The 72,089-nt window shown below is 38.9% G+C and overlaps 1 long non-coding RNA gene across 3 annotated transcripts; it reads right to left on the bottom strand.

Annotated features, from left to right (window-relative positions):
• Positions 1 to 25,874: 25,874 nt before the first annotated feature.
• LOC102550983 (uncharacterized) lies at positions 25,875 to 52,585 on the bottom strand. Of its 3 annotated transcripts, none has more exons than XR_015622642.1 (4): positions 52,206 to 52,553; positions 51,335 to 51,403; positions 50,720 to 50,827; positions 25,875 to 26,109 (listed from the first exon to the last, which is right to left on the bottom strand). It is a non-coding gene; the product is annotated as an uncharacterized LOC102550983 (long non-coding RNA). The 3 variants fall into 3 exon arrangements; XR_015622644.1 differs by lacking the exon at positions 25,875 to 26,109 and adding an exon at positions 44,624 to 44,698 and having other exon boundaries at positions 52,546 to 52,585; XR_015622643.1 differs by lacking the exon at positions 25,875 to 26,109 and adding an exon at positions 44,624 to 44,698.
• Positions 52,586 to 72,089: the final 19,504 nt, after the last annotated feature.

Raw genomic sequence — 72,089 nt, 5'->3', positions numbered from 1 at the left:
GTGGTTGCATAGCAATTGTGTGTATGAGGCTGAGTGTGTGTCTGTGCATGACATTGTATGTTTAAGTTTCTAAGCTATTACTATACAGTCTGTCCTATGCCCTTATATTGGAAAAAATCATCCAGTTAGACATAATTATTTGTTAATCACACAGAAATTAATCCCAAACAAGTCTTCACTAACATAATAAGGAAATACTTTCTGTCACCAGAGATTAATATCCTAGATTGAAAGAGTAAGCTGAGAAATAATTATAGTGTGTCTTCATTACAAAGTATAGAGAATATGACTATATATGTATGAAATTTTCAAAAATAAAAATAAAAGTTTTTAAAAGATAAAAAAAACAAAGTATAGAGAAACCAAGTTGTAATTAAATTGAAGCTTCCTTCTTGCTACCTTTCACAGTGCTGGAATATGTTATACAGGCTGTGGGGCTGGAAAGCCATGTGACTGAGGGAACTGGTACTGAGCAAGAGTTAGGTCAAGACATGTTCACATCTTGAAATTTTGTCAAAACCGCCAGGAGTAGGACTGCTTCTTCCTCACTCTGTGTCCCAGTCCACAGAAGCCTCATGACCCCACTTCTGTCACTCTTGAGGTGGCCATGTAGCCTGGTGGTCAAGTTTCAGGATAAACTTCCTCTCTTCTAATACAGACATATCCAGAAAGCACCTGGAATTCCTCTTCATGCAAATGAAGCATTCCCACCACCTCAACACAGACACTGATATACACTCACCCTGAAAACCCCTACCCACTCCCCATTGTTTATATACCACACACACCCCCAATAAGGAGAGCTGTTTTACTGAAAACTGTCTCCAGAGAAGGCTGTTTCTCCCTTACTCATGCCTACCAAGATCCTGACTAATCTGCCTGCCCAGTCAAACTTCACTCCCTCTAGTACAGTCCTGATGTGACTGTGATACAGTGAGCAACGAACCTGAATACCCTGAGGTGAAAAGCAGACCTGGGGCAGCAACAATCAACCAGAGAAGAAAAGCTATGAACTATAATATTAACATGAAAGGCAAGATGTGTTCACTGGAGCAGTAGTAACCTAACCATGGTGGAGGTCACCAAGTAGTCTATGATTGGATTATGAGGAAATTTATACCTGGCACTTTAAATCTAGTCAAAAACACATGGCTAAGGAGATCTTAGGCCCTAAAGGATAACTTATTGTTTTACTAAATTGACAAGGTGCTAACCAACATTCTAAATAGTTATATTTATATAAATACACAAATGTTCTCCTTAGTCTTTATCACAGAAGGTAGACTTTGCAATGAATGGTAGCTAACGAAGTGAATTATGGCTGGTCAAGGTGCGCTAAGAATAAGACCATTGAGTGTTTAGTTCTAAGCAAGATATTTATGCCACCCCTCCCTTGGTGGCTCAGAGAACATAGACAAAGAGAAAATAGAAGAGGCAAAAGATTGGGAAAAGAGCTGCCAAATACTATCTTGTAAGAATAACATAGTCATTGCAACCATGACCACAAAGCAAGTTCAGCTGCTTGCACTGGGCCTACACCACAAAAATAGACCTGTCAACAGTCGATCATACATCAGGAAGGCATGGTGCCCTACCTGTCCTTGATGAACTATTTACTACCAATATACTCTAGGAGAGAGACTGTCACTGTCTTCAGTTTCATACCCACTAATAAGTAAACTTACCAGGCTCTAATAATAGATCATTCAAAACCCATGATCACCCAGACAGCCTTAGTTAAACATAATGGGTCACAAAATAAAACAAATAGGCAGGAATGTGGAAAAAGGACCTATATGGATGGGAAAGGGTTTGGTAAGGGTGATGAGAGATTCAAGGCATGATTGTAATAAGAATTATTACATACATTAAATAAATTGTTTTAATTTAATAAGCTTTTTGTCTTAAAATGTTCATTTGAGTCCTAAAAGGGCAGAATGCAGAAAAGTTTGGAGTCCTCCTGCGAAACAAGCAGGGAGAAAAACAAGAAGCTGTCTGAGACATACTTCTAGTTTGGCATTCTGGAAATGTGTAGGGTCATAAGTCATGCCCAGTAGGGGACATTCTCTGCAGAAACCTATCCCAGAGCAGTGATCGACTGGGGGGTAAGTTTGTACATTTGCATCTGTGACACATTTCCTGAATATCCTATGCCTCAAGAAAGCTATGATGTCTCTTTGATATTAAAATTAAAGACTGCAGCAGGATGCAGAGAGCCAAAGGGATAAGAGCTCTTATCAGAAATGGTCCCAGAAAGCTCAAGTCTCTACTGGTTTGTGGAACAAACAAGAACTTCCTGCAGTGTTCAGTAAACAATGATAGGAAAAATAGCAAGGGTTTGAGAAGAAACTTGGAAAGGGGTCTTGTCATAGATTGTAGATCTATGAAGGAGAAGGGCGTTTTGTTGTCCTTTTATATTAAATGCAGATAACTCAGATTTCATTAAGAGGAATAAAGTTATAAACACGTACTTCCCAAGTCTGCTAATCTGATTTAAATATGTAGAAAGATCATACATTATGACTTTGTGTACAAGAAAACATCTATATGTCACTTTTCTTTCCTAAAGTTTTTTTCTAGTTCTAAAAACAATGTATATTCGGTTTTAAAATCAAACCAAAAACAAAAATGAAAAAAACACAACTCAGGTATTATCATGTTTCATTTTGTAAACCATCTCTTACACCTTTCAAGTACATATCTACTATTTTAGAGTTGCTCAATGCATAAATATATATATATATTCATAAAACATACATAAATTCATATATTAGGTCATGCTAAACACAGCTTGAATATATCATCAATCACAGCTGTATATGATATCGAATTCTGGCATGCCACTGTCTTGATATAAACATGTAGTGAGGGATGCTATCCTTTATATTTGAGTGTAAGGATACACTCCAGCCCACTCCCTATGAGGGATTTAAAGACAGCTCTGTACCCAGATAGCTATTGTAAGCCCCAGACCAACTTGACCTCACAGTTCAATTGGTTTTGTTTTCTAGTTGGAATGTTTGCTCTAGATACATGTCTGTGAAGGTCAGAGCAGTATAGACCCCATTACATTGACAGAAAATTGCTAGACTGTAGAATATTTCTCAGTGCGATGCTAAAATCTCCCAACTAATCCTTCCTCTCTTGCCAACTTTGATGAGGATGATGGGGCAGCTGGCATTTGTTCAGTGGTTAGACTACTTCAGGGCTAAGGATTCTACCGTTTTCTGGGGCTTTCTTCCTAATCATTACCTATGGTAGCCAGATGTCTGGTATTTGCTATCTTGATTTGTCACTTTTTAACGTTAGATAGACAATGTGTGAACTCTAGTTTCAGGTCCCGTGAAGGTAAAAGATGAAACTGTTTGCTCCACATCCCACTTAAATAAGTTGTCAGACTGCCTGTAATTTGTACATGGCCTGACTAAGAAATCATTTCCCCAACAAGCAACTCTTGGGACAGGGAAGTTTGCCTCACTTTGTGAATCACTTTTTTTTCCAGTTGGTAGCTAGGATGAAAATCCCTCTTGATGTTCTTCTTCCCAAATGGTCACTTCTTGCCCACTTCGTCCAGAGCCCTTCCTACTCTTCCCAGCTTCTATACAGGAAGGAATACATGTTGCAAGACTGTCCTTGTTAAAAAAGATATCATCCAGTTTCCTGTCTTATTTCATTGGCAAACAAATCTATACAACCCGTTCTAAGCCTCACATTAAGCTCATCCCCCTGCCTCTTCTCTTCCACTTGAACCACCGAATGAGCATATCATAAGTGAATATGTCTAATCACAAGCTTATTCCCTCTTTTTCTCCAGAGCACACCTTAGGGTTTCTTCTTCCCAGTCAGTGTCGGTCTCTTTTACTGAATTCTTGTAATCTTGTACTTAGCCCTTATTTCTCTTTTGCTTTCATACTTACTGAATGGGAATTCTATTACTCTTTCTCTCCATAGTAAATACAGACTCTGTTACTACTAGGATGCAGGCACTCTGATCCAGAGACACATAACTGTACATCAGATTATTATGAATGTCCTAACTACTCTGACCATAGCACCTTTTGATCATTGCCTACTAAAACATGCCAGATCATGCCACCCTCTTCTCAAACCATTCTGTGATTCTCCATCTCACAGAAAAGTAAATCTTCAAAATATCCCAAAGATGCCACATGACCTCTACTTCCATCCCTAGCATCCTCCTTTCCAGTCTCCTTGCTGGTCCCTCTAAAGTAGGGTATTTGAAGAACTGGGAGCTAACTGAAAATAATATTTAGTAGCTTCTCTTATCCTGGCATGTGTAGCATGTATACTATTTTGCAATATGTAATTATTTAGTCTCTTAAATTCAGCTTTTTCTCCCTGCCCTGACACCTTCATTCTAGAATTTTAAGGCACACGACTTTGGTAAATTCCAGAAAATTTCTCCCATTTGGAAAATAGATGATCATTATTGCCACTGGTATCCCATGAATTCATGCTGTCAATTAGCTTGTTTAGTGAAATTTGCTTTATTCCATCTATATGTAACAGTTATGTATTACCATGTGTCCTATGTTAATAAATCAAATTTTAGCATGTATACTATTATGGTATATATTGGTATATATTATATATTTATACAATGAAGTATATTATATCATAAATGATGACATTAAATATGTATGCTGATGTTGAGAAATTCAATTATATGTTTTGAGTCCAAATATAGAGTAGACATGACAGCTATGTCTTCTAAATCACTTATGGCCCATGAATTTATTCCTTCTAAATAGCTCATATAGAAATACTTGTTTCCTCAATCCCTATGCACACATAGCATGGCAAAACCAGATTTTAAAACTACACTTGTCTCAGCTTGCTATCATTTTTAGTCTTATTTCATTGCTAGAAGTCAGGATTTTGATCTGGAAGCTACAAACACTTCATTATATTTAGTCAGAATTATTTAAAAGATATCTTTTAAAAGAAAAAAAGAAAAAGAATTATAAGCACCACTGGGTCTTGAGTATCAATTTTCTACATATTTTAAATATCATCTTATTTATTAGAAAATTTGAAAAATAACTTGCTGGTCTTTTAATCTTCCCATTCACAAAGGGAAAAAAATGAGGTCCATAGAAATCAAAGGACTGACCTAATATCAGAACAAGAGGAAGGGCTGTCTATTTCCAAAACTGGTTCAATTAGGCCATCTACTAGTTCATTCTGGCCCAAGCTACATTCCATAGTAGTACATACTAATATCTCCAGGAGATTTTGTGTCATAAAATTCAACATTAAAGCTCCACCTTAGTGCTTTCTGCTCCAAATCCCATATAATTCTACTTTCCTTAATAATGTATTTTATGAAGACAATGACTATTTACCTTCACATCTGAATTCCTGTTTTACATATGGATAGCTGTACATTGCTTTCCTTTCTAAACTGACCTAATAATATTGATTCCAATACTTACCAACTATTTGTAATGTTTTAAAACATATGTTAAAGTTCTCTTTGGATGTCTGCTTATGAAATAGGGTCTTATTACATTACCCATGCTAGCCTAAACTCAGTATTCTCCTGCCTCAGCTTCTTGAATTCTTGGATTACAAGTAAGGCCAACACACTCATAAACTTTAAGTCATGAGTTCATTAATTGTATAATACTAACCAACTCTTAATATAAAATATTGAATTTATCTATATAGTTGCCTTTTTCTAATTATGTGGCTTCCCAAAATACATTGCTCACCAATGTGCTTCAATATTCAGGATGCTCCATTTAGAATTCAACTCAATCCTTTTTCATATGCTCAATATTAAAAATTTAATGTATCTGGAAGTAATTCCATTCTTAGTATTCGAAAGATAGCACAACAATAAAGAAGTCTTCCCAATTCCTTATAACCAGACCCTCTGGACATGAAAGAACAGGTTGCCCCAAATGGGCAGTAAAAGAGCACCAGAGATGAAGTCCCCTATATCACAAATCCATTTCACTTCCCCTTTAGATGACCTTCACCCAGCCTTAGACATGTATCTGAGTGCTGGTATCATGTCTTTCACTCACTGTGGCCTCAATCATGAGTGAAGAACAATCCACTCTTGACAAGAAAACCCTGTATGCAAACTGAGTTGCCCAATGGTGTATGATTGTGAATCATTTCCCATCTGTGTCACTAAAGTGATCTGGCATTATTGCTTTTTCCCAAAACTTTGCAATCAAAAGACACTTAACCACAGAGGATTTACAGCAACCATAACCAAAACCCAAATCCAACAGCTTTGAGGGGAGCTTGGGGCTTCCCATGACGGGGACTGCATGGTGCCTAGACAGCATGATGTGACAGAAAATGGATTGGCTCTCAAATTTTAAGAAAAGCAACAGACCAAAACCTAATTTTTGAGTCATGGCTTTGTCATTTCCAGGTTCCTTGCCTTCTTAGGACAAGCCACTTACCATCACTTCTCTTAATATGATCCAATTGATTTTTCTGGTAATGATATCTGAGAACACTTTATACAATGGACATTTAATGAAAGGAAGGTCTTCTCTATATGTATTTTAAAATTAGAAGGAGCTCTTTTTTTTGTTATCTCACTTAATAAAAAGTCTTAAAAACCTCAGAGGAGTCCTTTTCTTCTAACCATTGCCCAGGATTCTGGGGCCTGAATACAATATATATATATATATATATATATATATATATATATATATATATATATATACACACACACACATACATACACACAAATGAAAGGATGAGTAGAGTAGTTAATTTCAAGAGAACAACAGTAATTTTTACCACTATAACCGCTTCTAATATTAACTTAGAAAAAATTCAATTTTCAGTTATAAACTATTATTTTGCTGGTACCTGTCTGCAATGTAAGCATCCCTAGTGGGGGAAACATTTTAAGCTTATCAGTCATGGATATCTCCAAAAGGGCTTATGATTTGGTCATAAGACCAAATAAAGCCAGGAATAAAAAAATGGGAGCCACAGAAGGGGATGGGGTGGGGGGTTAGTTCCTGCTCCACTTTCTACACTTTATATTCACCCTACAGCTAATAGAACTCAGAGAAGTCCCATAAACAGGACAGAACCATGAAGTTGGAGATGATTTCTGCTGCAGATAGTCTTCCTAGCCAAGTACAGGAAATGACTTTAAATATAGCTGCCAGCTCATTGATAAGTGGCTATTAGCCCAAATGCTTGAATTACCCTAGATGCACAGAACACATGAAACTCAAGACGGATGATCAAAATGCGAATGCTTCACTCCTTCTTTAAAAGGGGAACAAGAATACCCTTGGCAGGGAATAGGGAGGCAAAGATTAAAACAGAGACTGAAGGAACACCCATTCAGAGCCTGCCCCACATGTGGCCCATACATATACAGCCACCCAATTAGACAAGATGGATGAAGTAAAGAAGTGCAGGCCGACAGGAACTGGATGTAGATCTCTCCTGAGACACACAGCCAGAATACAGCAAATACATAGGCGAAAGCCAGCAGCAAACCACTGAACTGAGAACCCCCGGTGAAGGAATCAGAGAAAGGACTGGAAGAGCTTGAAGGGGCTCAAGACCCCATATGAACAACAATGCCAACCAACCAGAGCTTCCAGGGACTAAGCCACTACCCAAAGACTATACATGGACCGACCCTGGACTCTAACCTCATAGGTAGCATTGAATATCCTAGTAAGAGCACTAGTGGAAGGGGAAGCCCTTGGTCCTGCTAAGACTGAACCCCCAGTGAATGTGATTGTTGGGAAGAGGGAGGTAATGGGGGGGAGGATGGGGAGGGGAACATCCATATAGAAGAGGAGGGGGAAGGGTTAGGGGGTTGTTGGCCTGGAAATTGGGAAAGGGAATAACAATCGAAATGTAAATAAGAAATACTCAAGTTAATAAAGAAAAGGAAAAAATATAGCTGCCAGATTTAGCAAATGTAAATTGAGGAAGTGAAATAAAATTTAATTCCAAATAAATGTAAATCATTACTTCTATTTATTCATATACAGGTTTGGTGTCACCTGAAATTTGAATTTAACTGAATGGCTTATATTGTACTGAGTAACACCTGACAGTATCCAAAGGCCCATGGATATAGTAGAAGCCCCAGCTTTTTTTTTTTTTTTTTTTTTTTTGGGACTCCAGTATTGACTCATAATCAGAATAATGTGGTTAGCGACACTGTTCTTGTGAAAGAAAGGTTGAAGATCAGACAGAGAAAGACCTCTGCCTCCATCTTTTCCTTCATCCATACCCTGCAGTCATTGTTCAACCCTGTATTCAACCACACTAGAAATGCTAGACAATGCCATACTCAGGCACGCCACTTGTCCTTGAGAATAAAGCTGTGACCTAGATAAGCACTCCACACTCCAAGAAAGTTCTCCTTCCTTTGATGGAGGGGCAGGCCCTTCATATTTAGTATAACCACTGCAATTCATACAGACACTCTGAGCTAAGGCCTAAAAAATAAGATATGTGCTGGTCTTGTTCTTTGCATGTGGCTCTAAACTTAGTAACATCACACGTGAAAAAAAATGAGGGAATGCTGTACTCCAGGTAGTTGAAGGGCTTACAGTTAAAGACCATAAACAAGCAAGATATAGGACCAGTCATGATAAGGCATTGAACTCCTTAGGTATCTGAGGATGACCTTGAGTTTTGATCCTTCTGCCTCTACCTCTAAGGTACTTGGATTGAAAACTTAAACCACCATGTCCAATTTAATGTGTTATGAGGCAAACACTCTACCACATTCCCAGATCTTGTTATACAAACGACAATCAAAACATTAACAAGTGTAACTACATACTAATTAGTCATGTTGTTTTAAAGCAGGCTCTTGGATAGACTAGGCTACCCTAAAACTTACTATGTAACCCAGGCTGACCTCAAACTCTAGATCCTTTCACCTCCACTTCCCAACATCTGAAGTTACAGGTTATATTAGTGGTTATTCTTAACTTAAAATGTATCAAATTAATGAATTATCTCATTGAAGCCTATACTTTCTAAGTTATTTTTAAATATTCTATGTGTATGTTTGTATATATGATCCCATCACAGATGTACATGTGTGTGTGAGCATGTATGTGTAGACTAGAAGTCTTCCTCTACCTTGCTATCACTTTCTACCTCATTTTTAGGATGTATTTATTTTTATTTTATATTTGAGTGCTTTCTTGCATGCATGTGCACACATCACATATGAAACACCTGGAGCTGGAGTAATAAGCAAGTGTAAGCTACCATGTGAGTGCTAGGAACAAATCCTGGGTCCTCTGCAAGAGAAAAAATGTTGTTTCGGGCTGAGTCATGTCTCCAAATCCTCCTTTACCTTATTTTTTGAAACAGGGTCTGCTACTTAACTTAAAACTTTCCAGCTAGACTGGCTGTCCAGCAAGCCACAGTAATTTTCTGTTTCCATCTCTTTGAGGCTGGAATCATGGGCACATGCTTCCAGGCCTGGTGTTTGTTTGGCTGCTTTAATCTGAACTCAGATCTTCATGCTAATGCAGCAAAATTTTTACTTACTGGGCTATCTTCCCAGCCCTCAAATATTAAAGGACAGATTTATAGTCTCATCAGGATTAATACCCTCAAAATAATGATAAAAATTTATTCCAATCTGGAGTGACCCAAAACTTTCAAATCTGGAGTCATTCTAAATGTTTTTTTTTCTCCCTTAATTTTTGTCTCCTAGTTGACCTAACCAACTTGTATCAAGTATTAGTTACACCAAAATCATGCTTGAGTAATAGCTTTCTTCTATTCATGTTTTCTGTTTGTAAGTTTCTCAAACGCTGTGACCACTAGCAATGGGTGTGTGATTTCTCATGGTGTTGAGTTGGTTAGGCAGGTTGTCTGCTGACCTCCCCTGGGCTCACTCACATGGCTGCTGTCAGCAGAAGGTTCAGTTTAGGTGCCCCCGACTCCATCCCAGCAGACTGTACTGAATATTGGCTGGGGACCCATATCCTATTCTTCTGATCCTCCTATCTTATTAGACTGGCTTTCTTCCATGGCCAAAAGAGCAGGGTTCCATGGGCCGAAAGCCAAAGTTTCAAGGTCTAAAGTCACATGCTTTATTTTTCTTCGGAGCACTTAATGTCACATAATCTGTTATGAATGTGCATATTGGTAGTCTTTATTCTTATTTCTCACACTAGAATGCAAGCTTCATAGAGGCAGGAACTTTGCCTTTAACTTTCATGCCCTCAATATCTAAAATGCCTCCGGCACTGAACAGGAGCTCTACAAACTGCTGGATGAAAGAATGGATGTTCTACTGCCTTCGTCTCCAGGTCCTGCCAATTCTACATGTGTATTAGTCACATCTCAGAAGTGTACCAGATCTCACAGCAGTCCTGCAATGGACTCTGGTCTCTACCCCTTGCCAGAATTTTCTCTAAACTCCATTTTATCCCCACATAAGTCACAACAGGGCTCATCATTGCATGTCTCAGATTTACAATTTCAATAACCACTTTTTCATCAATAGAATAAAATGCATATCAGAGCTTTCATGACAGACTCCAAATCTCTTTGACCAACTCTTCCTCTCAACCACCATACTCAATAGATCTTGTTTCTAGTAAAGGTGGGGGGCCTTCCCACCTACTATTTCCTCAGAGAATGTTCTAGGTCCTTGATAGAATTTGAACTTGTGTGATTACTGGACTGTGTTCTTTAGCCCAAGGATTCTCAACCTTCCAGTACTGTGACTCTTTAATATAACTCATGTTGTGGTGACTCCTCAACCATAAAATTATTTTCATTGCTGCTTCATGACAAATTTTTCTTCTGTTATTAATCATACTATAAATATCTGTATTTTCTGATGGTCTTAGGCAACCACTGCAAAAAGGTCTTTCAACCCTCAAAGAGGTCATGACCCACAGATTGAGAATCACTGGTCTAGCCTTTTCTGTCTATCACACCTACAACGATCTTTCAGATCCAGCCTTTCTACCACCAACTAAAGTTGTTTTCTTATGTAGTTATGCTTTTCTCTCCCACCCTCACAATACCTCTTTTACAATATTTTCACAATACTCACATGCATCCATATTTTTCCTTTATCTTTTAATTTCCTAATTATTATATCTTCTAGTAAAGGCTTGACATGAAGTAGATGCTGCAGAAGTGCTGGTTGAAAAAAATACTCACAACAATAGATTTCGGAGATCTAAATGTCAAAGTACAAAAGATGGCAATGAAGTTTTCCGAACCATGAGTAAATTCCAAACTAAAAACAACATTGGACATTGGTATTATGATCAAAATGAAGGGAAAAGATAACACACCAAGAGATTTTAATCATGTTTGTTAAGACTTTGGACTGCTTCTCCTTAGTCTTATCAGAAATCTAAACAGGCAAATTCTCAAATGCTAACTACTGAATATGTGATTTTTCAGATGAGTATCCATGCAAATGAGTAACTACAGGAGAATCCAGTGGGTAGCTTTTACCATTGGTCTCATGGGATTACAGAGCACAAAGGGTAATGAACTTGAAATGCCTGAAGGGGGGGCATTTGGCCAATGATGAATATGACCCTGTATCTGCTCAACTTCACATTAAGTCTGCTCTTGAGTTAGTGGAAACCAAAGACTCTTAGGGAAAATAAACAATTCCTCTCCAGAACTCCCCCTCCCTACCAGTCTGATGGCTCACTAAATAAATATGTATTATTTTGCTCAATGAAATATAGAAGCCTTTTCATGTGCAGTGATAAGTGAGACTGTTTTTGGAAACATTTGAGCTCATGTTGGCAGTTTTAGCTCTCACCACATAGTAACTTTCCTTGCAATTCCCCTATCATGATATGTTTAGCATAGCCTGCGGGAAATACCTACCTACCTATCCTGTGACATTTCCAACCCAGGTTGACAGGCTTGCCTTCCATAATCTGTCCCAGCTGATGATCCTCAAATATAGCATTCCTCCTAGCAATCTTCTGTGGTATCCTGACTCTCAAGATGTGATGTTGGCAGGAAAGCTAAGTTCAGATTCCACGATGGAATCATTCTCCCTGGTCAAGGACTCTCAGACCCCAAGAGAGCAGTTTGTATATTTTTGCTCAATGAAATATTGAAACCTCTTTTCTTGTACAGTTTTTTGGAAACATATCAACTAGTATTGACCTTGTAAGTACCAAGTTCCTTGATGGCTCTGATTCTGCCTCTGTAATTATCAAAGAAAAAAACATTCTTTTTCAACAGGCATATGACCAAATGTGGTGAGTTAAATATCTTTATTTTTCTAAAGAAACTTGCTTTAATTAGCCTATTTGTGATTTTACTGATCACGGTCATAAACATAAAAATATTCAGAATAACACTAAGGGTTTCTAATATGGCTCTTACAGCTCTGCAATTCTGCAACATTCCCTCTTCCTAAAATACCAGTTTTGAGCATAGTGTTAAGCATTTCATTCAAGCAGATGCAGTATTACCTGAATACCACTATTAACTAGAAACATGATCTGCATATGTGGTTAATGTGCATATTTCTCCATTATTGCTTTACACATGACAGGACAACATGTAGATCATGCCAAAGTCATCACTATCTCTTGACACCATGGCCCCATCACTAATTCTTGGCCTTTCCTCACCTCCCCCATCAAACTGATCAGAGCCTAAGTTAGAGCCAAGAATGGCTTCTGCTGGGGCCCATAACCTAGTGAGCAGATTGACCATGTGACATAAAATGTATTATTTCTATTTCCATTCCTGTATCTCACTTTCCCACTCTGAATAAGAGTAATGAGGTCACAAGGTCCAACACATGTCAAGAGTCTCCTGTTATATAAAATATACCTGGCTTGACACATAATATCAATTGAAAACACAGAAGAAAAGCATTAGAACTTGAACTGAAATTATACTAAAGATGTTCATAGAATTCAGAGAAACTTGTCTAAAAGGAGGAAGAAGAATAAAGCACATGAAATAAGTCAGAAACATAAAATTTGTCACTATTTACCCTGATCTGTAAAGGAAACACACTGAATCTAGGATCTAATTGTTTTGTTCTATGAACTAAGACCAGTAAACCATGCTTTACCAAAATGCATATGAATTAGCCAATGAATTGTCCAGTCTTGTCTTATCTGACTCTGTGTCTAAGAACTGACTTTCTAATCTGCTTCTCAGCTCTGGTAGTGGTCAGAAAGCAATCCGAAGTAACAGGTGGTTGTCACTTCAAGTAAAAAAATGGTGAATAGGACAAAATTTGATCTCAGAAAGGAAGGTTAGTATGCAATGTGACTTGTCCTGATTCTTCTTTTTATAAATAGATATACTGTCAGCTAAGTATACATCTACATAGGCCTCTTTGGAATTTAGTTACTTGGTTATGTTTCAAGTATTTTCAGTCACCCAATTCTTCAGCTTACCCTAGGATGAGACATCCTGGATCTTTATGGTTGAATGAAGTCCTACAACTGGCTATGATTGGACCATGTAGCTCATTTCTGGGTGATTTAAATAAGAATCACTTAGCCTGACTTACTGAATGTGTTTGATACAGCTTCAATTCTTTATAGTGACCCAGAATCTGTCACAGTTTGGTAAAACTGTTTGGGAAGAATTAAGAGTTTGGCCTTCTTAGAGAAGGTGTATTACTTGGGAGAGGCCTTGAGGTTTCAAAAGACTCCCGTGATCCCAAGTTCTCTCTCTTCCTGTCTTTCCGTTATGGATCAACATGTGAGCTCTCAGAATTCCTTCCCCCCACCATGATAGCTCTAAACCTCTGAAATCATAAATTAGGTTATTCTCAACCTTCATAATGCTGGGAACTCAACACAGTTCCTCATGTGGTGGTGACCCCAACCATTGCTACTTCATAACTATAATTTTTCTACTATTACAAATCATAATGTATATCTGAAATGCAGATGGTCTTAGGCCACCTCAGTGAAAGAGTTGTTCAACCCCAAAGGTGTTGCAACCCACAGGTTAAAAACTGCTGCCATCATTCAGAGCCTGCCCCACATGTGACCCATACATATACAGCCACCAAAACTAGATAAGATTGATGAAGCTGAGAAGTGCAGGCTGACAGGAACCAGATGTAGATCTCTCCTGAGAGACACAGACAGAATATGGCAAATACATAGGCAAATGCCAGCAGCAAACCACTGAACTGAGAATGGGACCCCCATTGGAGGAATCAAAGAAAGGACTGAAAGAGCTGAAGGGGCTTGAGACCCCATATAAACAACAATGCCAACCAACCAGAGCTTCCAGGGACTAAGCCACTACCCAAAGACTATACATGGACTGACCCTGGGCTCCAAATTCATATGTAGCAATGAATAGCCTAGTAGGGGCACCAGTGGAAGGGGAAGCCCTTGGTCCTGGCAAGACTGAACCCCCAGTGTACCGGATTGTTGGGGGGGTGGAAATAGGGGTAGATGGGAAGGGGAACACCCATATAGAGGGGGAAGGGGAGGGGCTAGGGGGCTGATGGCCTGGAAACCAGGAAAGGGAATAACAATTGAAATGTAAATAAGAAATACCCAATTTAATAAAAATAGAAGAAAAAGAAAAACTGCTGCCATAGGTCAAATTAAATTTTTTCTTTTATAAGTTACCTTGGTTATCATATTTTGTCACAGAAATAGAAACATAACTAAGACAGACCTAATATACTTGTTTGATGAGTGCAGAAATGAGAGCAGGTAGACTGTTAAGTCTCTTTTTGAAGCATATGGTTTGCAAACCCCTTAGTTTTTAGACAGGTTCTAAAGAACATATTTCATCAGAGAACTAAATTTTGACAGCTAAAATACTTCTACCATATTTAAGTCTTTCTTCAACTTCTTGAAATTTTTATAAATCTGTGTTTCTATTACAAGCTTAAACATGATGCAATGGTTAAAGAGATGACACTATGAAGAACATGCTATATAAATGTGCTGTATTTAAATAGGCTACCTAATGATCCAGTAGACTTGTTCTTAGGTTATTTGAATATTTTCCATTTCATGCATCATTGCTTAAATTAAAATTGCTTTCTGATTGCTTTCCTATTCCTACTTTACTCAGTAATTTTCATGATACTTCTATTGAGCAAGTTAAAAGTCAATGTTATTGCCTTTTAGCATACATAAAAAAAAATAAGAACCTAAGTACACAGTAAATAAATTAACCAAATAGTTCACAGAAATTCATTCACTATGTTGTTCATATAGCAGCTTATGCTTTTATACAAGAATGTGACTAACTGGTCAATGCTATAAAGTATTATTTTTATCAGAATGAAGTATCTAATCTGTGACTTCTGTTTTATAATTTATCTTCCCTCGTAGTTTTAAGCAATAATAAGTATTTTTAATTTTAAAATGTTTTATTATAGGAAGCAAAAAGAAGTTTTATTTCTACTCAAGCAATATTGTGGAATCTAAAAAAGTAAAATAAACAAGATCTACTCCTTTCTTCCAGACAAAAGATAAAGGCAGGACAGATGTAAACAGGTCCTGACTAGTGACTTTGGGCCACACACACATGGCTTGGGTTTTAAGCTCTGGCACCAGAGGGAACAACATCAGACATTACACTCAAGATTCTGTACCTGTGAAATGAGAATAAAACTGCACCACAGCATTTTCTCACAAGAGTAGGGCTAACACTGAGTCACAGGAAAGAAGACAAGGGAGTTCTAAGCATTGGCACAATTGCTTATGGATGTTAGTACCTGACTACAACAGTTCCCACTCCTTAGATCTTAACACATATCTAAACCTAATATCCTTGACTGGCAAAGGGTAAGAAAAGTATGTTTTCTATAGGTTATTGTACAAGGCAAAGGAGATAATGAACAAAGAGCATTCAGCATGGTGTCTGTTTTGGTTTGGTCTGGTTTGACAGCCTACCATTAATAGAGTCTGCTATTAAACTCTAATTTTAATAGAAGTTGGGTGGCTTAAAAACATGCATTTAATTTCTCATCATTGTCCAGTTTTGAAGCTCTAGATCAGAGGATAAGCATGGTCAGATCTTTCTGGAGCCTCAATAGTAGATGATCAACTTCCCCATGTCTTCATACTGCTATCCCTCTGCACATGCATGCATATATCCCTATCCTTCTTCCCAGAACACCAGTCAGGTTTAGTTGAAGCCCACCCTAATGATTCCTTTAATTCTTCCTTTTGGAAGCCTCTAACTTCAAATAGAGTCATCTTCTCAGGTGATAAGCACTCAAGGATAAAATATGTGAATTGGGGGAGGAGACACAATTTATGCTATAAAACTAATCTCAGAAATAATACTAGCTCTCATGTTTTTCCAAAATTACTATTTAATTATCATTACTAGAATGATTAACTAATGTCTTAATACTCAAAGGCATTAAAACACCAACACTGAATTAAAAGTTTATTTCAGTCATATATTTTCGCTCACAAACAGCATTTTTTATGATGATGGCAACAACATAGTGCTGTTGGCCACATGGTATGATTCAGGACAATTCTAAGTGCAAGTTTCTGGTAGTTTCCCACATTAGCAAAATACTAATGAAGTCAGGGTCAGAGTTCAGTCCATGTTTAAGCCAATGGCTTCATTTTGTTCTGTGGTTGCAGAGTTTGCCCCATTTCAGGAAGGTCACATCACAAATGGAAGCCATTGTTTGCTAATGGGAATAGGGCAAGAGGGTGCACCCTGATCAGCAGGAGTCTGTGAGCATGACCTGAGAAGCAACCCCTAGGGTGTGCCCTTCCCTAAATGAATTAACAGTTTATTATCCCATCTTTTTGTTTTTCACAGATTAAAAAAAAAAGTATAAGAAACAAGGACTTCCCAAAGGAACAGTGACTAGAAAAGAAGACTTGACTGATTTCCCCCTTTTAAATTGGTCACACTAGATGCAGTATTTCTCAACCTGTGGGTCATGACCCCTTCAAGGATCAAATAACCCTTCATATGAGTTGTATATCGTATATTTCCCATATCAGATATTTCCATCATTCATAACTGTAGCAAAATTATAGTTATGAAGTAGCAATGATATAACTTTACTGTTAGGGTCACTACAACATGAAGAACTTCATTAAAGGGTCACAAGATCAGGAAAGTAGAGAAATACTCCACAACAGTCAGATGAACCTATTGCCATCTAGGGAAAAGCCAGAATCAATGGTCACTTTACTCTTCAATCTTGTAACTTTCTAAGACCCTGTCTGAGGATACAGTGATGAAAAAAAATGCTCGATTCCATTTTAAGTGTAGATATACATATTTTGTATTTCTACTCTGAAAGTCATTTGCTTGTTATAGCTTAAAGGTTGATATACATTCAATATTCACCATCAATATTCCTGGATTAAAATAAATCAGAATCATAAATATTTACATGAAACTCTTCTTAATAAAAAGGAGATTTAAAAGGAATGATAATTTCCCTCTTTGACAACAATCAGCTGTGTATCATGGAAACTACATTGAATAAAAACAGAAGTGCTGCTCGTGGGGCATGTCATAATGAAAATCTCCCACCCTGGTTCTGACAGTAACAGGGAATGAATGATCAATGAAATTTGTGGGAAACTACAGGCCTTTTGTTTTGTTTTATAGTATTATTTTTATATTTAATGCTTTGAATTATAACCAATAATTCTTCAAAAAGTTTTTTTTGCCTCTCTCTGTTTCATGTGTATGTATGTACTTGTGGGTGTGGGTGTGTTTGTGTATACATGCCATAATGACACATGTGTAGAGATCAAGGACAACTTCAGGAGTCAGTGCTCTTCTACTACAATACGGATTCCAGAAAGCTCCATTACTTTCCCTGTGAGTCATTTCACCAATCATCCAACACTTTTAAATTTCTATAATTTAGATCACTATACAAAATTTCCTGTTATTACAATGTTTTTTTTTATCTTCGTAGCCTCCTATATTTCCTTACTAAGGTCACTGATGTGGTTGGAGTCTGGCTAATATGACCCCAAACTCAATATCAAGGTCCCTGTGTAGCATGGCTAGGAGATGGTAGGAACCTTTGGGTGCTAACACCTAGTAGGAGTCCCCAGGTCACTGAGAAAGCAACCCTAGAAACTTCACTCCTCGTCTTTACTATGCTTGACTTAATATAGAATAGTTTGGTAGTTAGAAGACATGCTCTTTACATAAGCTATATCCAATAGGATATTATACTGCAGGAATCGAGCAAAGGCTGACAACATCCCTGTGACCCTCCAAATCTGACTAGAGATCAGAGACCGCCTTGCCATTATGTGGGCCTCAGGGATCAAACTCAGGTCCTCAGGAAAATGCCCTAAGGGTCTCTTGAATTCAGAGTCTGACTGAACCACAGTCACCAGAACTGCCCCCTGCTATTTAGGAGAGGTGGAAGGTACAGTTCCTTCCCTGTGATGAGGAGCCTTTCTCAGCTCTCAATGAGTTTACCTCTGGGAGCTAAGGTGTTACCCTAAGCCAATGGCTTATGAATTCAGTGTCTGATACCCAAAAAGAAAAGTGAAACAGATAAGGGGAAAAGCTGAGTAACAGACTAATTAAGGGAAAAGTAAGAAAGAGTTCACTTTTAGAGAGTGTAGGAGCTTCCAGGAAGAATACTACCATGCTGCCCTGCTGGATGGAGACCAAGGTTGTCTTTATTAGGAGTGGTCGTTTTTTATCACATTGAAGGCCAAGCCATCAAAGAGAGTAGACATGCTTTGTGTGTTGCTTCTCTGCTCAGCCAGACAGATCAGTTAGCTCCTGGTCTGTCACAGGCCTGTCCTATCTAGTGGGGACTCTTGTCTCATCTGGTGGATAATGAACCTACATCTACTGATTCAGTCAGTCCATAATGCAGGCATCTAGCCAACGAGAATTATTCTATGACCATAGAAATTCATGCAACAGTTTAGATTTGCTTGTGACCAATCCCTTCTCTCTTCTTGTTTCTATCATACACTTGTCCTTCCACTGTATTCTGGACCCACCTAACTCTCTGGTCACACACACGAAGAACCACATAGTCACTCCTGTGTCTAGATAAAATATACCTCAAATCTCACCCTGTCTAATTTAGATGTTTAAATGAACTTCAGTGTTTATGCTGAAAGGAGGTGAATTTTAGGAACTGAGAAAGAGTGATAAATTTTCAAGTGAAAATGTCATAAATTTTGTAAAAAAAATATGAAGAATATTATAGACAGGGGTACATTCTAGAAAAAAGCAAATGAAGCAGAGGGAAATCTCTGAGAGAGAAGCATGTAAGAAAGGCCAAACGAGTTAATACTTTTATGTAGCCTAAGTTCAACATGCTAAGAAATGCTCTTCTGCCTTGGCTGGGGAAGGGGGCACTTAGAAGGAAACAAAGGCTCATTCAGTACTTAGAGGCAAGTGTGGCCTTTCCCCCCTTTTCCCTAATATACTTAACAAAAGTGTGATGTCACACAGAGCTCACTGAGCTGAATAATTGTAGGATGCCATGGTGCCCTCAGCATTTGAATTCACACTCCTACTCAATGGGTGGTTTTTTTTTTTTTCAGAACAAAGCTTTATTTTACATAGTCGCTACAAAGCACAGTGAGATTTGAGGAAAAAAAATACATGGCTGTTGAAGAGAGTGCCTACGCACAAAAATTAATAATATCATGGCTTATGGATGAGGTGCACACAGCGGCTATGCTGGTTATAATATAGGCCATACTTAATCCCCAAGGAACAACGAGCTACTTGTGGGCTTTCTGCTTTACAAAACACAAACCTAATGTGTGAGAAAGGGAGCATGGACCGATCTATCCAATAGTGCCTGTAGATCGATGGAAAGAATGAATAGAGGAGCTGCAGCTGAGGACAGAAGGAATGAATGCTGATCTATTTTTTTGGTTTTGGTTGGGCTTGGTTTGTTTCAAATCATTTTGTTCAATTTCTTTCTGATTAGAAAAAAAAGTGAGATCAACTGTGTGAGTTTTTTTTTTCCAAGTTCATTACATGCTGTGCTATAGCAGGACTGTCATATGCCAACTGCAAACTGTCTTCCAGGTCTCAAAAGTTCATGATAAGTAAAAATTGTTATGGTAATTTTTCTGGAAAGACACAACACATATATCTACTTAGTCCAGATAGGAAGATAGGAAGTCTACAACAGACCAAAGTATGAATACGACCAAAGTCCAGCTTAGTGAACCAATGAATTTTATTGGAGTTACTTGTAGCAATATGGGTAAGGGGTTACTTTTACATTAGCAGAAATGAGTGAGATAGTGGTATCATCAAAGCTATTCCCAGTTTGGAACTCTAGAGCATGCTACACAGCCTGGATAATGTCCTTTCCAAGTAACTATGGCCCAAACCTCTTCCAGCAGATCTGCTGGTTTTTGCTTCTCCTAGGCACTTGGTTTGGTCTCAAAGTCATTTTTAAAGCTGGGTTTGTTTGAGTATCCTGGCAGCTCCGTTTCACTTCACTGAAAGAAACTCTTAGCTTTTTATTTTCTTTAGCAGGGAGAGGTCTAGCTAGCATTCTGTCTAAGCTCTACCCTACAGTACCTGGCAACAGCCAGGTATGTCTAACACTATAAAAGGGGCTGCTTGCCCCCTCCTCCCTCCTCGCTCTCTTGCTTCCTCTTGTTCTGTCTTGCTCTTACTCTGTCCCCCTTTGTCTCTTCTCTCCCCATTCCCCTCCCCTCTTCTCTCCATGTGCTCATGGCCAGCCTCTATTCTTCTATTTCTCCACTTCTCTCCCCCACATCCCTTCTCTGCCCTACTACCCTCTTAACTCTCCTCCCCATGCCCTGAATGAACTCTATTCTATACTCTACTGTCCTGTGGCTGGTCCCTAGGGGGTGGGGGGTGTCTCAGCACAGCCCTGCTAATGTACCCCCTTTCCTCTGACCTCCATAGAACATAATCCCCCCTCTCTTTTTCCTTTTATAAACACAACATTCGTGCTGAAACCTGGGGCATATCCTCTATCTTTTTATAAACATATCACTAGTGATTCTAGTCAGTTTCGGGGACTTTCTGGAGCTATTTTGAGTGGTTTATCTTCCTGAAAGATAAAATGTTTCACTCTCAGAGGAAACTGTTACATGATAGGGAAGCAGACAAGAATGCACACCAGTACAAAACCAAGGCTGAGATTGTCAGACTGGCTATTTGACAAATGGCAATTTAGTGGGTACTGGAAGCTTCTAGTAGTAAGAGGTAAAAGGCAGGCTACAGTACTCTCTACCTTGTGTCTTGCTTCTAAAGAGACTATGGCAATGTCAGAAACTTCAGGTCAACCATAACCAATGTTGGGAATTTATTCAGAAGTGTGGAGCCTTCCTGGAGTCATAGTCTTTCCCTTTGACCAGGATACAAACAGCAACTCCCTACTGTTCTTTACTACAAAGGAGACTCTGAATACTTTCCTATAATCTTATATTAACTTGACCTACTGGAGCAAGGAGACCTATAGGGTCTTCATCCATGTTTGGTTGGAACCCCTATTCGCCCCCAGAATGATCTGGGAAACCCTGTCTTCTCTCAATCTCGCCTGCACAGAGCAAACTCCTGGTTGACATGTCATCACCTCTCACCTTTGTGTTTCCAGCAAGAAGAGTGCCTGCCCAGGGGCTCAGTTTTTACCATATATGGGCATAATCCCAGCTTCTAGCTGACACATAATCCCCCCTCACCTAAGGTCTATAAAACCCCCTTCTCTTAGCCAGGACACTCAACTTTCCTGGCCCTGTTCCTTGGAGATGTGCCTAATAAACCTGCATTTATCTGCTTTTAATTTGGTCTAATCTGGCCTATATTTGTGTCACTGAGAAAGAAAAAGCCTATTAATATATTGTCTGGAGGTCTGCTCCATGGATACACAATCTGATATATTCCTTCTCTGTATTCCTCTGCACATTTGTCTAGGCTAGATACACAGCCTTAACCGATCTTATAACTGAAGTGGCATCACTTCAATTCTCAAACCATTACTTTGTGGTAATTATATCACAGAATCTCAAGGCATGCCAGTTTAAAGAAAGACCTCACAGACTAATTATCTACATATCCCTAGTGCCAAGGTGTTGATTACAGGTACAAAGTATAATATTTAAGGTAAATGTTCTGATAGATAATATAACCAGAATGGGAAACAGTTGAGCTGAAACATATATCCAAAGATTTTTGGTAATTTTGTTATCAAGCCTAGAGGCTTACAACCTATGTCCCAAACTAGGTCCACCCACCCATTTTCATTAAACCAATTAAAAGAACCAAATTAGATGTAGAAAGCAGAAAGGAAAGATTTATTCAATACAGTCACATCAACAAGAAGAACAAAGAGAACCTGAAATGAGATTAAAGTTTAAATAGAGAGCCAAGAATATGCACATGTAGGCAGTCCCATTGAGGTGTGATCCCAACCACCATGTACCCATCAGTGTCTGGGCTTCACTCTCATCCTGCAAGGTGATCTGACAAGTTGTTAGAACTGTGTAAAAAGGAAAAAACAATTTCCTTCTCTAGCTTTAGTCTTTTTTTTCCCCCGGCATGAGACTCCTGGGGGGATTCTCATTTCTTTGGGGTCTATTGCTTCAATAATGTGATAGTCAGATTGAGAGACACAGTGCCTCTTTAAGAACATACCCATTTTTCTGCCAAGCCAGTTATGGGCTTTTTGTTTTGTTTTGTTATTAATTGCTGTCTATTTATTTCAGTCTTGGGGATGGGATAGAATTTAAATCCTCATGCATGTTAGGTAATCACTTGAGAACTGAACTGCATGCCCAGCCCAGATTTACTTTGTATTTTGAAACAGGATCTCACTAACCAGCCTGGGCTGGCCTCTAACTCATTCTGTAACCTAAACAAGTCTTGAACTTGTAACCTGCCTACCTTAACCTTCCAAGTAGAACTACAAGTCCAAACCACTAGATCCAGCTCAAATACAATCCTAATTTCAGTCCTTTTAAGTGATAGGCTCTGGAATTTTAAGTCTCTACAGAGAAAGGAAAATGAAAGGTAGGGAAGGTAAAGACAGAAATAGTTGTCTTGCTTTTCATAGCTCCCGCATGTGTTGATAAATGGTTATAAAGACACCTATTCCGTTTGGGATGAACTTTTAGAGTGAATACAACTAAGAAAATATTTCAAGCTAAAGGTAACTTACTTGTACAAAGCCTTTGAGGCTGCATTGTTAAATAAGTCGTTGTTAAGTAATTCTAAGATAAGTCACTATCTTAATTAGGATTTCAATTTCTAGACAAAATACCATGACCAAAAACAACTTGAGGATGAGGAAGTTTATTTGGCTGACATATTTCTGGGGTCACAAGCCATCAGGAGAAACGCAAGTCAGGAGCCTGAAGGCAGGAACTGAAGCAGAAGCTATGGAGGAGTGCTGTATGCATGACATTCTGACAGCAGTATTTCTCAGTTGAGATCCCTTCTTCCCAGACATTTGAAGTTTTGTATCAAGTTGGCATAACCAGCATAACCGTCATGGCCATAAACACAAGAACACAAAGTAAAAATCAAGAGAACTATTCAAGCACTGTGAGTAGGAATGTAATTTGTCACCATGTAGCTAGGGTAGTTTCCTGAAGCTCTTTGTCTTCCCCACAGAACCCAAATTCATATCTGTTCCATGAAACTTGGTCTCCTATGTTCAAAACTGATCATCCAGTAATCTTTTGTACTCTGGGTAGATCATGAAAACACCTACGTAGTATAGCATATTTCTGTTACCATCCAACCAAAATCTCCTAAGTATGACCCACACTCCAGGCAAACCAAATTGCTAATTTTTGCCTCAGAAAAGTTAACTCAATCAAATTTGATAAAAGTCAGCACTAAAACAGAGAGTAATAATTAACCTAAGAGTCAGAAAATCTGTTGGGAAACTTTTAGGCTTGCTGTCACTGGCTAAATGCTTATGTTAACTCAGTGAACCCAAAGACAAGGTAGAATCTTGAGAATTGGTTTGTCAGATAAGAGCAGTCTGACAAACAGCCCAGACAAATGTTGACAATGTTCTAAAAATATAAACGATAAACAGAAATAGAAATCAAATACTAAAATTGATATAATATCATGGCATAAACATAAGCATAAATGAAATTTTAAACAGTTTAGAAAAAAGAAATAAAATCTTACCACAGCTAATAGCTCTGCTTGTAAAATATATAAATAGATTGTATTTTTTTTAGTCAAGAGATGAAATTATTTCTTTTAAAAGCTAAATTGCAAGCAGAAGGAAGATAATTCTCTCTTTAACCTCTGACTAGCTGAGTCATTGTGGGGAGGGTGTAATGACGTCAGTTTGCAACAAAGCCACCCACCAAGGAAACACAAATCAGTGAGGAGTAATGACTTGCACGGGAAGTAGCATATTAAACTGGGACATTAGTTCCAAACTTTTCTATCAGCATCAGATAGCCAGAATTGCCCTACCCTCAAAACTGGGATGTGAAACAAGTTGCAGTGTGTGATGATGTTTTTTAAAGCTGAATTCTAAAAACAAGAGAAACAAGAACTGGATTTGTGGAACCTGTACTTGGTTGGACCATAATATGGTAGGTAAACCAGGTGCTAAAGGTGTATTTGATATAGGTGAGATATAAGGGTCACTTTCTGGGGCACTTACTCATTATTAAAAGTATTTATGAATGAACTCAAACAAAAACTCAAGGACAATTTCATTAAAGTTTACTAGAAACCCTTCCAAAGCAGGCAAGCTGTAAAACCAAGCAGCTGCCCAAGAGCTGCCATTTAACTGGCACGGAGGTCGACACAGAACAGACAAATGGCCACTGACCACGTGGCAGGGAGGGAAGCCCTGGAGAAAGAGTAAGGAATCCTGAAATGTTGGGGAATCCAGAATGCTGAGGGAAGCATGCTTCGACTAGAGAGAAAGAAGAAAAGGAGAAGTTATGCTTTTCTGAATAATTCAGGAAATTATGGTGACTTATGAAGCTGTGTGGCTGCGGCCTGCCAACTACAGCATTCAGGGTGAGAATCTGGGAGGGGAAAGTATAGTATCTCATTAAAGGAAAATCTATTCTCCCTATCTCCTGAGCATGCTTAAGGTGAAGCTGCCTTTCTAGGGTGGATTCTTGGCCAGAAATTGGCCCTTTGGCCAGGAGGTTGACCTTGTCTAGCTGGATAGAACTCTACACTCAGGCCAAAGATTCTATTCTCTTGACCAGGAGGAGTTTTGTTTTGTTTTGTTTGTGTTTCTACTCTTATGTATTCCTTCTGCCCAGTCCAGGACACCTGGACTTCCTCTAATAACAGCACAGTAAGCAGAGAAGCAGAGATAGATGGGAGATAATGCTCAGTGATTGCTCAAAGTCAGAAACTTCATAGAATTCTTTACCAACCACAGAAAAATAAAGAAGCAGTGATGTCTGAGGCCCACAGTGAGAAGGCAAAGGGAATCTTGCCTGTGTTCAGCCTGGCTACCCAAGAGGATAGGAGTGCCTAGGTTTGCAGTAAGACAACAAATTGTCTCTCCCAAGTACTCATAACCACCATATCAACCTCATGTGCAATTAGAAATCCTTATAACAATTCTTACCACACTATCTGAACTTTCTGACCTGTTTCTGAAAAATCGCTAGTAGAGAATACAATTAGCAGAGTTCATTGACATAGTCAGGTATGGAAGAGGAAAATTAAATCTGTGAAAAAAATTAAATAGAGGATACATCTGAAGAATTATACTCAATGTATTTCATAAAAAGAATCCTATGAAAAATAAGAGATAGATTAGGTCAGCACATAAGCAGCTAGGGTAGGAACTAGTGTAAAGTAAATATATAAGAGATAAAACCTAATACTTATCTAGAAAGTTTGAAATGCATAATTATGATTAAGAAGAGCAACTATGATTTCAAAACTCATCAAAAAACAGTAAAATTACCCAAAAAGCTTTAAAGCTTGGTATTTTTTATTTATTATCTTGTTTTATTTACTACTAGGAGATAGGGGGTTTTTGCTCTGCAGTGCACATGTGGAGGTCAAGGACGACTTTGTGGAGCTGATTCTCTTCTTGCACAGTTGACTCTGAGGATCAAACTTAGATCAATTGTCATGCTTACGGAGGAAAGAGCCCACATTCGCTGGTCCATTTTGCCAGTCCAAGTTTTAAAATTTCTGGTGAGAAAGAAATCGTTAAAGTTAAAAACAGTAATAGCAGGAAGAAATACACCCAAGCTCCTACCCTGGGTGCCACTACAATGGACAATGGACGAATGTGTGCTGAAGTATTGGAAAAATGGAGTTCCTGGGCGGTGTGATGGAACAGAAAGCAATGCCGTAGTTACCACCAAAGGCCAAGTGATATCCGTGGTCTTGGTTGCCACTGGAGACTGTATGGGTATCTGAGGGCTGTGCTGCCTTGGGGGTACATGCTGAGCTGAATGGTCTGCACTACCACCAGAGACATCTAGGACCATGCTGCTGCTGGGGGCCACATCTGGGTATATGATCCTATGGCAGCTGGGATCTGTGTTGATGTCCCAGGCCCATGTTACCACCAAAGGCTGTGCAGGTGTCCCTAGTATTGTCTGCCATCTGAGGTATTGTGCTGAGCTGGCCCTGCCCTTCACTGGCCACCATATTTAGAAGAGTGAGCCCTGTACTTTGCCTGGGCAGCACAGAAGAGCTGATCCTGGTGGCAGGAGTGTGGGTGAGCTGGTCAGGGAACATGAAAGCAGGAGAGATTATCCTTCCCCTTGCCAGCTGTGGTAGCTGGATCAGTCCTGGAGTGCTTGCCCTGGTGGCATGGGTGCAGAAGAGCTGCTGGGATAATTGACTCAGCTACCTCCCAGATCCAGATCCAGGACTTGAATGGCCCACCCCAACAACTACCCCATCTGTGATCTGCTGGAGTGCATGAAAGGGATTGTCCTAAAGATCCAAATAACAGAAAAACAGCATGGCATCAGAGAGGAGTTCCAGTCAGGATCCAGTATAGATAGTGTAGGAGAAGACAGAAACCTCAAAACAGACCAATGACTCATTGCTGTAACATTTACAAGTAGAGATGTGACACACTGTGACACTGTACAGTTTCGTCGACAAGATATTTTTATTCTATCTTATTTTACTTTCTTTGGGGATGAGGCAGTTATAAGGGCAGATATAAAGGGACAGGGAGATGAGTGGGCTTGGGGTACATGATGTGAAATTCACAAAGAATCAATAAAAAGGTTTTCTTTGAAAAAAACAGTAATAGCAAGAAAGAGTTAAAGAGAAACAGAAAAAAACAAGAAGTGGAAAGCAAACAAAAATGATGAAATAACCAAAAGGTATTTCTGTACACTACAGACACAAATTAATCCCTCAACAAAAGCAACACTGTCGTGTGATGATATATTAAAGTGTGCTTGAATTTTTCATGTAAGATATATACCTTATCATCATCATCATCATCATCATCATCATCATCATCATCATCATCATTATATTTTATTAGAAAGTGAAAGATCTGGAAGCCAAAAGTATTGGAAAACACACTGACAAGTACTGAGCAATGAAGTAGAGTTGTTCTATTAAAGGGCCAGCAAATGTTACTACAAAATTAAACTTAAAATTTGAAAAGAAAATATAGCGATTGTCTTTTGTGAGTAGTAAAACTGTCAGAAGCACAAGTAAAACACTGACAAACTCACTGTTGTTGTTGTTATTATTACTATTATTATTATTATGTGATTTTAAAAAAAAAGTCTTTCTGTAAACAGTCAATCAAAAGACAGACAAGAAAATAGGGATTAAATGGAGATGTTGAATATACGCAGAAACAAATAAAGGAAGCCGGCCCAATGGGTCTTACCAATTTCTTAGTTTAGCAAGTAAATAAAGCATTTCTTCTCCAGCTACACATTACCCTTACAGACTATTTCCTATGCCTTTACCATAGGAAATAGGTTTGAGTGTAGCTTCTATGTACCCAGATCTTCTTTATTTTTTTTCTTTTTTTCCATTTCTTTTTTTTTTTTTATTAACTTGAGTATTTCTTATATACATTTCAAGTGTTATTCCCTTTCCCGGTTTCCGGGCAAACATCCCCCTCCCCCCTCCCCTTCCTTATGGGTGTTCCCCACCCAACCCTCCCCCCATTGCCGCCCTCCCCCCATAGTCTAGTTCACTGGGGGTTCAGTCTTAGCAGGACCCAGGGCTTCCCCTTCCACTGGTGCTCTTACTAGGATATTCATTGCTACCTATGGGGTCAGAGTCCAGGGTCAGTCCATGTATAGTATTTAGGTAGTGGCTTAGTCCCTGGAAGCTCTGGTTGCTTGGCATTGTTGTATTTTTGGGGTCTCGAGCCCCTTCAAGCTCTTCCAGTTCTTTCTCTGATTCCTTCAACGGGGGACCTATTCTCAGTTCAGTGGTTTGCTGCTGGCATTCGCCTCTGTATTTGCTGTATTCTGGCTGTGTCTCTCAGGAGCGATCTACATCCGGCTCCTGTCGGTCTGCACTTCTTTGCTTCATCCATCTTGTCTAATTGGGTGGCTGTATATGTATGGGCCACATGTGGGGCAGGCTCTGAATGGGTGTTCCTTCGGTCTCTGTTTTAATCTTTGCCTCTCCCTTCCCTGCCAAGGGTATTCTTTTTCCTCATTTAAAGAAGGAGTGAAGCATTCACATTTTGATCATCCGTCTTGAGTTTCGTTTGTTCTAGGGATCTAGGGTAATTCAAGCATTTGGGCTAATAGCCACTTATCAATGAGTGCATACCATGTATGTCTTTCTGTGATTGGGTTAGCTCACTCAGGATGATATTTTCCAGTTCCAACCATTTGCCTACGAATTTCATAAACTCGTTGTTTTTGATAGCTGAGTAATATTCCATTGTGTAGATGTACCACATTTTCTGTATCCATTCCTCTGTTGAAGAGCATCTGGGTTCTTTCCATTTTCTGGCTATTATAAATAAGGCTGCGATGAACATAGTGGAGCACGTGTCTCTTTTATATGTTGAGGCATCTTTTGGGTATATGCCCAAGAGAGGTATATCTGGATCATCAGGCAGTTCAATGTCCAATTTTCTGAGGAACCTCCAGACTGATTTCCAGAATGGTTGTACCAGTCTGCAATCCCACCAACAATGGAGGAGTGTTCCTCTTTCTCCACATCCTCGCCAGCATCTGCTGTCACCTGAGTTTTTTATCTTAGCCATTCTCACTGGTGTGAGGTGAAATCTCAGGGTTGTTTTGATTTGCATTTCCCTTATGACTAAAGATGTTGAACATTCTTTAGGTGTTTCTCAGCCATTCGGCATTCCTCAGCTGTGAATTCTTTGTTTAGCTCTGAACCCCATTTTTTAATAGGGTTATTTGTTTCCCTGCGGTCTAACTTCTTGAGTTCTTTGTATATTTTGGATATAAGGCCTCTATCTGTTGTAGGATTGGTAAAGATCTTTTCCCAATCTGTTGGTTGCCGTTTTGTCCTAACCACAGTGTCCTTTGCCTTACAGAAGCTTTGCAGTTTTATGAGATCCCATTTGTCGATTCTTGATCTTAGAGCATAAGCCATTGGTGTTTTGTTCAGGAAATTTTTTCCAGTGCCCATGTGTTCCAGATGCTTCCCTAGTTTTTCTTCTATTAGTTTGAGTGTGTCTGGTTTGATGTGGAGGTCCTTGATCCACTTGGACTTAAGCTTTGTACAGGGTGATAAGCATGGATCGATCTGCATTCTTCTACATGTTGCCCTCCAGTTGAACCAGCACCATTTGCTGAAAATGCTATCTTTTTTCCATTGGATGGTTTTGGCTCCTTTGTCAAAAATCAAGTGACCATAGGTGTGTGGGTTCATTTCTGGGTCTTCAATTCTATTCCATTGGTCTATCTGTCTGTCTCTGTACCAATACCATGCAGTTTTTATCACTATTGCTCTGTAATACTGCTTGAGTTCAGGGATAGTGATTCCCCCTGAAGTCCTTTTATTGTTGAGGATAGCTTTAGCTATCCTGGGTTTTTTGTTATTCCAGATGAATTTGCAAATTGTTCTGTCTAACTCTTTGAAGAATTGGATTGGTATTTTGATGGGGATTGCATTGAATCTGTAGATTGCTTTTGGTAAAATGGCCATTTTTACCATATTAATCCTGCCAATCCATGAGCATGGGAGATCTTTCCATCTTCTGAGGTCTTCTTCAATTTCTTTCCTCAGTGTCTTGAAGTTCTTATTGTACAGATCTTTTACTTGCTTGGTTAAAGTCACACCGAGGTACTTTATATTATTTGGGTCTATTATGAAGGGTGTCGTTTCCCTAATTTCTTTCTCGGCTTGTTTCTCTTTTGTAAAGAGGAAGACAAGTGATTTATTTGAGTTAATTTTATACCTAGCCACTTTGCTGAAGTTGTTTATCAGCTTTAGTAGTTCTCTGTTGGAACTTTTGGGATCACTTAAATATACTATCATATCATCTGCAAATAGTGATATTTTGACCTCTTCTTTTCCGATCTGTATCCCCTTGATCTCCTTTTGTTGTCTGATTGCTCTGGCTAGAACTTCAAGAACTATATTGAATAAGTAGGGAGAGGGTGGGCAGCCTTGTCTAGTCCCTGATTTTAGTGGGATTGCTTCAAGTTTCTCTCCATTTAGTTTAATGTTAGCAACTGGTTTGCTGTATATAGCTTTTACTATGTTCGGGTATGGGCTTTGAATTCCTATTCTTTCCAGGACTTTTATCATGAAGGGGTGTTGAATTTTGTCAAATGCTTTCTCAGCATCTAATGAAATGATCATGTGGTTCTGTTCTTTCAGTTTGTATAACGGATCACGTTGATGGTTTTCCGTATATTAAACCATCCCTGCATACCTGGGATGAAGCCTACTTGATCATGGTGGATAATTGTTTTGATGTGCTCTTGAATTCGGTTTGCCAGAATTTTATTGAGTATTTTTGCGTCGATATTCATAAGGGAAATTGGTCTGAAGTTCTCTTTCTTTGTTGGGTCTTTGTGTGGTTTAGGTATAAGAGTAATTGTGGCTTCGTAGAAGGAATTCGGTAGGGCTCCATCTGTTTCAATTTTGTGGAATAGTTTGGATAGTATTGGTATGAGGTCTTCTATGAAGGTTTGATAGAATTCTGCACTAAACCCGTCTGGACCTGGGCTCTTTTTGGTTGGGAGACCTTTAATGACTGCTTCTATTTCCTTAGGAGTTATGGGGTTGTTTAACTGGTTTATCTGTTCCTGATTTAACTTCAATACCTGGTATCTGTCTAGGAAATTGTCCATTTCCTGAAGATTTTCAAGTTTTGTTGAATATAGGTTTTTATAGTAAGATCTGATGATTTTTTTGAATTTCCTCTGAATCTGTAGTTATGTCTCCCTTTTCATTTTGATTTTGTTAATTTGGACGCACTCTCTGTGTCCTCTCGTTAGTCTGGCTAAGGGTTTATCTATCTTGTTGATTTTCTCAAAGAACCAACTTTTGGTTCTGTTGATTCTTTCTATGGTCCTTTTTGTTTCTACTTGGTTGATTTCAGCTCTGAGTTTGATTATTTCCTGCCTTCTACTCCTCCTGGGTGTATTTGCTTCTTTTTGTTCTAGAGCTTTTAGGTGTGCTGTCAAGCTGCTGACATATGCTCTTTCCTGTTTCTTTCTGCAGGCACTCAGCGCTATGAGTTTTCCTCTTAGCACAGCTTTCATTGTGTCCCATAAGTTTGGGTTTGTTGTATCTTCATTTTCATTAAATTCTAAAAAGTTTTTAATTTCTTTCTTTATTTCTTCCTTGACCAGGTTATCATTGAGTAGAGCATTGTTCAATTTCCACGTATATGTGGGCATTCTTCCCTTATTGTTATTGAAGACCAGTTTTAGGCCGTGGTGGTCCGATAGCACGCATGGGATTATTTCTATCTTTCTGTACCTGTTGAGGCCCGTTTTTTGACCAATTATATGGTCAATTTTGGAGAAAGTACCATGAGGAGCTGAGAAGAAGGTATATCCTTTTGCTTTAGGATAGAATGTTCTATAAATATCCATTAAGTCCATTTGGCTCATGACTTCTCTTAGTCTGTCGACATCACTGTTTAATTTCTGTTTCCATGATCTGTCCATTGATGAGAGTGGTGTGTTGAAATCTCCCACTATTATTGTGTGAGGTGCAATGTGTGTTTTGAGCTTTAGTAAGGTTTCTTTTACATATGTAGGTGCCCTTGTACTTGGGGCATAGATATTTAGGATTGAGAGTTCATCTTGGTGGATTTTTCCTTTGATGAATATGAAGTGTCCTTCCTTATCTTTTTTGATGACTTTTAGTTGGAAATTGATTTTATTTGATATTAGAATGGCTACTCCAGCTTGCTTCTTCTGACCATTTGCTTGGAAAGTTGTTTTCCAGCCTTTCACTCTGAGGTAGTGTCTGTCTTTGTCTCTGAGGTGTGTTTCCTGTAGGCAGCAGAATGCAGGGTCCTCGTTGCGTATCCAGTTTGTTAATCTATGTCTTTTTATTGGGGAGTTGAGGCCATTGATATTGAGAGATATTAAGGAATAGTGATTATTGCTTCTCGTTATATTCATATTTGGATGTGAGGTTATGTTTGTGTGCTTTCATTCTCTTTGTTTTGTTGCCAAGACGATTAGTTTCTTGCTTCTTGTAGGGTATAGCTTGCCTCCTTATGTTGGGCTTTACCATTTATTATCCTTTGTAGTGCTGGGTTTGTAGAAAGATATTGTGTAAATTTGGGTTTGTCATGGAATATCTTGGCTTCTCCATCTATATTAATTGAGAGTTTTGCTGGATACAGTAACCTGGGCTGGCAGTTGTGTTCTCTTAGGGTCTGTATGACCTCAGTCCAGGATCTTCTGGCCTTCATAGTTTCTGGCGAGAAGTCTGGTGTGATTCTGATAGGTCTCCCTTTATATGTTACTTGACCTTTTTCCCTTACTGCTTTTAATATTCTTTCTTTATTTTGTGCGTTTGGTGTTTTGACAATTATGTGACGGGAGGTGTTTCTTTTCTGGTCCAATCTATTTGGAGTTCTGTAGGCTTCTTGTATGTCTATGGGTATCTCTTTTTTTAGGTTAGGGAAGTTTTCTTCTATGATTTTGTTGAAGATATTTACTGGTCCTTTGAGCTGGGAGTCTTCACTCTCTTCTATACCTATTATCCTTAGGTTTGATCTTCTCATTGAGTCCTGGATTTCCTGTATGTTTTGGACCAGTAGCTTTTTCCGCTTTACATTATCTTTGACAGTTGAGTCAATGATTTCTATGGAATCTTCTGCTCCTGAGATTCTCTCTTCCGTCTCTTGTATTATGTTGGTGAAGCTTGTATCTACAGCTCCTTGTCTCTTCTTTTGGTTTTCTATATCCAGGGTTGTTTCCATGTGTTCTTTCTTGATTGCTTCTATTTCCATTTTTAATTCCTTCAACTGTTTGATTGTGTTTTCCTGGAATTCTTTCAGGGATTTTTGTGTCTCCTCTCTATGGGCTTCTACTTGTTTATTTATGTTTTCCTGGAATTCTTTCAGGCATTTTTGCGATTCCTCTCTGTAGGCTTCTACTTGTTCTCTAAGGGAGTTCTTCACGTCTTTCTTGAAATCCTCCAGCATCATGATCAAAAATGATTTTGAAACTAGTTCTTGCTTTTCTGGTGTGTTTGGATATTCCATGTTTGTTTTGATGGGAGAATTGGGCTCCGATGGTGCCATGTAGTCTTGGTTTCTGTTGCTTGGGTTCCTGCGCTTGCCTCTCGCCATCAGATTATCTCTAGTGTTACTTTGTTCTGCTATTTCTGACAGTGGCTAGACTGTCCTATAAGCCTGTGTGTCAGGAGTGCTGTAGACCTGTTTTCCTCTCTTTCAGTCAGTTATGGGGACAGAGTGTTCTGCTTTCGGGTGTGTAGTTTTTCCTCTCTACAGGTCTTCAGCTGTTCCTGTGGGCCTGTGTCTTGAGTTCACCAGGCAGCTTTCTTGCAGCAGAAAGAATGGTCTTACCTGTGGTCCCGAGGCTCAAGTTCGCTCGTGGGGTGCTGCCTACGGGCTCTCTGCAGCGGCAGCAACCAGGAAGACCTGTGCTGCCCCTTCCGGGAGCTTCAGTGCACCAGGGTTCCAGATGGTCTTTGGCTTTTTCCTCTGGCGTCCGAGATGTGTGTGCAGAGAGCAGTCTCTTCTGGTTTCCCAGGCTTGTCTGCCTCTCTGAAGGTTCAGCTCTCCCTCCCATGGGATTTGGGTGCAGAGAACTGTTTATCCGGTCTGTTTCCTTCAGGTTCTGGTGGTGTCTCAGGCACAGGGGTCCTGCCGCTCCTGGGCCCTCCCCTACGGGAGCCCAGAGGCCTTATACAGTTTCCTCTTGGGCCAGGGATGTGGGCAGGGGTGAGCAGTGTTGGTGGTGTCTTCTGCTCTGCAGCCTCAGGAGTGCCCACCTGACCAGGCGGTTGGGTCTCTCTCTCACAGCGTCTGGGGGCAGAGAGCTGCTGCGGGCCGGGTACCCAGATCTTCTAATATTGAAGTTTATTCCCATCGTGAGGTACTAAACTACAGAAACTTTAATCTGACTGGTATTTAAATGAGGGAACTTTGCGAGTAGAAACAGTTATTAGAGAAAAGGCCCCATGACTGAGCCCTGGTAGCTTTATTGGGAGAGAAAGGACAGAGAGACATATACACATGCACACCCTTGATTCTTGCCATGAGATACCATGCATATCTTTGGATCCTGCCAGGAAGAACATTCCCACGCATTGTTCCTTGCCTTTTAACCCCAACTGTGAGCCAAAATAAGTTACTTCACAACTTACTTAATTGGTGGTTGTGCCACTAGCATCAGGAAACAGATGAATAAGACTTCTAACAGATTTTCAAGATGGACACCGTACCCTGTTCTCTAACTAATTGCAATGGAGTCTTAAATCAACTGGAAAATGGTAACAAGAAAAAAAAATGTTTCATCGTATGAGATTCTAACATGTGCTTACAGCTATGTTTTAGGGAACAAATAAGGGAAAGGAGAAAGAAGGGGAGAAGGGGGGGTTGGGGATTTAGCTCAGCGGTAGAGCATTTGCCTAGCGAGCGCAAGGCCCTGGGTTCGGTCCCCAGCTCCGAAAAAAAAAAAAAAAAAAAAAAAAAAAGAAGGGGAGAAGGGGAGTATGCAGGCAATGGATTTATCGAAGACAGAGCAACAATCTGGAACTGTTAAAGGTTACAGTTCACCTAGTGAGAGCAGAGCTTGCTCTGAGGCCCCTCATGAGGTAGTCCAGGTGTGCCATGAGGAAATACTTCCAAAGACACCTGACATCATTAAACCAAACTAAGAGACTATACTTTCTGTATGTCTGGTTCCAGTAGATTGCTGAAAAGTCCCAAGGACACTTCCAGATAAGGTGTGTATGGGAGAATGGTGAGCTGACTTGGTGTGTGACATGACCTTGCTCATTTGTAGCCCCTGTAGTCCTTCTCCTACGCTATCTGAAAAGGCCCAGGGATGGCTAATTTTAATGGTCAGCTTGACACACAATCTAAGATCATCTGGGAAGAGTGTGGTGAGAAGGATTATCTAGATCTGGTTGGCCTAGACAGGTATTTAGAGGATTGTCTTGACTAGGTTAATGGAGGTGGGAAGACCCTTCCACTGTGGGTGCTGCCATTTCTTAGGCACTGGATCCTGAACTTTGCAAGCACAGAGAAAACAAACTGAGCACAAGCACACCTACATTAATGTGTTCTTCGCTATTTCTTGGTTATAGATGCAACACAATCAGCTGTTTCAAGCCCCTGCAACTATGGCTTCTCCACAATGATGGATTATATATAATCTGAAACTGTAAGCTAAAACAAATAGACATTTTCCTAAGTTGCTTTTGTTAGAATATTTCACCAGAGCAATAGAATTGAAACAAGGACAGGCTCGTTTCCAGGGTGGGAAAGATGGACTTTCTGACCATTTAATATCATACTTCCTTAGGCATCATCTGCTTGCAGTTCTGTCTCCCAGCCATGTCAGGTAGCTCCTTTAGGAAAAAGAGTTCCTCCCATTCAATGTTACCTCTTAACTGCAGAACACAGACTCAGAATAGAAGGAATTCTCAACAGACATTTTCCAGATAAATATTAGGAAATCTGTTCTTCTTAGCTGTGACTGTCTTCAAGGTCTCTTTGGCAGTGTAAATCAGGGAGAGACAAAAAGAATTCTGAGTTCTGCAAGAAGAGGCTAAAGTAGTTTGGGAGTTTTCCTCTTTCTTTATTCTTTCATGGAAGAGCGGAGTTCTTTCAAGCTGATGACGAGTAATAACCTACGAAGTGAATGCAGGTCAAAAAAAACTGAAAAGGTGTTACTGGGCTTAGGGGACAGGAAGGGAAATAAAGTAGGTTAAACTTCTAAGAAAGAAGAGCATATTCACTGTAAGGAGAACTAAACATGGCCCAGCAAGGCTCTACAAGATCCAAAACTCAATTTAGTAAGTCAGGTTCATGCATGTCTGGGGTAGTAAGCCAGCAAATGCCCCTACAGGGTTTCTTCCAGCTCTTTGGTTTATGATTTACACTTACAGAGTGAATTTGAAGCTACAAACTAAACACTGAAAAATCATAAGCAACTTTGAACTAACTAGAAAGCATAATTAGATTTTTGTTGGACTTTATTGAAATCAGGGTTCTGGCTAACAGAAGAATCTTGAAACACTCATTTAGGAAAAGACTCTTAGGAAAAAAACTGGGGTACATCCAGAACAATGCCACAGATCTAAGTTTGCATGCTATAAGATTTAGTCTGTGGTGTGACAGGCAAATGATTATAGAGAGACAGTTTAAGTATTTTTAGGCACAGTCTTCAAGAGAGATAATTAAGTCCTTAAGCAACATGAGCCAAGTAGTTATTTCTATAAACATTCTGGGACATCTTGTCAATTCACACTTGTGTGTATACTTAATTCTATATGCTTTTTGTAAGCCTGTCTCTGTACGAAAGGAGGGTTTTTTTTTCCAAACATGTCTCAGGGAAGTAATTCATTGCCTCTCTTGTGCTTCAATCAATATTTTCATTGTTTAGTAGCACCTATGCCACAGAATACCTAGAAAAAATATTTCTATAAAATGCTTATTCATTATATCTTACTTGTGATTTCTAAGCTGATTTGAAAAGTTAACAGACTAGTTGTGAACACATTATATGAAATTTAAATGAAATGTTGATATATAAAGAAACATTCTTTATAAGTGTGAGCCTCTAGCTATCTCTGTAGCCACCCCCCCCCCGAAAAAGAACCTCTTAAAACAGTCTTTTCTTCAACTAACAATAAAAAATTGGTTGGACAACTGTAAGTGGCCTACATATTTTTCTTATGAAAATCTTGTCATTTTTTTAGACAATTGTGAACCTAAAAATGTCTTATATTTAAAGTAAGATACAAAAAAAAAATAAAGTAAGATACTATTCGTCCTTCTACTTGCGGGGAGAAAGACAGAGTATTCACTTGACAATATTCTGTAGAAAAGGCTGTATCTTTGTAGTTAGTAACTGTCACACACACACAAAAATGGTTGATAAAGATTTATTGACTAGTTGAATGACCAGGTAAACACATTATTGTTTGTCTGAAGTGTCCCCAAAGGTCATGCACTAGCTGCAATGCTGAAAACCACAGGAAGTGTGAAGCTCCATCACCAGTTTGTGCCTCCGTTAGCACTGAGTGTGTATTTTTTTGTGGGAGGTGGGGAGTTGCTCTGCTTCTGGATTTTTTTTGTTTGTTTGTTTTTGTTTTTTTTTGGTTTTTTTCAGAAATAGCATCTAATATTGTAGCCTAGACATCCCTGGACTTCAATAAGGAAGCCAGGCTATCCTTGAACCCATGACATTCTTCCTGCCTTACACTCCAAGTGTTGAAATGGCAAATATGAGCAAATACAACCAACATTTCAATGCATTTGAAGAATATATTTTGTTTCTAGATCCTGCTTTCCTGATATCAACCCCACTCCTCTCCCTTCCACTCTACCTCTCTCCCTCTTCCTCTATTCATTTCTGTAGTGTTTACTACAGAAATATACACAAGGGAAGAAAAGCAATTAAGGATTACTTTTTCCCATATTGTTATCTGTTAAGTAGTCATATAAAATAGATTTTGCATGCTTAGATAGAACACAAAAATATACTTATCCATTTATTCATTCTTTGATCCATTGATGTCTACTGTGTTTTGGTATTTATATGCACAGAAAGAGGATATTCATGGCAGATAAAGTAGATAAAAATCTTCATGTTCAGAGCCAAGGATACAATATTCTATGGAGAAGTAACTAGAGGGCTGGGGATTTAATTCAATGATAGGTTCTTGCCTAGCAAGTACAAGGCCTGGGGTCTGAACTTTAGCACTAGAAAAGGAAAAAGTATTAAATTACAGCAACATGTGTTGTAATGGAGAACATTCCACAGGGATCTAATCTATCCAGGAAGTCTAGTAACACTTCCTTCAGAAACTACTTTTCATTTTAGTATTTCTCAGGTGTGTGTGTGTGTGTGTGTGTGTGTGTGTGTGTGTGTGTGTGTGTAGGTCAAAAGATGGCCTCAGACTCCCTGAAGCTAGAAGATTTTGAACTACTGAACTTGGGTGCTGGAAACAGAACTCTACCCCATCTGAAGGAACAGCAACTGCTCTTAACCACTAAGCCAGCTCTCCAGCTTCAAGGAAATGTCTTTTAAGCTGTGTTAGGGGATTACTAAAATTGAAGGAGATAAATATCTGAGCATAAACTCATTACACGAAGGACAAGGTATGTGTGAAGGCACCAAGATAGGAGCAAGCATAATTCTTTCCATAAAACAGAAGCTCCAATGAGGCTGAAACTTAGTGAATTACAAGAAGAAGGAACACAGGAGGCTATATGAAGTGGGGAAGCCATATCCTGCAGGGTGCTGTTGGAAGGATCAGTGACTGAGGCCCATAAGGCATATGGGTTGCATCCAAGCTATCTGCTATATGCTATTCTCCTGCAGACCTGATCCCAGAAGACTGGATTCTCAGGCTCCTTTCCCTTCAGACCTAAGTTAGTTTGAATGAAAAGAGGCACTAACAGGAGACCTTGACTCAAGGTGAAGGTGAAATGATTTAAACTCTCTGTTTCCCTACTGTTTATCAACTTACTGCTGTGGCAACTCTCCCAGGAGAGTGAACAAGAGAACTCACTGATTACCAGGAAAGCTATCTAATGACCCCTTAAAGATCAAACAAAATTTCATTACTGTTCATTGGAATTAAGGTTTTAACACAGGAACTTGGGGGTTCTATTATAGCCATAACATATTGATACATTTTTAGATAGTGTTATAATGAGAAGAAACATTTTGAATTTTGAAAGCTATAACACACTTCAAAATGATTCTCTAATGTCTCAAATTAGCTAACTTATTGAGCTCTATAAGGCACTATGCTAAAAGCTTTGCAGATATGAATATTAATTATCTTATTTTGCTTCCATCAACTCTATTTCCTTTCCCACACATTCTACCTATACCAAGGGGAGTGAAATGTTTACAGTTTAGTCCAACTAAAAACAGAAGCAGTATCTACCACAACTGGAGTTGCTCAAGTCACAGCAAGTGTCTTCACTCCCTGACTTCATGCTCTCTGTCTTCTAACCCATTTGAGAGGTAAATGCACTTCTCAGATTAATTCATCCTAGTTCTTAGCCCTACATATTTCAGATAAAACTGCAGAGAGAATTTGGGGTCCCCAAGAAGTAGGAGCCGCTTCCAGGAGAAGGGTTCATTGGGCTCTGAACTAGGCAGAAGATAACTATACCCACAGCTGTAGAGAGATGCTTGCCCAAAGTGAATCCTGGAATCAAGAGGCCTCCCAGAAGTGACTCAAAACAGAGGCTTACATGAGAGAGGAACCTGGAAAGGAGAAACACCCAAGCATTGTGGACAGCATATGCCTTGAAACCTTTCAATCTACTCCCTGGGAGGCACCAGAGAAACACAGACCAAGACCCTCATGCTGCCTCTGAAGACTTTAAGGACTGTGCCCTACATGCCCTGGAGCCTTGAAGTCTCTTTATATATAATAGTTTTTCAAATGAGTCAAGGGGAGATAATACTCTACCTGGACATGTAAATGGTACTACCGCTGAAAATAACCTTCTGAGAAATCTAATGCACTTATCTTAATGTGAATGTCAATCGTACGTAAAAGACAGTTACAACCATGTTTTAATTTTATTAAATTTGTTCATCTTTGCTTGTAAAGGACAGGTAAGATAAATCATTTTTAGACACTATTACTTGCATCTGTGTGATGAGAATATCTTTGTACTATTAGTTAATTCATGTATTTTTTTTCTTTTGTAGGCATACATCTACCAAGACATGCCCAAGCCTCTCTTTAGGCCACTGGGAGAGAATATTAGAGACTGCAGTCCTGTTTCTCAGAGGCAACTTGTGTCATATCTGGTACACACAACCCCAGACATTCATCTTCAGGCTCAACTTCTCACTGTTCCTTCCTTTGCTTGCTTGTTTCATCTCTTGTTCATGAGCAACCTTGCAATGTATTATCATGACAACTGTGTGATGGCTGACCCACAGCCAAATGAGAAAGGCATGGTTTTTATATCTCCTACTTTGTTCATCTCTTTAACCATTTGATGTCTTGACTCTTTCCCTATGCTTCTCAAGCTACCACAGTGACTCTATGCTTCTCCCTCATTCCTAAACACTCATATTATGGACCTTTCCTTTCTTTTCTTTTTTTTTCTTTTGTAAAGAGGTTAATCTTTACAAAAATTCATCCCACGTTACGTGTTAGTTGTCTAGTGTTCTGAGACATTAGGTTTCCCTTATGTGATAGTCTGAGATAAAGATTTGCATTTCGTCACCATACCACCTCTGAGTTTTAACTGAACACTGACTGGGTGTTGTTGCTTTCTTTCCATTGCTGCTTACATTTTACCTGCTCTGACAATGTTCCGTATATTATGGTTTCTCAAGTTTTACTGTGCATCAGGATTTCCTAATGGAATTACTAAAATCTAGACTTCTGGATGCCAACTACACAGATGCTGACTTGGTAGTTCTGGGGAAAGCTCCATCAGTCTCTATTTGCTTATCATTCGAGTGTCAAACATTTCCTCATCCCATCATGTACACAAACACTTGGCCCCAGTTGGTGCCACTATTTTAGGAAGATGTGGAATCCTTATGACATGGGACCTACCTGAATAAGAAAGTAGGGACAGTCTTTTAAAAGTTATACCCAGCCACACATCTGTTTCTGACTGCCTCCTGACCTATCTCTTCCCTGTCCACTCCTGTATTGGTGTCACCTGCCATGAACTCCACATAGTTCAACAATGGTCCATTGCAGACACTCTCAACTGAGATCAAGATCCAGCTCCTGTCCAAATGGAACACACAGAAGCAAGTCAGGCTTTGAAACTGGACCGAGGCCTCTTTACTGGCTCTAGCTTCCAGCAGAATGAAATATGATTTTATTCTATGTACATTTATGAACATATAGCTGATCCCTACATTCAAGATCCATCAATACATACAGAGCTGACTCCAGTTCTTATAAAAAGACCCTTTCCAACTTCATCAAGGCTGTGGTCAACTAATATGTAAATCCCATAGACATGATCAAGGCTAATGACCAGTTTGAAAAACTGAACATTAACTTGAGTCTAAATGTCTCTTCATGAAGTGGTAGGAATGACAAAGACAAAAGCTTTAGAGCAGTGTGGTCCTCATATCAAAAGCAGCAATAGAACTTGGATCAGATCACTCTGGACATCTTCCAGTATGAAAAAAGGCTACAGATAGGACACAACCAATAGCCCTGCTAGTCTGACATGATGGCCTCTGGTACCAGGCTACATCTCTAAGACCCTCAAGAACATTATCCTGCCACCCACATGATAATGCACTGTTAGCCTCCAGCCGGGAGACTAGCTAGAAGCAGTGCACCAATCATGATGAGCAGCCAGGTCTTGGGTCTGGGACAACAGATTTACTACCCAAATTATTGTATGAAGGGCCTAGAGGCTGAAGGAGCTCCACCTGGAGCTGAAGACTGCTCAGGTGAGAATTCAAGGATCTGCCCTTTTACTGACAAGGAGCGAGCCAACTACTGTGGTGTTTATTGGTGCTATGGTAGGTTCTTGTGGTTTTCTGTGTTTTTATGGGTTTTTTTTATTGTTGTTTTATGGGTTTGTTTCTTTCCTTCTTTGTTATTTTTAGGCTGGAGCACATTCTGTGGCCCTATTGTCCTTAAACTTCCAGCAATCTTCCTGCTTCAGCTCCCTGAAGGGTGGTATGACAGACCCATGCCATCATACCTGACTTTTTCTCCCTGTCATGCCTTGCTTCCTTCTCAGGACTGGAATATCAGGCAGGGACAATGTGGTCCTTGGTGGGATAGCCAGTTTGTTGATTTCCCAGCAGAATCTGGAGCAAGCTTTGTATGTGGTGGGAAGAGACTGACTCCAACGAGTTTCCAGTTTCTTCATCTCTTTCATCAGTTTTTTGGGTTCCAAGACCACCAAAACTTGAGGCACTTTCAATGAAAGATACCAGTGTATTTTTGTTTTATCTCAACCCCTACTATGGGAAAGCTGGATACTGAAAACAAGGCCTTAAAACATTGCAGGCATTTTGAGGGACTTTTAACCCTCCCAGTGACCCAGTACAAAAAAAGTACTAGGTTTTAACTAAGGAAATTTTTAGTAAGAAAAAGCTAGATGACACACACACACACACACACACACACACACACACACACACACACACACCAGAAACAAAATTTTTAATACAAAAAACAGGGAGAGGGTTGGGGATTTAGCTCAGTGGTAGAGCGCTTGCCTAGCAAACACAAGGCCCTGGGTTCAGTCCGCAGCTCCGAAAAATAGAAAAAAAGAAAAAAAAACTTTGATAAAACAGGGAGATGGTCAGATGGCTTAGCATTTAAGAGCAATTGCTGATCTTGTAGAGGACTAGAGTCAGATTCCCAATACCATCATCATGGCTTATAACTGTCTATGATGCCTAAGCACCAGACACACATGAGGTACACATACACATGTGCAGATAAAACACTCACACGCATAAAATAAAAATAAATCTTTTAAAAATAAGATAAATCATTTTAAAGTACCCATTTCTGGTTGTCAAGTTCCTTTCTTACTGCCCCAGCCTTCATATGAGGAATCTCTGCCACATTCTCCTGGTGGAGTGAGCACCACGGTTTCACCCCACAATGAAGAACCCTCTGATGAATACCTCCCTTAAGGTGCTGTTTGCCATATTGACACTGAGGCAGAAGTAACTAATGCAAAAAATTGCTGGTGAAAGTGGAGGCTATTGTTATGACCATGGTTCTTTATTGCAGGTATTCAAAGAGGAGGTAGGAAAGTTGCACCAAGTATTCAAATATAAGAACCAATGGAGGTCATTCTCATTCAAACTACCACAGAGGGGGAGAGAGGGAAAGGGAGAATGGAAGAGTGTGTGTGTGTGTGTGTGCATGTGCATATTGTGAGATTTTTGTGTGTGTGTATGTATGCATGTGCATATTGTGAGATTTTTTGTGTGTGTATGTATGTGCTTGTGTGCACACGTGTGCATGTGCATGTGTGTTTGTGTCTTTAGGGGTTTCAGAATCAATCATGGAAGAGATAGAGAAGGTTTTATAAAGGAATTGTTGCCTAAATGTAAAAGGATGACAGAGATGATAGAACTGTACCTTATTCGAAGGTATTGTTGCTGAATTACTGGTGTCATGAACTCCTCTCATTAGCTCTTCTAATGTCTGGTTATTTAAATTAAATTTAAAATTGTAATGCTTACTTTCTATGTTAAAATATTAGAATATAAACATACTTTCCTTTGTCTCCCAATATTTGTGCCTCCAGAAGGCATTTCAGAAATATTTTTTATCTGTTACTAATGGTTAAATAAAAATTGTGAGTCAAATGACAAACCAAAACCTTATGAAATGTCATGAGTTCCCTTCATCATGAGTAAGCAATCAACATGCTCTTCAATAGAATTTTCATTCATTAAAATTCCATTGCAGACCAAAGTACTTGTGAACCACTGGCTGTTCTACGGCTTAAACATTAATGGATGATTTGGACATTAATGTAGACTAAACTCTAGGTGAAATAGTCAAACAATGTCCTGCCCCAGAATTGCTACACTGCTACTGTATGTGAAGATACTGCACCTGCCATCGGAGAAAGGTACTTAGTCAGCAACCAGGGGCTTAGATCCATGCTGCCTACACCACCAGCAGACAAACAGAATTCAGATTTTTATTCTGCTGGCTTAGTTTGGAGCCCAAGTCTTTCAGAAGACTATCAGTTTAGAGGAATTCAAATTATACCTGGAAGCACCATCTGGGAAATGTTTATGCCTTAACCTCGGCACTAAAAGCCTCAGAAGAGAGAAATAAAACAGATATTTAGGAGACTTATCACACAGCACCCCCCAAAGCTAACAGTGATACTAACACATATGTACAGACATATGACTGCAGCCAGAAGGTGGTATAATGTCCCTACCACAGTGAGTGTTGAAACACAGGTCAAGTTCACTTGTGCATTGCAGCAGAGAAGACCACGCATAGGGACATCATCCAAAACCAGTAGAACCAACAGAAAGACATTTTCAAACTTTCTTCTAAGTCCAATAACCTGTCAAAAGTTATGAATGAGGTCTTTGAAACCATTAACACAGGTTCGTGTTTTATTTCTTCAAGAGTAATTAAACATTTCCATTTCTTCCATTTCTATGTTGAACTGGGTTTTGTTGTTGTTGTTGGTTGTTGTTGTTGTTGTTGTTGTTACAACATTTTTTTTCGTGTCAAGCCAGGAGAGGAAGAGAGTCAGAGAGAGAGAGAGTTTGTTACAACATTTGAGAGTGTTCTGATGAAATGTTTATATGAAAGACATATTAAACATTTGTTCAAGGATTTATGTTACTCCATAATATGAATCAATGTTGCTTTGCCACTTTAATTTTGAACACACAGATACCAATAAGAGTCTGTAGTTTGGCTTTCTTGCTTCTTGATTTGAACCAATTGTCCTTTTCTCTACAACAAGTTTTATGGCATAAAGACATTTGGACAAACTGAAATAAACTGTATTCATAATTATATATAAGATCATTGAAGTCCACTCTAAATTATTTAGGACATAATTAAGAAGTAATTCCAGACCAAAACAAATGAAGACATGAATAATTTCTCTGAAAACTTAGAAAATTACAATTTTTTGAATGAGAATCTCAGTAAGACATTTAAAGCAGTACTTTTCATTTCCCTAACAACCCAATCTACTCTGAATAATGGCTTCTTAAAGGCTAAGATTCACTAAGGTTCACATGCTCATCCAGAAAACTGGAAAGTTGACATTTTCTCAAAAGATAAGCTGCGAGGGAAGGAAGCTGTGTGGCTCTGCAGAAAGTCAGATGTTATTAACGAGTGTGGGCTGCAGCTGTTACACATGAATCATTGTGAGGAACTCAAAGTCTCACTGTTCGGTGCACAAAACTATTAGTATAATTCAGCCTCCGTTAAGTGGTGGAGAGCTGGCGACGAACCAGCTGGATGGTGGGACACAGTTATCATAATAAATGGGGTTTCTCTTTGGTCAGACAGACAGCTACACACCTTCCCACAGTGCAGACTGAAATTATTAAACATGAGGACGGATGAGATAGCTTTGGTCTTGTTCAAAATAAAACTTTGTGAACAATTCTTATTCTTCGTCAAAGAGATCTAAAAGTAATCTAATGGCATAAAAAAAGGCTCTGTCCTGTCTACATTGGTAGCACCATAAAAAATTATTGATTTCATAACCCCCTCAAAATTATCATATATAGTCAATAATTATTGTTATTTTAAGACAGGGTATTGTATACATCAGGTTGCCCTCACTCTCTCCATGTCACCATGAATATTCAAGTCCTCTCCTCCTGCTCCCATCACCTTAGTGCTGGGACTGTATGTGTGTATTGAACCCCCTACCAGCTAAGCTACATCACAAGTTCCTAGGAGTCACCTTTAACAGAATTTCCGTGTATCTCTCTTTTCTATCTGTTTACTGTCTCTTTCCTGTGTGTATGTGTATTTATGTGTAAGAGTGCATGTGTGTATGTGTGTTTATATATTTGTGTGTATGTTTGTACATGTTGAAGTGTATGCTCACCCATCTTTTTTCCATCACTCTTCACCTGACTTTTTTGGAGATAGGATGTCTCACTGAGCATGGATCATGATGCTTTGGCCAGCCTCACTAGCCAGGAAGCCCCAGAGATCCTCCTGTCTCTGCTTCCCCAGTGTTGGTTTTAAACACATGAACCACTATGCTAAACTTTTTACATGTGTGCTGGGTATCTAAACTCATGGTTGGACACTAAACATTTCACCAACCGAGCCATTCAGCATATATCTTTTAGCGAAATTAATAAAGAAATGATTTTGCAACTATTTTCAAAACAGCAAAATTTATGTAGTCATGAATAGCTAGAGGAAAGTCTTCTAAAGTTATGTTTTTGTTAGTTTAAATCATAGCAATGTATTTTCAGTGTTGAGTTGCCTAATATTACAGACTGTAGAACATTTTTACTGAATGTTATTTCATCCCAACTAAAATTCTATCAAGTAGATAGGATAAGTGATACTTTTTCCATTTACAAAAGAGCTTATGAAAAATGTTATCAAAGGCTAACTGGCAAGTTTCTAAAGACTGGACTCTGGCCCAGCGATGCTTATTCTAAACAATAACAACAGCAAAAATAAATGAGAAACCATCTCGACTATCTTCCCCGGAGCACAAACAAGCAAAAACATTTCATATTAAAAACATATACTACCATGGAAAATGCTTTGCGTGTACCCTGAAACACTGTGGTTGTTTAGAGAAGAGAATCTGGAGAGTTTTAGGCAGCACTGAGGGGAGGAAGACAGGAGGTTTCCTTAGCATTCCCCTCCATGAACCAAAGCTTTCTCCTTATCAGGGCACTGCAGAAATTGTTAGCCTAGATAAAGCATTACGTTTCAAGGAGCAAAGAAAGTCAAGTAAAAAGGGCTTGGGGCAGGCTGGTTGGCTTCTTCGTGCCTCCTGAGAGTTCTGAAAAGCCCTGATTAGCATGTGAGAACAAAGTATATTTGCACCACCTAATTACAGTGCCACGTATGGCCTGAACCTTACTAAAAAGAAATAAAATATTTGGAATGAAAGGCCCTGATTTACAAAAAAGTTTTCTAGCTCATTCTGTAACTATCCCCAAGGGGATTAATTAAAGAAAAACGCATAATAGATGAAGCATTTCCATTTAGAAATTTTAGGGCCAATGTACATCTCCAAGTAAAATAGAGGGTGGAGTTATGGTAATTTTCCTTGTATGCCACACAACCCTGAACTGTGCTAAGACCTGCAGCTGGGGCTTCCTGCCCTCCCAGGGAATAATGAGTTTCTAATGAGCTCTTTTGCAGCCATAGCTACTCCTAACCTTAAGAGAAGCTTGATGCTAAATGATATTTTCTAAATCCATTTCTTTTGAGTGGCCAAAGGGCTTCATGTAAACAAAATATATTTTCTGTCAACAATTGAGCAATAACCAGCAAACAGCATTTGTTTCGAAAAGGCAAATTAACATTTGTTTCAGGAGGAAGCCTATTTTAGAGTATTTTGCTTTGGGGCTGTAACTAATCACCAATTCCAAATATTATGCACTTATATAAAGGTTCTAAGATGGTTGGGTTGTTTTTTTTTTTTTTAACAAATTGAGAACGAGCAAAACCTCCTAACAATGATAATAAAAGTGGAAATAAAACGTAGTATAGAAGAGAAATTCTACTGTTTACTGCTTTCCCTTTTACAAATAAGTTAGTTCGACATTCTGTTCCTTGAATGTAGCAGGCATCCTGTGTTTCCTGTTAGACACCTAGGGAAGTTTGTAATTATGTCCATCGTTATGACAACAGAAAGTGACAAGTGAGTCACTGGTGAGCACATAGATCAGAACTGAGAGAGAAAACTAGAAAACAGAGGCGGCATTATGTTTTAGCAATAGAAGTGCATTATACAAATCAGCTAACTGTTTGTAAAGTCCTACCACTGATTATCACAAAACAGACAGACTAATGAGAGATCATTTTAACCTCCCAGATTACCAACAACAGAATAAGGTAATTTTCAGTGCTGCTTGGATGGCTCCATGTTGGTGGTATAGTACTGAGCATAGATAGTTGCCTTTCAGTGCTAGTGAGAAACTGAAGGCACAGTTTACATCATGTGGTCAGGAAAGAATCTGGTGTGGTCCTGTCCTCATATGAAACACAGTTGACAATATTTATCAAAAGGCTTCTAGCTGAAGTATAAAAATTGAGACATAGTATATAAGAAGATGTGTAATGATGCTAAATTCAAGTGACTTCTTGTACTTTTCACCCCAAACATTATATTGAATGGTGTTGAGTACTTGATACAATGGAAGCAATTTTATTCAACTGAAAAAATCTGATTTGGAATGAAAGGAGTTAGGATATGAAACATTTAGAAGGAATTCTCTGTACATGTCTGTCTGTCTGGGTGTATGTGAGGTTGAGGGGTTGGTATACAACTTGTGGGGGTTTGAATAGAAATGGCTCCTGTAAACTCATTTGTTGGAATTCTTGGCACTATTAGAAGGTGTGGTCCTGTGGGAGTAGGTATGGCCTTGTTGGAGGAAGTATGTATCTGTGGGAGCAGGCTTTGAGGTGTCTGATGCTTATGCCTGGCCTTGGTGGTGCATAGTTCCCTGCTTGCTCCTTTCAGATCCAGATGTAGAACTCTCAGCTCTTTCTCTAGCACCATGTCTACCTGTAGGCTACCATGCTTTCCACCATAACGATAATGAACTAAACTTCTGAATCTGTAAGCCAGCCTCAATTAAAGGTTTTCTTTTATAAGAGTTGGCATGGTCATGGTGTTTCTTCACAGCAATAAAGCCCAAACTAAGCCAGAAATGTACATGTATGCATGCATGCAGAGGATAGAGGTCAGTGCCAGATGTCTTCTATTGCTCTGCACTTTATTTTTTGAAATGACTTCTCTCACTGAATCTAGAGCTCACTGGTTGGCTAAACTGGCCAGCCAGCAAATCTTAGGGACTGTCTTTGTCTCTGCCTCCCCAGTGCTGGAATCATAAAAAACATTAGCATGCTTGGTTTTTTAAAAATAGTTCTGGGATCTGAATTCTTGTTCTCATACTAGTGAGGCAGGCCCTTGACCCACAGAGCTCTCTCCAGCCTCAGGAATTCTTATTCTTATTTCTTCAAATATCATCCAAGCCCTCTTCCTTTTAAATTATAAAATTTGTTGACACTGCCTAAGGAAACAATCTAAATATATAAAAGTCAAGATAATTATTCAGTTCATTTCAGGGACAAAATTAATGTAATTTATTATTGCATATATGCAATATGCTCAAGTTTTTATTGTGGTTTATATAATAAATATCCCGCATAGGACCATGTGTTTGAGCATTTTCTCTCCAGCTAGTAGTGGTGTTTACAGAGATTATAGAACCTTTTGGAGGTGGAGCCTTGCTAGAGAAAGTATGTCACTGAGAATGGCCCTGAGGTTTGACAGCCTGGCTCCTTTTGCATGTAAAGTTTACTCAGAGAAAGTCTAATGGTTTTCAAGATTAGCCATTTGTGGCAATCAGGCTGATATAATGAATTTGTCACTTGGTAAGTCAATGGGCACTGAAACCCAAAGGAACGAGGGAATAAATGGGGGAATCCCCAATGTAAGCATCTTGAAGTAATTGTGCGTAGGGAAAAGTGTGGATAGTAGCAGGAGAAAAGCCACTGTGTGGAGTCAATGCAGTCTTGAGAGAACACACTGACTCACAAAGCACAGGGTGCTCTGCTGTGGACAGGAAGACAATGCATAGTTCATTCTCTGTGCTCTATGTATGTGCACACTATCTGTGAGTCCCATGAAGGAGCACTGAAGTCCATACCTATGATTCACAGTACCATAGCAAGGCGGTTGCAGTCCTGCTGGCCTTTGAAAATATCATTGAATGAGTTGATTCCACTTAAATCTGAATATTCCACCACCATATTTGCTTTAACCCAAATTGTTTACAATGGCTCATACTTGTGTCCCCATTCCCAGATGCCTGTATCTAGCAATCACCTGCCAATGGTACTGGAAACAAACACACCCACATCATCACAACCCTTTCCTCCTCAAAATAGCCCTCTCCAACAGCCAGCCAAAAAATACAAAAGTTTAAAGCCATTTTTAAATCTTGATAATGGAAAAGAGAAAAGACTTTGTTTTTAGTGATACTCAACCATCTGCATTATGCAGATGTGGATAATACAATTGAGTTTTACTTTCTCTTTCTGATGGTGATTTTTGAAATGGCCTAAATCCATAGTCAAGGGCAAATCTTATCTATTCCAAAGTACCAATCACTAAAAATTTACTCGAATTACAAGGATGAGAATTTATCCAAAAGTAGGAACCTAGGGTTTCTAAACAGAGTATAGGCAACAGTAAATTGCAACTTGCAACCCCCTCCCCTAGGTAACTATTCTTGACTTTGTTCCATCTAAGTGACCGCAATAAATGTAAATGTTTACATAAGACATTTATTGTAAATGAAAAAGGCCTCAGACACTGAGTATTTATATGGTAGACTGCCAAAACTACAATTCTAGTAAATTTACAGAAAACACTAAATTAAAAAAAAGAACAATTAGAGGCAAAATAAAGAAACTGCATTTCTATAGTATAAATGCCTCACTGACTTACCACGAGGTTTCTTTCTTGTATGTCTCATATTCCTTTGTGTCACTCAGAGATCTATATTTCTTTTACTGGCTCTATCATCTCCAAATCCTCCAAATCCTGTAAAGTACACTGATGAATGATAAGAGAGAACAAGTATAAAGTAGAATATATGACTTTAGAAGTCAAGAAATGTTTCCAACATATTCTAATTCAAAATAATTTTGTATCCATGCTTACACCTAGGTTTTCAAAAGAAAGTAGGCCAATATAAAGAAAACCACTCATTGTTAAGGAAAAACAACAACAACAATTATAAAAAGGTTGATAAATGACTGAAACATTATACCAAAGGTCAAGACTCTGTGACCTGTATCTGATTTCCTCAAGTTCTTCAGTGACAAGTAAATCTTTAGTAATGGTCATGTCCATATTCTGTGAACAATGGGATCAGTGTCAGTAAAGAAAAAGTTGTAGGAGTATTGGGAGAGTGATTCCCTCATCTCTCAGCACAGCCAAGGGTGGCTATGCAACCATTAACATTGGTCTTAGTGCAATGAGACAGATTATTGATGCATATACATGCTGATTTGAAAACAGATGAGAAACTCTAAGTCATGAATATAAACAATCCCTTACCTTGATTGTATATTAAATATAACACAATCAAAAGTTAACCTTTCTGTAGGTCATCAAGTCTGTTAAAATCTAGAGAAATTGATGGAAAAGAAAGGTGAATGTTAAACACCATTGAACATAATCTTGGGGTCTGAAAAATTGAAATATGTTCTTTTCTTTAAATGTCCCTAGTGTATTTTGACTCAAGAAATATAAACACCTAAATACCGGCTATTTTAAATTTAGTGATAAGTCCTAATCTCCAGCACCTCAGATATGGATATGCCTGTTTTAAAGCAGTGATTAATATCAACTAAGGTCATTAGGATGGGGGCATAATCATATAGATCTGTCATGATAATTAGGACACAGATTCACAGAAAGAGTAAGTCATGAAAAGATATAGTAATAAGACAATTATCAAAAACCTAAGAAGGCCCTTAGGAAAAAAAAACACAAGTGCAAGGCCCTGGGTTTGGTCCCCAGCTCCAAAAAAAAAGAAAAGAAAAGAAAAAGAAAAAAAACAGACACAGCAAATAGTTTGATTTCCAATTTCTGTCTCCATAATGGAGACAAGGGAATTTCTATGGTTAAAAGCCTGTCAATGTGTGGAACTGTGCTATGCAAGCCTTAGCAAACTAGTACATATGTGTTTACTAAAATCCCACACCTCAGCACTTTCATACATATGTTCTCCCAAATCCTGAAACGTTGGTTTTTTCTTCTCCAGAATGGTTTAGGAGTATGTAATGTGAACTAAAACCAATCAGTCCAAGGCACTAAGGAGTATAAGTTGCTAACAGTAAGCATAGTACATCCTACCCTGTCTCTCAGGCATCGTAGCAGAATCAGAGTGAACTGAAGCATAAGACCATGTTCCCACTGAAATCACCTGTGCAGCATTATCCGGTCATAAAAATGACACCAGAGGCATCATTCATCCTACAGCAGGACACATGGCAGCTTCATCTTAGTGGTAAGGGCACATTCTGTAGATCTCCTCTGTGTTTGGAGGTTACTCCTCAGAGAGATCTTATCCCTAGGGCAAATGTCTCTAAGTTAAAAATTGGTAAGCCATGGTTCAATACAAAGAACCAAAACAGAGACTGGGGAGGAGAGAAAGGAGCTGAGGATGTTTGAACCTGTGTTACTTGAGGAAAGTCTTATTATTTGGTCTTATTGCTGCCCAGTAAACTAAAAGAAAAGTCCTTAAAATAAAGCATTTTACTAACACTGAAAAGCTTCCCAACATGGCCACATGGAACACTGGCTTCAGCGGATTCTCTTCATCATAAGGGTTCTTTGTTCAAATGGATTTGGAAACTACTACACTCTATCACAGCCTTCAGGATTCACAAATTCCAAAGCTCCCTAACCAGGACTTATTAGAATTAGTCACAAAAACTCTATGATGCACATTTGGGGACAATAGCTTTGAAGAGAAAGTCATGAAAAACTATCACTAGAAAATGATGATGCAAATAGATATACATATGGACTAAGAGGTATGAATTAAGAGAGTTGACATCCTCTGCCTCTGCCCTAAATATAACATTTAGATGGTTTGAGCAAAACTCTATATTTTGCATAGCCAAATATATCACCTTTCCTTTCTCAAAAAGGATATTTGATCAAGTTTTTCTCAACTAAACACAGCACACAAAATACTAAAGCACAAATTCATCAGTCAGCCATAGTATTTATTTCCAAAAGTTTTTGACAATTTGTAGTACCAGCCCTTCTGAGTTGGGTTACGAGGCATGATGATCAAAGAGGGAACCTTCTGGAAGCACTATTTGACTCTTTAGTTCCAAGAGAGACAAGCAGGTCAGTATAGTTCTGTGAAAAGGATGACAGGCCGGGAGCAAGTTGGCTGTACTTTTTGGCAACTATTTAGTTTTGTAATTGTTTATATGAGAAACAATCAGCCAGACCGTGCACATTTCCCACAGAAAGGGCCTGATCCAAGTTGGTATGAAGGCAGGTGGTGAGTTAGCCTTTCCAAACAAATTATTAATTCATTTGTTTTATAGTTTCATTTGGAGATTTGCCTACCAACAGTAAACACACAGCAATGCAGATATGTTTGGGATATGACATTAATCTTAAATTAATTTTATTAATTTAAAAGCTTAATTTTAAATTTTAAAGACCTTAAATTTAAGCGTTTATTCATTGTTATCTGAAAAACGGATATCATCAAAGATGAAAAATAGTTTTCAGGTGATTACCACAGTGGAATAGGCAGAATACTAACAATTTCTAAATGAAAGAGATTCAGTTGCCTCATTATTCTCAATTAACTACAAAGCTCAAGAAGCAAATTATCCACGTGCCATAGCTGTTTACTTGAGATTTAAGGGAGCTCAGATGTAAGGTGGACCTGTCCCATGTCTTAGTAAACACGCCCAGTCCACACAAAACATATCAAATACAATCTGGTCAAAGGAAGTTCTCAAGCATTTGCTATTCCTGAAGAACGATCATTCTGGTTAACTCCTAGACAGCCACTCGCTTCCTGGAAGTACATCTTATACTCACTACTAGCTGGATTTTCCATTTTGGCATTCCAAGCCTTCTTCTGGCGTCTGCCATTTGTTTAAAAAAAAATAAAATGAAAATTCAACCTTTAACAAACCAGTTTATCAGGCGTCATGCTCCAGGCAGCAAGAATCTACCTGAGCTATATTGTGGATAACCTCCATTCTCTGGCTCCTTGAAATGAGGCTGCCAGGAAGCTTAATCCATGCTGGCTCAATCAGCCTCTGCTTTGGCTTAAAACACAAGTGAAATACCGGCTATTACTGGACAAGCTTTAGGGGACAGTAAGTGCTTGGCAGCTGCTGAAAAGTCATGTACTCTTCCCTGAGTAATAGCAGTTCTGTGGAACAGGATGGGGAAAGAAACAATAATGTTGGGGAGCTTATGTGCTAATCTTTTAAAATAGATGCTTGGTGAAATGCAAAAGAATATTCTCTGATTTATTAACTTCTTACAGCCTCCGAACTTTTCATATTAAAAGGGCTCTCGGTTTAAAATGAACTTCTACTGAAAAGGAAATGGCAGTCATCTTTCCAGAAGAATGGTGGAGTCATCAAAACAGAATGGAATGGAAACACTATTTGAAATGACTGCTGCCTTCACCAGAAAGGATCATTAACCTTTACATAAATTTATAGTCTTGATTTTGTTTCCAAATTTAGATTTCATCAGGACCAACAGAACACATATGAAATGGCAGCCTCTGTACAGCACCAGGATCTGCTTTTAATTTACTTTGCCATCTTCTACTTACAGACAAAAAACATGGAAGCAGAAATTTTATAAAGTGATTTTTCCCAATATCTCCTTTATGTTTATTTCTCTCTGGTAGTAGGCCTGCTCCCAGGAATCTAGATAATAGTAACTATTTCCCCCAGTCCAAAGTATGAACCAACCTCTTCTGCTTCCACAGAGAGTGAGAGAGTGTGACAGGGGTGAATTGCTCAACATCTCTGATGCTCCACTTTTTTGGTTATAATACAGAAATGCCAATGATTCCCTCACAGAGCTGCTGTAGGGATTAAATTAAATAAGCCTCTAAATCCAGTGTTAGAAGGCTGTGTTAACACACCAGGAATATTTTTTAAAGCAAATAACAATAAAAATCAAATTGATCTACAAAAGTACATAGAGATGTTTTGAGCATAAAATAATAAAGAACTAACTACCTTAAAAATGTTAGGAAGTGAGATTACATCCAAGATGACCCCTGCCTGGTGCCACATGGCCCGGATGAGTAGACCACACCTGAGATGACTCCCAGCCTGCCTGGCCCCACTGGGTTCAGGCAAGGGAGCAAAGTTTGAGATAAATCTTGCCCAATGCTCATATAACATAGGCAGGGCACAGCACTCCTGAGACAATCCCAGACACCCGGAGGCACCAGGTACCACACATATGAGCAAGTAAGTGGTGGAGATGGAACAGAAAGAGAAGGATGTGTGCACAGTGAAGAAAGGCAGAATTGGAGAGTTAGGGGCAATGATGTGAGTAGCAGCAAAGCCTGAGACCATGGTGAAGTCCTGGCATGTGCTGCCACCAAGAGTCATGTCTGGGCCCCAAAGGCCAGGCAGACATCCCTGGTCTGGGCTGCTGCCTAGGACCAAGTTGATGTCTGAGGGCTATGCAGAACTGGCCCTACCCCTTTGTCTGGGCATCATGGGAGAACTGGTCCAGACCCTTGTCAGCTGAAGTATTCAAGAAAGCAGGCCCCATACCTCCCCTAGGAAGTACAGTAGAGCTGGTCCTAGTTACAGGAATTGTGAGTAAGCTATCCAAGACAGCATGATCTTGGTAGAGCTTGTCCAGCCACTTGTCTGATAAGTGTGGGAAAGGGAGAAATGTCCTCCCATCCTTGATCCTCACCACCTGTGGAAAGTAGAAATCTGGCACCAGGTCATGAGAGAATGAAAGCTGGTCCTGTCCTTACCTGCCTCAATATTTGGAACAATGGGCCCTGCATCTCCCCTGGGCAGCACAGTAGATCTGGCCCTGGTTGTGTGGGTTGCAGGTAAAGACAGCCCTAAGGGTATGAGAGCAGGACAGCTGGTCCAGTCATCTTTAGCACTCGGGAGAGCAGGCTCTGCCTCTTGCCTAGGCAGCACAGTAGAGTTGCCCCTGCTGGCATGGGTGCAAAGAGAAGGCATTAGAGAAGGGGAGTTGGCTCTTTTCGGCATTGGATGAGCTAGCTGGGGCAGGGCAGTTCTAGAGAGCTCACCCTGGTGGTGTGGGTGCAGGAGAGCTGACAGGTTGACCAGCTCAGATACCACCCAGGCCCAGAACTAAGATTTTAAGTAGCTCACCCCAACATCTACCCCCATTAATGAACTGCTGAAGCAGAAGGAGCCAGTCCTACAGAAAAGCCGAAGGATCTCTATGACACAGGGCAACAACAGGATATCCCAAGATATCTGAGACCCCCGAGGATCCATCAGTATAGTATAGATAGTATAGCAGAAGCCAGAAGCCTAAAACCAGATCAATGACTTGTTGCAATGAACATTTGCAAGCAAAGAAATGTGGACACAAGGGTATACTGAGGACTCACTGACACGCTACAACTTCCACACTGGGATCTCTTTTCTTTTGTGAGGGGGTGAGGGTTGCAAGGGCAGAGGACAGGGAGATGTACGGGATTGGGATGTATGTTGTGAAATTCACAAGGAAGCAATAAAAAGTTTAAAAAAAGAATCTTATGAAGTCAGAGGTTGGTGAGATGGTTCTATGGTTAAAGGTATTTGCTAACAAGTCTAATTTCTTGAGTTGCGTACCTTGGATCAACATGGTAGAAGAAGCCACCATTCAACTAAAAAGAAGGTCTGTACATCTGAACACAGCTCACTATACTATAGTATGATTTGAAATCACAATTCTATATGAACATCATATTAGAAATAGGTTGCCATCCCCATGCTTGTCAATAGTAAGGAAAGTCTCTGAGGCCTCAGGTATGCTCAGCTTAAATGCAACAGATAGACTCTCACTCCGAAACTGTATGTAAACGGGGATGCATATGACCTACGCAGGAAAACGGCCAGTATGATTGCTGTGGGGTGATTTCTTAACTGCCGCACTGATTCGCATGCATGGGTCATACCTGATATCTAGATGGAGGAACTGGACAAGCCCATGTGCTCATTCAGCTCTAGGAGTTTGTGTTGTGTTTCAGATGCATAAGAGAAGCTCTTTAACTTCCCTGTGGGGAACAGGCCAAACAAAACAGCCAACAATTCCCACTGAAATGCCATGATATCCACATCTTCTATTATTTTACATATCATTGATTTCATACCAGGTTTTGGCAAAGGACAAGATCCCATTTCAATAGTTTTTGGTTTTTGTGATGACAAACAAATTACACCAATAAAGGTAAAATAAAAGGAAATAGAAAAGAAAGCGCAAAATAGTAAAACTGCTACTTAATATTAAGTCTTGAATCCCGGGGGTGGGGAGGAGTCTAGAAGCCCCTACACAAAATTTTGAGCTCACTTTTTTAAATCAGTTTGCTAGCCAGAAGCCTTCTAAAAAATTAAAAATCACAGTTTCCTTTTAGCTATACTTAAAAATATTTTGAAGACATATATCCACCTGTGAATACATGTTTAAAACAATATAATTGGATTTTAAGGAAACGAATCTAGGAAATATCATAGGATTACCCAAGAAGAGAATCTCAATGTCAGCTTGTCTAGATCAAGTTGGCCCCTGGGCATATCATTAGAGATTACCTGATTATGTTAACTAAGATGAGAAGACATATCCACTGTGAGTGGCATCATTCCCCAGACAGGGGAGTCTGGACTGTATAATAATGAAGAAAGGGAGCTGAATAAAGCATGCATCTGAGCCCAGCTTTTATGTACAGACAGCTGAGTCAAGTGGTTGGGCTTATACAGAGAATATTACCCATTGAGTTGTTTCCCAGCCCCCTAATCTGTTTTAAACTGTCTGTAATAAAAAAAATCAGTTAATTTTCTTTGCAGAATTTTTTAAATTCACTTTGCATTTGTTTAATTTTCCTAAAGAGTACATGCAAAATTGAGCCTATCATTTATATATACAGTATGTTAATACCATGCATACTGCTGCTATAAGGATTACTGTTAGCACTTTTATAACAATCTCAAACTACAAACGGTCAAAAACTTAAAAATGACTTGTGCTATCATAGTGAAGATAAAACAGATCATGAAAATAAGGTTATATTTTAACTAATAATATTTATAACTTATTAAGTTGGTGATATAAAAGGCATGGTTTCTAATCAATTACCCCGTTAATGATTGATATATTGCTAAGGAGCTGACTCCTTAGAAGTCCCCACTGGCTTTTCAGAAAGTCAATATGACATAGTGGCCACAAATGATTTCTTCAAGATGCTAACCCTGACCCTAAGTCTTTTCCTTGCCCTTATTAGGAATACCTTTATGTTCATCAAGATAGACCCAACCAAAACAGTTAAGAGAGTGCAGAATCTTAGCTGGGTGTGGTGGTACACACCCTTAATTCCAGTACTCTGGAGACAGAGGCAGGGAATCTCTGTAAGTTCCAGACCAGCCAAATCTATGAATTCCAAGATAACCTAGGTTCTGTCTCAAAATCCCAAACCAAAACATAAAATAAAAGTGCAGAATCTCAACTTCGTGGAACAGCACCACTGATAACCTCAGCATTTATTGGGGCTGAACAGAAGAATTATAAGTCCAAGACCACATTGTTCTGCAAAGCAATAGCCCATCTCAAAAACACATACAACTATAGAAGCATTTGTTTTGCTGTGAAAGACTAAAAGGATAAAACATTCCCTCTAAGTTCAGACTGGCTACCCAATTGACCATAGCACACATTAGTGTATCAATTCAAATCAACAAGACCATCTAGTAATCCACAAAAGGGCAGGTATGTTGACAGGAAGTAAAGACAATTCCCAAGACTTCCTCAATAGCTCAGCAAAAAAATACAAGAAAATATAATTAGAGAATTTCTAAATTATAACATAAGTATGTATTAAATTGTGAAACACACAACACAAGCTTCTATTTTTAAAATTATGTAAACTCCATCACGGATAATAACAGCCACATGGTTAAGTCAACACAGCTTTTTCCCCCCAATTCTTAGAAAAGTATGAACTCTGAAGGGAATCCTGGGTTACTGGTGTTCCTCTGGAATTGTCATTTATTTCCTGTCTGTGCACTTACACGCACAGAGTTGTTTCCTGTTATCTGTCATTTGTTTCATGTCAAAACTTGTTTAATCAGAGCTAACACATCATTTTGAGCCATACAACTAGAATTCATATTTCATGAGATCCATGATGTTCTCTGTCTTAGGGTCTCATTGCTAAGAAGAGACGTCATGACCAAGATAACTTTTATAAAGAACAACACTTAATTGGGACTGGCTTACATTTTCAAAGGCTCAGTCCATTATCATCATGATGGGAATCATGGAATTGTCTAAGCAGACGTGGTGCTGGAGAAAGAGCTGAGAGTTCTGCATCTTGATCTGATGGCAATCAAAAGGAGACCTCAAAGCTCATCTCCACAATGACACACATCCTCCAACAAAGTCACGCTTCCTAATAGTGTCACTTCCCGTGGGCCAACCATATACAAACACCACATTCTCTTCCTGGGCCTTCCTGTTAGCTATGATAGAAAACATCCTCTTGGCTTGACAATAAAATTAATTTCATAGTCCCCATGATATATGGTTCATTAGTTACAGTATTCACTCTGTAATCAGTCATGAGGACCTGAGTTCAGATATGATCACATACATAACAAGCTAACCATCAGCCAATTGTCTTGCACTAGCCTGTAACCCCAGCTCTGAGGGGCAGAAGCAGGAGAAAGTGAAGTCTGATGGCTTTAAGTCTACCACATAAAGCAAGAGTCCCAGAGTTTGAGGAAAAAAAAACACTCCTGCCTTAAAGGAATAAGAAAATGATAGAAGACACCCAACATCTTCTTCTTTCTACACTGACACAAGCACACACATATATGTGTACAAAGGCTTATTTTTTTCAAAGATCTATCTTTAGGCACTAATTTTGTTATTTATTACCTTTCTGACATTGATGAGTTTCCCAGCATTTCCAAGCCTTCATTTCTTCATTTACCAAATAAAAAGTAAGCTAAGTGCATGGTATCATTTTCAAGACTGAATGAAAATATATGGAAATTCATTGTGAAGAATTAAACAAATGTAATTTATTAAATACATATCAAAATATATAACTATATGAACACATATTATCACTGAATATTAAGATATAAAATCTGAAAGAAACCTGGGACTCATGAACAGAAGCAACATATACCTAAAAAGAGCTCAAGGTGTGTAGAGCTCAACTTAAAAAAGTGTAGAAGGCAAATGCTGGCATCAAAAGCAGTGCCTGGTTGAAGGATCCCTTACTGAAGGGTTTAATGAACCTTGGCACTACAACATGAACAATCAGACTGTTCAAACGCTCCTCTACAGATTCACAATTGCTTATTAATAGAATATGTGCTGTGACAGCTTCTCTCCACACAAATTCAAAGTCATATTCTCTGGAGCTTCATATCTAATTGCTGTGTTTTGAATTCTTGTCATTTTAATTGAATCCTGGAAAATATATACTTACCTGGCTGGTTCTGAGCTGTGGGTGTTGCTCCATGGTAGAGGGTTTACACAGAAAAGGCTACTTCTCCATGACTTTGTTTATCTGCATTTTAGCACTCAGGGTATAGTAGAAATTATTTTCTTTTGTTTTTCATTTCTATGTAAAATATTTTTATAAATCATGCATTTTCTTCTTTTTACATTTATTAATTTTATTAAATGTGCATGAGTGTTTTACTTGCATGTATACGTGTACCATGTGCATGTCTGGAACATGGAGAGATGAAAGAGAGCATCAGATCCCCTGGATGATGCACGCTGGTAATGGATTCATGCTAGGAACCAAATCTATCTGCTTTACAAAAGCAACAAGTGCTGTTAACCACTGAGCCATCTCTCCGTCCTTCCAAAATATGCATTTTTATGAAAAACAGGTTATTCTTTACTACTTAGCTCAGCCCATAGTTCACAATCATCAGAAGTTCCTTCAAGTATGTTGGAGATGCAGAATTTTGGGTTCACTGTTAACTCTGCTCATGAAAATAAAGGTGGTAAATCAAGGCTGCCAAGATGACTAGGTGGGTAGAGGCACTTGCATGAAGACCTTAGATCAATACCTGCTTCCCATAAGCTAACAGGAGAAAACCAGATCCTTAGCATTGTCATCTGCTGTGCCTGGCCTCATGATGGCACTCATACACCTAGACTCATACAAACATAAAAGATAATAAAAATTTTAAAAAACGGTACCTCGATTATGAAAGAGGGATAAGAAGTGATGAGAAAGAGAGCCCCAGAAGTAGAGTGGGCTTACCTAGAGGACAGGAGAGGACACAGACCAGAAACCCTGGGCTTCAATACCCAAAACAAGATTTTTGAAGGCCAAGAGGCAAGAGAGTAATCATGGGCTGGCCAACGCTAAACTTGAAGATAAACATTCAGAGCGATGATAGTTCAGACTCTTCTCTTAGCTTATACAAAGGTCTTTCAAGGTCTGCAAGATGTGATGAGAGGGGAACCCCACTGATGGGCACGAGTTGTGCTAATTTTAGAAATCAATCAATATTCAAAGTAGTAACTGTAAAGATCAACATTGACAAAATAACACATTCTTAAAGCTACCACAATTTCACCATAAAATATCTTGTGATTGATAATTAGAAGCATTCTTGATCCTGAAGCTTTCCACTGTAAACATATATGCCTATGTATGTGTGTGAGGTGTATATATGTGTATATCTATAAAAGACCCTTTTAATCTCAGGTTAGTATAAACATATAAACATAGGCAAAACGTATATGTTTATATACCATATTCTACATGTTACAAACTATAAATAAGCAAAAGTCAAACTATAAAGAACTTTCTTGCTTAAAGTCACTGACTAAAGCACAAAATTAAATAAAATAGGTGCCTTTGACTTTGAAGAAATTATTTCAGCCCTCTGTAACTTATTGTCCTTAATCGTCTGACATTGGTCATTAGTTCTTATCTTGCCTGGATTAATTAACATAAGTTACTGACACACTGGATTCATTTAATTACCAACAGACTAATATGGAGTTCTATTATTTGTTCTAATTCACAAAAACAGTACTGGGCCAGAGAGGGCTCCATGATCAAGAGCATTGACAGCCGTTCTGAGGGCCAGTGTTTGCTCTCCAGAATCCAGACTGGGGAACTAACAACTGCCTGTAACTCCAGCTCCAGAGGATCTGATATCCTCTTCTGGCTTTTTTGGACACCTATGCAACATGGTGTCTACTCACATAGACATACATGACATATACTCATTCAGACATACATGAATATACATAAGTGAAAGAGAAATCCTACAAAGGTTTTTAAAGTTTGCAGAAACAATCACTGTGAGTTGAAGAGCAGCCTGGTCTATAGGGTAAGTTCCAGGACAGCAAGGACCACATGGTGAGACCTGGTCTTAAAAAAAAGATTAAGTCTTACAAAGACATAAACATTAAGTATATTTCTCAAGGTATAACAGAGTCACTTAGAAAGATAAAATTACATAAATTAAATCCTCACAAAATTGAAATAGTTAATCACGTTTAATTGTGGTTTTGAAGTCAAATAATGGATTACAAACTGACCAAAAGGTTTTTTACATCATTAGCTGCTAAAATTTAAATTAAATGCAGCCTTTTATATTATTGAGAAAAAATTTAAATCTCCTTCCCCCCGCTCCGCGTGTGTGTGTGTGTGTGTGTGTGTGTGTGTGTGTGTGTGTGTGTAAAACAACAAAGAAAAGAAAGCCATGAATTTGAAACAGTACAAGAAGAAGGATTTGCAAAGAGGAAAAGAAAGGGGGAAATAGTATAACTATATTAATCTAAAAACATTAAAACCTTTTTAAGTAATAAAAGTGCTTCTTAGCTATTTTTAAAAAATAAAAATAAGACACATGTGCCGCTGACAACCAAATTTGTGCATAAGTATTATTTTGACGGCACATTTGACTTTTTTTTTTGTTCTGAAATAAATTCAAACCGAAAATTGCACTGCAAAAAAATATATGATGTGGAGCTAGGGAGATGGACTTGCTGAACAAGCATGAAGACCTGAATTTGATCCCCAGGACCTACTCAAAAAAGCATTGTGTGGTAGCACATACCTGTTATCTCACTGTTGAGAGGCACAGACAAGAGGATTGTTGCTTGCTGAGTAACCAGTTTCACCAATATACCTGCCTAAGCATGACCTGAAGAAGGATGACCAACAGACATGCTATCCTGGACCAAGAAATGCTCACAGGGCCTCAACCCTAGGCAAGAGCAAAAGGCAACTAATGAATGAGAGCAGAAGAAATAGCTTCATGAGTGAGTTCCAAGTACAAGGGAGACACTGCCTTAAAAGTAAGGTAGAAAGTGATTAAAGGAGATACTAGACATATATTTCTGCCTTCCATGTGCAGGCACACACACACACACACACACACACACACAATTTATATGCACTCATAAATGTCTATACATACATGCACACACAGAAACAAAGAGTTACACAGTGTATTTGTGTACACTTCACTCAAATATATTCCTTGTGTGTGTGTGTGTATGTGTGTGTGTATGAATGTATGTATGTATGTATGTATGAGTTATGTGTGCATATGTGAAAAAGTGTCCTTGGACTGCTCTTTGGAAATATTAGAAGTATTTCAATACTGTTATTACATGACTCTTGAGAAAGATATTCTTGTCCATATTCTCAATACCAAATTTAAAAATTTGACATTTATGCTCTTATTTAATTTACACTGAGATTTCACCATTTATGCATCCACATCAATTTTAATTAAAAAAAAGGGGGTTGATTTTTTATCTTTGTGGGTTGTGAAGCAGCTTGCTCTATTTTAAGACAAGGTCCTACTTATAGCCCAGATTGGCCTTGAATTAACTCCTGAGAATCCTGCCTCAGGCTCCCAATGATTGAGATTACAGGTGTGAGCCACTCTTGTTTGTGACCCTGACCAAGATCCTTGGGAGTGGGGGATGGGGGCTACAAAGGAGAAGAGTCAATGACACAGACTCCAGGAATTGAGCAACTCGTTTAATGTAGGAATTGGGCAAACCTTTAAACCCTCCACCCAGGCCCCATTGGCCCATGACCACTCACTTTTTGTAGTTGACACCATCTGATTGGTTGTTCTGGTCACATGCTCTGTCATCATTTGTCTCTGGGTGTCAAGCAAGGTTCAGGGGTTAGCAGATGTAGGTGCAAAAGTCATTATTGTGCATGTGTGGGCCACGGTGAGCCACCCGTCAGGGTTTGCTGACTCATTCCTCCTACAAGCCACCACACTTTACTAAGAAATCTTAAGTCAACTGGTCATTCATGTTTCTTTAAGAAATATTAGGCAATCCAAAGTAACTTTTTCCCCAGAATGGTGTAGGAAACAACATAAATAAGTCACTGAAAAAGAAGCACAATGAAAAACATCTGTTCTTCATACAAGAAAACAGAAATTCTAAACCACAGTGGCATGACTTAACAACCTACTAGACATAGCCAACTGGGGAAATATACCAATGACAAAGTTAACATCTAATTAACTCCGACTCTAAATACTAGATAAGCTATGTAATACTATATAACATACAATCTTTGCTGAATTAAATAATAAAGGCAATTTAGGACTTGAAAACTAAATTTAGTAAAAAAGACAGAAATACTAAAGAAAACTCAATCTGAAATGAAGATGAAATTGAAAAACTCAATAACCCAAATACAAAACTCAGGTGAAAACCTTACTAGTAGAATGGATCAAGTAGAAGACAGAATACTAGGAATTCAAGACAAAAAGAGAAAAATTAGACCGCTTGATCAAAGAATATGACAAAATTTTAAAACCACAAGAAAGGAATATAAAGGAAATTTTGTATACTATGGAAAGACCAAATCAGCAAAACATAAGCATAGAAGAAAGAGAATAATCCCAGGTCAGTGGCATAAACCAGATCTTCAACAGGATCTTAGAAAAACATGTCCCCCAGTAATGAAGACCTCTCCAGATACAGATACAAGAAAACAGAGAATGCCAAATAGGAGTAAAAAAAATCTCACTGCTACATATTACAGTTAAAGGCCTGAATATGCAGAATAAAGAGAGAGTATTGGAGGATGCAAGAGAAAAGTCATAAATAACATATAAAAGAAAGCTCATGAAAATAACAGTTGGGTTTTTTTATGGAAAAATACAAATCCTGAAGCACCTAGAGCAAATGTATTCAAATTCTAAAAAGACCCCATATGGCCAACCCAACTACTTTTCTCCCAAAACTTTCTATCATATAAACAGACTGAAGGGATTTATGTCTACCTAACCTGTCCTACAGAGAGTACTGGAAGCAGTATTTTAGGCTGAAGAGGGGAATGAGCACATCCATGGCGGTACAGAAAGAAAACAAATGAAGACATAATCATTGAATCACAAAATAGGCCTGAGAACACAAACATCAATCAACATACACCTTTCAATAATAACTTTAAATATGAATCGCCTCAGTTACCCAATGAAAAGATACAAGTTAATTGAATGGATTAAGAAACAAAATTCAAGGAACTCATTTTACTGTCAGGGATAAGGCATCTTTAACTGAGAATTAAAGAATGGAGGAAAAAAAAACCTATCTTAATGGAGCTAGGAAACAAGCAGTTGTTACTGTCCTTATATCTGACAAAAAGACCAAACTAAAATTAATCAGAAGAGAAAAAGAGGAACTCTCCACTGGGAAGAATAATCCTTTAAACCAAACCCACCAACTCTGTGTTTAAGTATATATGGCTGTGGTGTTCTTTCCTATTAGGAAAGACTATGAATGGGGTGAACCCTGCTGTGTCCTGAAAATTACCCTTTATTTCTATGCTGTCCTAAAGGTAGATATAACAGCTTGATATCAGAACGGGAATTGCTAAAGGGAGGAAGAGATTCAAATGCAAATGCAGACATTGACTAGTGCAGCAGCCCAGGGAAGTATGGCACACCCAGGAAATAGATTTCTACCCTTTGAGTCTCAGTCCCACAAGAGAAGCACATTTACAAGCCCAGTGATGACAACTGTGAAACTTCAGGTTGAGAGGTTATAGTGGTTAGTTATTTTTCAACTTGACACAAGCGGAACCTCGACTGAGAAAATGCTCAATCAGATTACCTTTAGGCAAGTCTGTTGGATGTTTGTTGTTTGTTTGTTTGTTTGTTTTTTATTAATGTTTGATGAGGTAAGACCCAGTCTACTGTGGATCTTGGGAAAGTGCTTCTAGAGTATACATATTTTTTAAAAGAACAAACTGAGCAAGCCATACAGGAAAGTTAGAAAGCAGCATTCCTACATGACTTCTGCTTCAGTTTCTACATCCAGGCCCTGTCTTGGCTTCCCTTGGTTACCTGGAAGTTTAGGGTGAAATAAACCCTTCCTCCTCAAGTTGCTTTTGGTCATGGTCTTTATCACAGCATTAAAAATGTAACTTAGACAGAGGTTGACAGGGAAAATATGAATTAGCCTCCAAGAAGTCCATCAAGAGAGGCCAAAACCTTGCACATATTAGTGGAGCTGAAGCTTGAGAAAACATTTTAGGGAAACAGATTTAATACAAGTCTCAACTTCCTTTAATTATGGTTCTCAAAGATGATGATGATGTTGGAACATGGTCAGTGAATGAAGCTGTGAAGAGGGTTTTTAGGAACTTGTAAAATTACCTCCAAGTAAACAAGACAAGAATCTTGTAATGTCTGTTTCTCTATAACATAGATTTGTTCTTAAAATGTGCTGTTGTGCCCCTCCCAGGTATAGTAAACAGGAGCAAGTTTGCTTCAAATTGCATATTGTTGTTTACTTTTGTTAGATGACGTTTCCAAGCCTGGGTTATCCTTGTGACTGTATATAACTTGAACTCAAGGATCTTAAAATGGCCTTGCCTAACACTCAGAATATAAATTGTCTAGTGTCCTAAAAAAGGTTGGCTATTTCATGAAAATTTAGTGAGCCGCATTTTTAGGCTCCACTCTCCCAGGTTCACACCACCAACTCGAGCAGTACTGTGGTGGGATGTCCATCCTGAGAGAAAGTGGATGAAGCTGCTCATGGAAGATGGTCTAGCAGGTCCACACACCACGGAACCGATGGGAAACATGACTAGAGACCAAGTAATCCTGGAGTTCTAAATGGGTGTTGTGGTTTGGTCTTGCGGTCTATTGTAATGCTAAATGTGGTCCACCAAGACCTGGAATCATCATGGATAACAAAGTGACTCTATGTTACCCTGCACCCATAGTTATTTCTGATTGGTAAATAAAGATGCCAACATCCAACAGCTGGACAGAGGAGACATGTGTGGGGTTTAGGATTCCTAGGCTTGGGCTCAGAGGAGAACCATTGGGGGAGAAGTGGGTGAATGGAGGAAAAGCCATCATGGGTTAGGTGAGTTAAGAGAACATGGCCCTGAGGGCTGGCCAGTTGGAGTTAAGAGCAGCCCAGATGAAACATAGTAATAACTCAGGGTTAAGGATAGGAAAGTAGATTCTAATAGCATAGAGGGTAGATATCTGACCAGCTCTTGTGCTGTTAAAGGCTTATTGGAAATATAAAGGTTGTGTGTGTCTTTTATCCAGGAACCGAATGGTCAAAGGCAGAGTAGAAAACCCAAGTCAGGAGTAAAAATTTCTACAACAAATGGGCCCAAAGGTGGAAGCCACATGAAGGAAGTCAAGTGGCCTAAAATGTCTGCCCAGTCAGCTAGTGACAAACCAAGAGTTGTACTTGAACTCTGAGTAAAGACTGTAAAAAATAATAATCTGCTTTTTCTCCCAGTCTCTGCTCCTGGAATGACAACTCCAGGACTAATTATTTATTAATAAATGCCTAGACCATGAGGTTTGGCTCATTCCCTAACTAGCTCATAACTTATTTAACCCATTCAAACTATTCTATTTCTACCACTTGGTTAGTTACCTCTTCTTCAGTCCTGCTTCTTTCTACACATCTCCCTCAGTTTCTCTCTCAGCATCTTGCTTGAATCTGTCCCTGCATCTCCTTTTATTCTCTCAGTATTTCCCAGCATCTTTTTTCTTCCTGCCAGAGTCCCACCACCTATTTCCTGCCTCAGCTCATCAGTCATCACCTTTTCTTTTTTTGGACAGGTGTTGCTTATAAGAGATTTTCTCCACACTTTCCCCTTTTAGTCCAGTAATAGGCTCTATTCTCTTACATCAATAAATTATATACAATATTAACCATTATGAAAGGCATCAGGTAAAAACTGCATTCCCTACATCCAGGCCATTTGTGTTTGAAAGAAAAAGAGAGAATTTTTATGTTTGTATGGATGTGGCACCTGTCAATAATCAGTCTAATGGCCTATAGTTTAGGCAGGAAAATAGGAAGTGGAACATCTGGGAGGCAGAAAGGATTCTGGGATAGGGCCAGGCGTGGGGAGATTTACCCAGGAAGATGAGACAGATGTATGGTACCTGAGCACAGATAACCATCCACATGGCAGAACGCAGATAAGAATAAATAGGTTTTATTAAGTTGTGATCTAGTCAGAGAAGAGCCTCACTATATGGCCAAATTATTTGTAAATATATTTTGAGTCTGAGTCCTATTTTTGGAAACATGGGGCTGGGAGATAGAACCAGACCTAACTTCTACAAAAGGCAGGTGATCTTTGTTATATGAAGAAGACTTTAGAGGATATTGAGATGAAAAACATCTGGGGGTCCGGATGGGAAAGAAACCAAACTTGTTTTGACACTAACTATGTGTTAAATCTGCCCAAACCCAGTGACTGCAGTGATGCTTACAAATGTAATAATATTGTCAGTCACTCATGGAAAACCCTGACTCTGTGCCATACGATGAACAATGTGCTTAGCCCTATGGGACATGCCTGTCACCAGAGGGGGGTCTCAGGTGTTGCAAGACACGAGCTACAGGATTTTAATGTCTCGGTAACTTAGACCAGGTAGGCAATAGGAGTGAAAGTTCAGATTTATTAAAAATAAGAGTAGAGTCATAGAATACATCTTACAAAAATGGAGCAACCAAGCAACCACGTGACTTGAGCACTTTCACTGAGTTTAGGCAAATGGAAGAAGCTGTGTCTTGGAGGGTGGAGGCGAGTGTTGAGGTGGATTCTTACCCTGATTGACAGACAAGCTGTTACATGTCTGTCGATACATCTCATAATTTTAAGTACATACACGCCCTCATCATGCATGTACAGATGATGAACAGGGATTAGTCCTTGTAGGTCTACTGGGACAAATTCACCTTCACTGCCCCCAATTCTATTTTAAGCAGGCCTTGTTTATTTCTCCTTCTCCCAGGAAGTGACTGAGGCCAGATTATCACCCCTTGGGGAGGAACCAGGTGTGGTCCTACCTAGACAGTAGGCACATTTTTCTAAGAGCAATTTTCCGAGCATTCTGGACTCCCTTAAACTGGTCTACCTCACACGAATAGAGTCTGTAGCCTATAGGCTTGAGTTGTCTGAGTACGGGGAACACTAAATAATAAATCTAAGTCTTTCCTTACACATCATTGAAACTATTATAATGGAGGAGAGAAGATATTAAAAACCTTAAGTTAGAAGTTTTAAAAGTGATATTCCTGAGGAAATCGTATTAAAGTGATCTAAGAAGAAGTAATAGAGAAACATTGGCAACTCTTTTTTAATATTTTGAGTACAAATTAAAACTTCATTTTATATTTTATTTATATATTACATTTGTACATGTTCATTATGAAGTAATCACCACAACCGCATTGATATATTACTATATATGTATAATGTATGTATAATGGCTAATATGAATAACTAAAGCTCTCCTTTCAAAAAGTTTATTTTTATGAAATATGAAATTTTTATGAGATATGAAAATTCTCCTGGTAGAAGGGGGAAGTGAACTAGGCCTACTTAAAATAGAACTGGGTGCAAGGGCAGTGGAGGTGACTTTGTCCTTTCACACCTCACCGCGGGGTTCTTAACTGTGATTGTCCTCACATGATGGCAGTTGGTTAATATTTCACAAAACCAGTAGCAAGCTAAGAGGAAAAGAGGAAGGAGAAGCCTCCAGAGTCTGTTTCCCCAAAAATATACTTCTATCCATATGTAGTGCTAATAATACGCATTTCTAAAACAGGAACTTGGATCTGTCTGTATTACTTACACCATCAGGTTTTTTGAGACTGTACCCTTCCTATGAACCTCCAAATAAGAACTGGACTCAAATTTACCTTCCAATGGTGTATTAGCCTGCCTAGGGAGCTTTTCAAACAGTAGCCTAGGACACAAATTACACAGATTAACAACAGCCACTTGTTTGTGAGCTGAAATGGGGGAAAATAAGTAATTTGTATATTTTGGTGTATTATGGGAAATTACAGTTTTCAGCATCTATTATGTTCTTCATGAATGGAGAATGCATCAGAGGGGAATCCCTGAGTGCTTGCTAATGCTGTGGGCAATGACCACAGTGGCTTCAGATCAACTCACACAATCTTTCATTTTGTGAAACCAATCACTCATGGTCACTCAATGTCTTTCACATTGGTTTCAAACAAAGGCATTGACCAGGCTTATTGTTCTCAAAGGTTAAAATACCCACAGAAGCATTTACATCATTGCCCAAGTATGCCCAGGTCATAGGAAGAAGCCCAACAACATGACCAAAAAAAGACTCCTAATGCAACTAACCAGATGAGGAAAAGTTCAGGCAGTAGTGCTGTCCTGGGTCTCTGCCCCAGATACATACTTTTACCAGAAAAGAATTGCTTAGTATGGTTGAAATTTCCTAAGATATGATCTAACATAGTGGGTTGCTTCAGAAAAGCTTTGGGAATTCTGAGACCTGCATTCCCGAATGGGTCTAAAAGAACATCAACATTCTCAAGCTTCCAAGGATTCCTGCATCTCTGCCTCACATTTCCCAACCCACCCAAACATTTTGCACGTTTTGTAACCCAACACCTCTTACCATCTGTGGAGTCTGCTCAGAGAAGCCAGGCACTGGTGATTTTCAAGATATACTTTGCAGAATTCTCTCAGGGATTTCCAGGAAGGCAAAGAAAAGAGTGCAGAGACACTGAAATAATAGGAGGGGTCAGCAATCCACTCCTAATCCTACTTTCCAGAGTTAGCATATAGCCTCATTTTGAAATCTATGACTCACAATTATCTTGTGTTTATAAAATTATTTCACTAGAAATGAGATACTTGTAGTCTGACATTTATAGGTTGATATGTTGAACATGTTACAGGATTGCACTGGATGGCTCAGCAGTATTCCCAGGGTAATTTCTTGTTGCAGACTGAATTACTGTGAATGAGTGAGTATTGGCACCTGCCAATCCTTGCTGGGCTTTCCTAGAGACAGAATTAACAGTCCCATGCTATTAATTTGGCCTTGGCTTGATTTGCTTTGACTAAAAGAATGTGATATAAATCTGTGGTTTATTTATAATCCTCTCCACCATGAGAACAGTGGGCCTCACACAACGGGTGTTCATCAGGAAGTATATGAAGCCCAAAAGGGACCTACAAACCTACAACCAATGGCTGAGGTTCAAAGGCTGTTTAAAAGCATAGTAAAGGCTGACAGGACCAATTTTAAATCAAGGGCCTTTAATATTACTCTAATATAAAAATAATAAGGTCCAACATAGAGGATGCTGAATTTTCTGCTCCCTATGCAATTAACTTGAAATAACTTTCAAAAAATGCAATAATGCTTTTTCCTCTGTATACCCAGGTACCATTCATTTTTGTCCAGTGGTAATTCTTTGCCCCATACCCCCCATGACTCACAGAACAATAATAATACCAATAATGCACTGTATATAAATTTCCATCAAAGGAATCAATGAGTTTTCCTTTGTTCATGAAGCCAAATGCTACTTTGGTAGTTAGAGTTCAATATAAAAAATGAATATTTGTCATCTGTGCCTATAATTTTGTCCTTAATTAGCTCAAAATTAAAAGTCTGCCATGCCTAATAAAGCTGTTATTCAAAAAGAGCCTTTCCAACAAACACACATAAGAAGTCAAAGGAAAAAGAAAAGTATCCCTTGTTTCAGAAATGTGAAACTATGTCCTGCAAGGGCAGGTACACAG

This window comes from Rattus norvegicus, chromosome 6 (genome assembly GCF_021556685.1).
Source record: "Rattus norvegicus strain SHRSP/BbbUtx chromosome 6, alternate assembly SHRSP_T2T, whole genome shotgun sequence".
Taxonomy (NCBI): domain Eukaryota; kingdom Metazoa; phylum Chordata; class Mammalia; order Rodentia; family Muridae; genus Rattus; species Rattus norvegicus.
Note: the sequence above shows the minus strand (reverse complement) of the source record. Positions and strands in the feature narration are given on the sequence as shown.